General features: G+C 42.7%; 2 long non-coding RNA genes across 2 annotated transcripts; one reads left to right on the forward strand and one right to left on the reverse strand.

The window, feature by feature from the left end:
* Window positions 1-746: 746 nt before the first annotated feature.
* Window positions 747-5,050, reverse strand: LOC310866354. The gene is made up of 4 exons (XR_014569914.1): window positions 4,800-5,050; window positions 2,580-2,697; window positions 1,880-2,011; window positions 747-1,751 (listed from the first exon to the last, which is right to left on the reverse strand). It is a non-coding gene; the product is annotated as an uncharacterized lncRNA (long non-coding RNA).
* Window positions 5,051-28,907: 23,857 nt separating this feature from the next.
* Window positions 28,908-36,762, forward strand: LOC310866471. Its single transcript, XR_014569919.1, has 4 exons — window positions 28,908-29,036; window positions 31,332-31,436; window positions 34,374-34,460; window positions 35,102-36,762. It is a non-coding gene; the product is annotated as an uncharacterized lncRNA (long non-coding RNA).
* Window positions 36,763-60,948: the final 24,186 nt, after the last annotated feature.

The raw sequence follows: 60,948 nt of genomic DNA on the forward strand, positions 1-60,948 counted from the left end.
AAACATGCGTTTCTACAATGATAATCTGGCACACACGACCTGTAGCAGTGAAGCTTTGTTTGGAGGTATAAAATAAGAGATTACAAAAAACCACTAAACAATAACAGTAGAATCTAAAGAAGTAATCAAACTATAATGATAATACTATAATAATTTGAGTCCAAACATGTCAACATACAGTGAACGGAAGTCGAGCAGCTTGTGAACACTTTATTGCGTTGTATATGTATATTAATGAATAAAACGAACAATGAATATAGTAAAAAAAGAAACTGCAGGCTCTATCTTGGAAAGTTAGTTACATTAATAAATACAAAGAAAGAAAAGAAAACTGCCTACCAATTAAGTCACTGGTTAACTGCCCACAGCCCTTCTCTGAGTCAGACTGAGTAGACAACATTGTATCATTATTTTAATGAGCATGAGAGAGGACCAATTATATGAAGATGGGTTGAAAATGGGTGAAATGGTCCTTTTAAAGAAGAAAAGAAAAAAGTGGGTGCTTCTTTGAAAGGACCACTTCACCCACTTGTAACCTATCTTCATATAATTGGTCCTCAATAATGGACCTAGGCTCACTCCCCGTCTCCCCAATGGATTCAAATTAAAATCAACCCCCTCGTTTCCTGTCCGTCTCCACTTTCAATAAGGGCAAAAAGGCCCAGAAACCTGCCTACCAGTGACATTTCAAATAAGATTTGACACTGACTTATTTGTGTATCCCAAAAGGTCAAATTAGCCTTCATGAATTTTGGGATAAACAATAACCTCAAGAACATATTTACAAGTATTGTAATACCACTTATTTGCCAATATCTATGGCAAGAGTACAGCAGAAACTCATAAAGCTGCAACAGCTTTTTGCATTATTTAGAGGGAGCGTAGTTTTGTGAATTGTGTACCTGTACGCAAAATGCATACAGGTTGGCAGGTCTGCCAAAAGGCGTTATGAGAATTCATGTGTATTTTCAGACTTTCAGTTCAATTGAATCTTTGTACACAAACTGCACGTCTATAGGGCTTTATGAGACCTCATGTGTGTTTTCAGACTTTCAGTTCGATTGAATCTTTGTACACAAACTGTACATCTACGTATAGCGCTTTTCCCCAGTATGAATACTCATGTGTCTTTTTAGACTTTCATTTCGACTGAATCTTTTTTCACAAACCGAACAAGAAAAGGGGGTTTCTCCTGTATGACTCGTCATGTGTTTTGTTAGATCACCCCTTTGACGACAACCTTTGCCACAATGTGTACACCTAAAGGGGGTTTCTCCTGTATGAGTCCTCATGTGTCTGATCAGATTACCCATTTGACCACAGCCTATGCCACAAACAGTACAAATAAAGGGTTTTTCCCCCGTATGGGTACTCATGTGTCGTTTCAGACTTTCATTTCGACCGAATCTTTGTTCACAAACTGTGCAACTAAAGGGCTTTTCCCCTGTATGAATCCTTGTGTGGTTTGTCAGCTTTGCCTTCAGATTAAAGTTTTTGCCACACAATTTACAGCTAAAGATTTTCTTCCTTATGCGAGTCCTCGTTTGTATTGATGATTTCGGGTCCTTGGACAGCTTCTTGCTTAAAGACGATCTTTGTCCTTCTACATTTTGTGTCTTGTATGATTTCAGTGTGTTTATACTAGCTGACTGACCTCCTCTGGTCTCCTCCCACTCATCACTGTCTTCAGTGTCAGATTCAGAACAGCTTGGAGCCCAGTCATCACTGTCATCAGTGTCAGATTCAGAACACTGTGAAGAGAGGAGCTGGTTATCACCGTTTGGTTCTGATAACCCACACTCTATATCAGCTTGTGTATTCATGTGTTCAGTTGAGGTGCTGGCTAGAGGCTCTGTTTCTCCGTTTTCATCATCCTCACTTTTCACTGCTAATGTCATTGACCCATCAGCCTCCTCTGGTCTTTGAAGTAGTTCCTCTTTTATCTGTGGAAGCTCTGGTTCATGCTGTTCAGAGGAAACCTTCTCTTTACACACAGGGTGGTGCAGGAAGTCTAGGCAAATTATAAAAGAGAATTTTCCATTATATATTCACCCATTATATATTCACCCACTGTGGTTGCAATTGAACAGTCCGTTTGTTGTTCTGTAAGCTTTTAGTTTTACATTTATGTTTTTGTAAAACAGCACTTTATTTACTCAATTATTAAATCAATAATGGTGGCCACTAGGATGGGCTGACTACAATACTATTGCCTATCAATGCGTGCAAATATGTACACCTAACTAACAAACCCTACCCTCATGTCACCAGGCTTTCCAGATAGAGGAAAGCCTGTTTTTCTTTCCAAACTGACCCGCATAATCACTACTTTGTGCCTATTTCACTGGCACAATAACACAGAAAATACGGTTTACCCCAAGTCTGTTTGTCTTTTATTCACACCCACGCCAGTTTTGAATGAGTTTAGTTTTCCATAGTGGTGTGTTACATACCTGCCAACATCAGACTCTATATAGATATTTTCAGGGGAGTGGTTTAAGTATGTATACAGTACAGAAATGTTTATACGGTAATACTAATTGTCCTACAACATAAAAGAAAGAGAGCATGAAACATACTGATGTCCACGTGTTCTTCAGATTCCCGTTTAATAGAAACAGTCCTGGTGTCCAGGTGGTCTTCGGGTTCCTGTTTGATATAAACAGTCCTGGCTGGTTCTGGAGAACTCATCTTCACCTGCAGGTTGGACAACACAGATTGGCCAGAAGGTTCATGTTTTAGGTTGTTATTTAGAGAAAGTAAAAGAGGAGTGTTCATTTTTTTCCCCATTTGCTGCTTTCTTTCATTTTAGCAATTTTTGATAGGGGGGGCGGGGGCATTCCAACATGAGGCTAAATACATATACTTGTCTTTAACAACATTTTACGGCGATTTCTTTATAATTATTTACTATAGTCCTACTAGACCCCAGGAAATTACATCTGACCACAGAAGATCTATTGAATGTGTTACTAGGGGGATGCCATACTGTGTGTCATAGGCGCAAATGTCAGTTTGTCACCTCCCCCTTCACATTCAATAGATCCCAAAGTCTGTCCTTTAAGGACTTTGATGTGACAGCAGGGTGGTAGGTGGTAGATGAAGGTTGAATGTAAAATAGAGGGAACCAGACTGGGTAGTGAAAATGCATGCAAAATGCATCCCCAATCTTCAAGCAATGTTTAATTAACATTGACATAACTTAGCTTAACTCGCATAGTGACGTCAGAGTCGCAATTGATTTATTTAAAAAAAATATTATATATATATATATATACATACACACACCGGTATATATATATATATATATAAATATAATAATACGTATACACACACACACAGAACCTGGATCATCAGTAGGCCTTTCAGTGACTCTGATACACAGAGTTGTTTTAGTTTATAGATTTGCATTGGTCTCACCACACACACACACACACACACACACACACACACACACACACACACACTATTTGAATCCACAAATTACAATCCATTTTACAAGGATAACGAGGTTGACAGTTCATGTTCACTTAAGGATACACATGGCACCTCCTCCTCCACACAGACAAACTGCCTATAACAGCGGAAACAGAACAGTATTTGACAAGTTTTTTGCTTTGGCTTTGCTTTTTGTCATGCCAGCTATTCTTAGGCCACTCATGGTCAGTTTATGCACATGGCCCAGGCTTCCGAATATCAGTATGGCAAATCTACAGCAATACCCCAGGTTTGTTATACTTCCAAGTAATGGTTGATACTTAGAATGTTTATCTTGGAATGCCTGCCCACCTCCAGAATCAGGACCTCCTTGTGACTGGTGTCAACAAAGACAACATCAGGTGTATTTGGGATGCAAAGACATTGCATGCACAGCTAAACCAATCTGCTAACACTCTTGAATGTTTATACATTGCAGCACTAGATGGCACATACTTTCGAACTGCATCAGACACTAGGTCAACAATCCGGTCGTGGCGAGCAATATACAATTTTTTGTATGCACATCCATTTGTTATGTACACACACACACACACACACACACACACACACACACACACACACACACACACACACACACACACACACGGGCCTGGTCTACAAGATTCACTTCTAAGATACCCATGTACCTGTCAAAATACTTCCTTAAAGTCAATGAAGTCCAGACTAGAGGGAGTCAATGAACACCAGAGGGAGTTCAACAAACCACGCCGTACAACCCAGATTCGGCTCAAATAAGGGGTTAAATTAATTTCACTCTCTCCTATACCACAACAATGTGGAACACCCTAACAGCCATTAAGATATGTGAATCCCTAGACTTAGTAGACTCCTTCAAAACCACTTACGGGCGGTTGCAATTCAAAACCCTGTAAAAAAGTTAAATCCCCCCCCTATTTTTCCATACTGTACATGTTTTTCCTGTTGAAAATGGAAGACCCTGATGTAAACTCGATCAGTTCTGTTTTATCCTCATAGCAGTTTTTATATTTACCTGTACTTCGTTGAAATGTACGGTCATGTACCCATTCTACTGAAACTGTTAAAATGCAATTTGCAACTTGAAAGTTGTAACAGTTTCAGTTTGTAGAATGGGTACATGACATTTTATTTTTCAAGCAATCAATTGCTTCAGTCATCAAATTATTTTATAATGTAGTGCCTACTTTGATCTTTTTAATGGATGAAATTTCAAAATACCCATTATTTTCCAATGCTGGCAAAGCAAGCCTGAAGTATCAACTCAAACTCACAACATTCACCAGAACATCTATTAACACTATGTGGCACTGGTTACAAACCTCTCATTGAAATCAATGTTTGTCCAGCACCAACACTTTGTTTTGTCTCTCCAGTCTCCAGCAGAGTTGCTATGGGAAGCTCCGAAGCTGCGCATGAACTCTTCTGCCGCAGTTAGACGCTCGAGTCGCTAGCCTTGGAGACCAACCACACCACAGGCGTTTTTCAATGGAGAAAAACGCTCGCAGACAAACATTCAGGACGGTTTGCTTCATACAACAAATATCGCCCTGTTTTCCCAAAACACACAATATCTGCTATGCTCTGATTGCGCTCCAGCCTCCCAGACTCCCACCGGCGGCGGGTGTGCATTTATCGACAAACGTAGAGACCCAGCCCCTGAAACAAAGTACGAACGTCACGTGAAGAAATGAACCATCAACCATGGCTAGCCTAGAAGACAGAAACTCTTTGACAAAAGTTCAAGCTTCATTCGCCAGTGTTCTGTGATCACTTGATCCGGGCAGCGTCTAGTGAGCTAATCTAGTGAGCTAATTTAAGACTTCCGGTGGACGATCTCTTCAAAATAAGAGTACCCTCTAGAGTATTGAAAAAAAGTTTAATTTGCACATTAAAACTACAAATTAAGCATTTAAATGATGCTATATGATGCTATAAGACACACATTATGTTTCTGTGTAAGAATAAGTAATTAAATCCTTATAATAATAATAATAAAGTTATCTAAATGGATAAATGCTATTCACTGGAGTGCATGGACTTTATAAAGTGGACACTGGACAAAAGACGGCTCCGCAAGGCAACTATCTGGACATACCCACGCGTTCGGGGAGATGTCCTATACCACACCCCACTCTCCGCTAAGCGGGAGAGGTGTAAAATTCACAGCAGCAGACCTTCTACTGGGGTCAAGGCTGACAAAAAGTACCGTTTCCGGACCCAGAATGGACACTGGACAAAAGACGGCTCCGCGAGGCAACTATCTGGACATACCCACGCGTTCGGGGAGATGTCCTGTACCACACCCCACTCTCCACTAAGCGGGAGAGGTGTAAAATTCACAGCAGCAGACCTTCTACTGTGGTCAACGCTGAAAAAAGTACCGTTTCCGGACCCAGAATGGACACTGGACAAAGAGGACTCCGCGAGGCAACTATCTGGACATACCCACACGTTCGGGGAGATGTCCTCTACCACACCACACTCTCCGCTAAGCGGGAGAGGTGTAAAATTCACAGCAGCAGACCTTCTACTGGGGTCAATGCTGACAAAAAGTACCGTTTCCGGACCCAGAATGGACACTGGACAAAGAGGCCTCCGCGAGGCAACTATCTGGACATACCCACACGTTCGGGGAGATGTCCTCTACCACACCACACTCTCCGCTAAGCGGGAGAGGTGTAAAATTCACAGCAGCAGACCTTCTACTGGGGTCAAGGCTGACAAAAAGTACCGTTTCCGGACCCAGAATGGACACTGGACAAAAGACGGCTCCGCGAGGCAACTATCTGGACATACCCACGCGTTCGGGGAGATGTCCTGTACCACACCCCACTCTCCGCTAAGCGGGAGAGGTGTAAAATTCACAGCAGCAGACCTTCTACTGGGGTCAATGCTGACAAAAAGTACCGTTTCCGGACCCAGAATGGACACTGGACAAAGAGGCCTCCGCGAGGCAACTATCTGGACATACCCACACGTTCGGGGAGATGTCCTCTACCACACCACACTCTCCGCTAAGCGGGAGAGGTGTAAAATTCACAGCAGCAGACCTTCTACTGGGGTCAAGGCTGACAAAAAGTACCGTTTCCGGACCCAGAATGGACACTGGACAAAAGACGGCTCCGCGAGGCAACTATCTGGACATACCCACGCGTTCGGGGAGATGTCCTGTACCACACCCCACTCTCCGCTAAGCGGGAGAGGTGTAAAATTCACAGCAGCAGACCTTCTACTGTGGTCAACGCTGAAAAAAGTACCGTTTCCGGACCCAGAATGGACACTGGACAAAGAGGCCTCCGCGAGGCAACTATCTGGACATACCCACACGTTCGGGGAGATGTCCTCTACCACACCACACTCTCCGCTAAGCGGGAGAGGTGTAAAATTCACAGCAGCAGACCTTCTACTGGGGTCAATGCTGACAAAAAGTACCGTTTCCGGACCCAGAATGGACACTGGACAAAGAGGCCTCCGCGAGGCAACTATCTGGACATACCCACACGTTCGGGGAGATGTCCTCTACCACACCACACTCTCCGCTAAGCGGGAGAGGTGTAAAATTCACAGCAGCAGACCTTCTACTGGGGTCAAGGCTGACAAAAAGTACCGTTTCCGGACCCAGAATGGACACTGGACAAAGAGGCCTCCGCGAGGCAACTATCTGGACATACCCACGCGTTCGGGGAGATGTCCTCTACCACACCACACTCTCCGCTAAGCGGGAGAGGTGTAAAATTCACAGCAGCAGACCTTCTACTGGGGTCAACGCTCAAAAAAGTGCTGTGCCTTGGGGCATTGACAAGAAATCACTTTCTCTACGCAAGCTAAGTCAGGTCAAGGAGTTACCTCTAGCTTTGGAATGGGTGTCACTTGTGTGCGTTGATTGCATCTGTCTGTGCATTTATGCATTTGTTTGTCCTGACGAAACTTGATTATTTCTCGACTGTTTATTTTCTCGTATGACACGACATAGAAACTACTTGTGACTACTGTCTTTGTGTGCTGTCGAGCGGATGTTCTTTGCATCAAAGGTATAGCCTGCTGTGTCATTCGATTCATTTGTCCAGATATGCCATTTATGATCTTTAAGGATGTACAATGACGCATATGGTGGCCTGTCGAAAAATACACACATACTGGTCAAAGCATACTCATTTTGGTGGTACAGACAGGATAAATTGAACGTTTTTGGAATTTTTGTGCCAGCTCTTAACAGGAGAAGTAAGGTCTGTGGGCTGTTAATTACTTCATATGTTGATAAGCTCTTTTCCTGCTGAAAAACATTTCACATTGTTCAGATTGAGCAGGTAATATTTGTGCAATAGTGTCTAAGATGCCTTTTTGTGACACGTCAAGTGGCTGCACTATGAATTGTGACATGTTCTTTGTAGATGGTAAGGCCTTGTCACCACATTGAGTACAACTATACAGACTAAGACTTTTCAGGCAAAGCAGGTCATCTCCAAGGAAAGGAGACCGAAGTGTGTATTCTACAAAGCTGTTTAATATGGTGCATTCCTCTGTCCTAGAACATTTCTGAGACACTAATGACACTGATGTGTTGGCTAGATTGAATTTCTCAAGTTTCCGTCTAAATGTTGAGTCCTGCGCTGCTGCTTCTTCAAGCCGTGTGTGACATTTTTTGATAGCAGATGTCTGTTGTAGAAATGTTAGAATTGGTATAGCTTCACACATATTGTCATTTAGACTTTCATTGCATAAAACCACATCATCATCATCTTCTTCCAAATTGTCCTCCGTTATTGTTCTGTTAATTGCTTTCAACTGTCCAGGCACAGAATGTACAGATGTCTGTATGTTTTGCTTGAACAACTGTGTGGACACCACACATACTCAACCAAACTACTAGTTTGTGTATAAAATCTAATGGGTCATTGTGCATTCCTAAGGCCAAGTAAGATGCTATTCACTAGTTGTTGAGTGACACCACAGATTGTTTTGCAATCAAATGTGTGACCTGGATTTTGAAAAAACGCTTGAATGAGAGCTGCTAAATTCCCCGGCATAGATGACAACTGAACCATCGAAGTAGGTGTCAATGGTTTCAATTTATCTTGTACTACTTGTAGATGCAGTATACCCACGCGTTCGGGGAGATGTCCTGTACCACACCCCACTCTCCGCTAAGTGGGAGAGGTGTAAAATTCACGGCAGCAGACCTTCTACTGAGGTCAACGCTCAAAAAAGTGCTGTGCCTTGGGGCATTGACAATTATTTAATTAACGAATTAAATAACCTTATTTTATTCTGAAGGCAACCGGATGTCTTAAATTAGCTAGCTCTCAGACAGGAAATTCTAAATTAGCTCATAAGACGGAGCCAAATATCTGTCTGAGAGTGGAGCCTGCCTGGCAAATTACATGGGGGGTCCTTTTTGTGGGCTTGGCCGAAAGTGGGCGTTACCAAAAGGTGGGCGTGGCCATGGCCGCCAGAAGTCTGTCAGATTTTGACAGCTTCAAATTAGTGTTAAACATAATATAACCCAATTGACTCCAGTCCTCTCTGTTTAATATATCTATAATGAAACTATATAAACTATGCATATACCATGAAGTGCTATGACTACTAGCTCTGGTCCATAGCTCTAATGCGTTTCATTTAGAGCTATGTTACTCTAAACTTCCCCGCTCGCATGAATGCAGACCAGCCTCTACTCTTTGGCGTAAATAAAAAGAACGTTTTTGCTACACATAAAAACAAAGGCGAGTTGTGTCATTAGAAAGCCTACTTTGGTAATTGGTTCTAGTTCTAGTGAACAGAAATAATAAATAAATAGACTTGGTAACCTAACTGTAGGGAGTGCAAACACATTAAAGAACCTGGGGGTTATCATCTATGAAAAGGCAACACAATGAGCAGAAAATAAAAATGAACCATGTAAATACAACAAATTGAGCAGAGCACTGCAGGGAGTTGAACCCCATTCCGGTAAACCAGAAGTACCACAACCAGTGCCTTGGTTTTTGTTTTGTTTTACGAGGTCCATTCGTTGAAATGTAAATGTTGCATTGCAACGGTAAAGTAATTTCACAATTGACATTGTAGGCAATAATTAATAACGGTATGGCACCAGGCCAAAGCCATGGGGATAGAGTATGTTTTGCACTCTGAGTGAGTGTGTGTGTGTGTGTGTGTGTGTCCGTCAGTTTGTTAACAGCTAATCTCCAGCACCATTAACCCGGTCGATGCCAAATTTTGCACACACACTCCCTGGATGCCAACGATGAACCTCTGTCCCAAATTTTCCAGAACGGCCTGTATAGCACCACACATTTTTGTATGCCCTCCGAGACTATGGACTATAGCCTTTCGCTTTTCCGCGATTTAACCTTTTTTCAAATCGTGAACAATGATGAAGAATCGCGCACTATAGCATGCCACTTAATGACCTTGGGGTCATCAAGGTCATTGATATTGATCAATAACCTTGAGCAGTATAAATGACCTTCAATAAGACTAGTAAATGACCTTGACCAGTATAAATGACCTTGACAAGTACAAATGACCTTGACCAGTATAAATGACCGTGACCAGTATATGACTGACCAGTATAAATTACCTTCATGAGACTAGTAAATGACCTTGACCAGTATAAATGACCTTCATAAGACTAGTAAATGATCTTCACCAGTATGAATTACCTTGACCAGTATGCGGTCCGTGACCATGGACTATAGCCTTTCGCTTTTCCTTGATTTTCACCTTTTTTTTTAATCCTCAACAATGATGAAGAATCGCACACAATAGCGCGCCGCTCAATGACCTGAGACCATGGACCAATGAACCATGTAAATATAACACATTGAGCAGGGCACTGCAGGGAGTTGAACCCCGTTCCGGTAAACCAGAAGTCCAACACCAGTGCCTTAGTTTTTGTGTTGTTGTTCATTTACAGGTCCAGGTGTGCATACGCATGTGCGCCTGTGCGTGTGTAGGTGCATTTGTGCATGTCTGTGCACGCTTCAATGACCACTGTTGGACCCCATGGGGATCAAGGACCTCAGGGAGCCACCCATAATTCACAACGGTCACAGCGAACTCTGTTGCATCACAACTGGTGGCCAACAGTCGTAACCAACACCGCCACCGACCCACAGGAGAATACCATCGCACAGTGGTATCAGACCAACCACAATCAGCCAGCCCTCAAACCAAACCCTTCGACCTAGAAGAACTCGAAACTGCAATGGGAAAGTTGAAACCCGGAAAAGCAACAGGGATTGATGACATACTGGCAGAAATTATACAGCACCTGGAACCTAACGCAAAGACCTGGCTCGTAGGGATGCTGAATACATGCATGGCACAGAAAACCATCCCTTCTGTCTGGAGAACGGCCAAAGTGGTTGCAATCCCTAAACCTGGCAAAGACCCATCATCCCCAAAGAGCTACCGACCCATTTCCCTCCTCTGCATCACCTACAAGAGAGGCTGCTACTCCAACGCCTCATGCCACTCATAGACACCAAACTGACTAAAACCAAGCTGGTTTCCGTCCCGGCCGCTCCTGTGCTGGACAGAGCTCAACCTCACCCAACACATTGAGGATGGGTTTGAGGGAAAACAAATAACTGGAGCAGCAACTGGAGGGCGAAGCAAGCACGCAGGCAGCATGTGCCTGCCTGCCTGCGTGCGTGCCTGCCTGCCTTCCTCATGTGGAAGCTGCGTAGTTGAGTTTGTGTGTGTCTTTCTTTTTCTGTCTTTCTTTCTTAGGACGAAGATCAAGGTAGACGCCGTTGGAAGGCTCAACACAAGCCGATGCCCCTAGAGATCCATCCCAAAGCTTCCCTCAGGGAGTCCAGCAAGCCAGCTAGCCAGCAAGCCCGCCCAGTCAGCCAACGCAGCCAGCCAGCTCCGCCAGTCAGCCAGTGTAGAAAGTCAGGCTGCCAAGCCAGCGCACATCAGCCCTTGCAGTCAACCATTGTAGCCATACCAGCCTTGCTCAGTCAGCTCAGCCAGGCCTCTCTCGAGGCCTGGCTCTCTGTCTGCCTGGCCCGGTCTGCCCCGCCCTGCCTTGCAGCAACAGAACCAGCCTTGCTGGCAAGCCAGCCAGCTCAGAATACGAGCTCAGCAAGCCAGCGCAGCTGGCAAGCACGCAGTTAGTCTAAACCAGTTTCAGACTGGCAGGCCAAGGCAGACAGACAGGAAGACCGAGGCGCCTAGGCAGGCAGACAGGCCAGGAAGGCAACAAAGTGCAGGCAGGGGGACTATCCGGCATACGGCTGCGCTGCAAGGGTTGGAGCCTGGCCAGCTCCTGCTGGTCTAGACTGAGTGGCTGTGGCTGCACAGTAAGGCTGCGGTAACCTAGTCTGGGCTTGCTGCTGCACTGGCTTGCTCAGCTCGCATTCTGAGCTGGCTGGCTTTCCAGAAAGGCTGGTTCTGTTGCTGCAAGGCAGGGCAGGGCAGACCGGGCCAGGCAGACAGAGAGCCAGGCCTCAAGAGAGGACTGGCTGAGCTTACTGAGCAAGGCTGGTATGGCTGCAATGGCTGACTGCAAGGGCTGATATGCTCTGGCTTGGCAGCCTGACTTTCTACACTGGCTGACTGGCGGAGCTGACTGGCTGCGTTGGCTGACTGGGCAGGCTTGCTGGCTAGCTGGCTTGCTGTGCTCCCTGAGGGAAGCTTTGGGATGGATCTCTAGGGGCATCGGCTAGTGTTGAGCCTTCCTATGGCGTCTACCTTGATCTCCGTCCTAAGAAAGAAAGACAGAAAAAGAAAGACACACACAAACCCAACTATGCAGCTTCCACCTGAGGAACCGAGACGCAAGAAAAGAACTCTCCAACCATACCCACCCCATGTATCTTGGAGTTACACTGGACAGGACACTCTTCTTCAAAAAAACACCTGGAGAACACAAAAGCCACGGTCAACACCCACAATAACATCCTGTGAAAACTAGTGAACTCCCAAGTGGGGCGCAGACCCACAAACAATCCGTGCAACTGCCATGGCCCTGTCTTTCTCTACAGCAGAGTATTCCTGCTCAAGCTGGAGCCGATCACGTCACACCAAATTGGTCGACACAGCCCTAAATGACACCTGTCGCATCATCACGGGATGGGTCAAGAAAACACCTGTCCCGTCCGTGCCTTTATGCGCTAGCCGGCACCTCCCCCCGCACATCAGACGACTGTGTAACGCTCAAGATGAATGGAAAACACAGGAGATAGACAGTGAAGTCTGGAATGAAATGATAGAGAACACCTCACACACACAGTTTCCTTTCGTGGCTGTTTACATTCGAGGGTCGCCGGTCCTCTCAAACGGAACAGTTTAACGTCATGCCCAGGACGAAAAGATATAGAGAACACCATAATGACAAATGACAAATAACAGCAGGAAGGCATGGGCCACAATCCACCGTCTTGGCAAAGACCACACCACCCATAATTCACAACGGTCACAGCAAATTCTGTTGCATCACAACTAGTGTAGGTATTGGATGGAGCCCGCACACCACAGGTATAAGAAAGACGTGATGCAGAGGAGGGAAATGGGTCGGTAGCTCTTCGGGGATAATGGGTCTTTGCCAGGTTTAGGGATTGCAACCACTTTGGCCTTTTTCCAGACAGAAGGGGTGGTTTTCTGTGCTGTGCATGTGTTCAGCATCCCCACAAGCCAGGGCCTTGAGTTAGGTCCCAGGTGCTGTATCATTTCTGCCAGTAGGTCATCAATCCCTGCTGCTTTTCCGGGTTTCAACTTTCCCATTGCAGTTTCAAGTTCTTCTAGGTCGAAGGGTTTGGTTTGAGTGATGGCTGATTATGGTTGGTCTGATACCACTGTGCGATGGTATTCTATGTGGGTCGGTGGCGGTGTTGGTTACAACTGTTGGCCACCAGTTGTGACCAAGACCGCCACCAACCCACAGGAGAATACCATCGCACAGTGGTATCAGACCAACCACAATCAGCCAGCCTTCAAACCAAACCCTTCGACCTAGAAGAACGTGAAACTGCAATGGGAAAGTTGAAACCCGGAAAAGCAGCAGGGATTGATGACCTACTAGCAGAAATGATACAGCACCTGGGACCTAACGGAAAGACCTGGCTTGTGGGGATGCTGAACACATGCATAGCACAGAAAACCATCCCTTCTGTCTGGAAAAAGGCCAAAGTGGTTGCAATCCCTAAACCTGGCAAAGACCCATTATCCCCAAAGAGCTACCGACCCATTTCCCTCCTCTGCATCACCTACAAGCCTATCCCGTCACACCAAATTGGTCGACACAGCCCTAAATGACACCTGTGGCATCATCATAGGATGCATCAAGACAACACCTGACCCTGTCCCAACACCTGTTTACATTCGAGGGTCGCCGGTCCTCTCGAACGGAACAGTTTAACGTCATGCCCAGGACGAAAAGATATAGAGAACACCAACATGACAAATAACAGCAGGAAGGCATGGGCCACAATCCACCGTCTTGGCAAAGACCACACCACCCATAATTCACAACGGTCACAGCAAACTCTATTGCATCACAACTGGTGTAGTTATTGGATGGAGCCCGCACACCACCAAAAAAAAGAAAAACAACATACTATAGTATGCCCTCCGTGACCATGGACTTTAGCCTTTCGCTTTTCTGCAATTTAACCTTTTTTCAAATCCTCAACAATGATGAAGAATCGCGCACTATAGCGTGCCACTTAATGACCTTGACCAATATCAATGACCTTGAGCAGTATAAATTACCTTCAATAAGACTAGTAAATGACCTTGACCAGTATAAATGACCTTGACAAGTACAAATGACCTTGACCAGTATAAATGACCTTCACCAGTAGAAATGACCGTGACCAGTATATGACTGTGACCAGTATAAATTACCTTCATGAGACTAGTAATTGACCTTGACCAGTATAAATGACCTTTAGAAGACTAGTAAATGATCTTCACCAGTATAAATGACCTTTAGAAGACTAGTAAATGATCTTCACCAGTATAAATGACCTTGACCAGTATGCGGTCCGTGACCATGGACTATAGCCTTTTGCTTTTCCTTGATTTTCACCTTTAAAAAATCCTCAACAATGATGAAGAATCGCACACTATAGCGCGCCGCTCAATGACCTGAGACCATGGACCAATGAATGAAATACAACACATTGAGCAGGGCACTGCAGGGAGTTGAACCCCGTTCCGGTAAACCAGAAGTCCGACACCAGTGCCTTAGTTTTTGTGTTGTTGTTCATTTATTTCGTTTGCATGTGTGTGCACGCTTCAATGACCACTGTTGGACCCAATGGCGATCAAGGACCTCAGGGAGCCACCCATAATTCACAACAGTCACAGCGAACTCTGTTGCATCACAACTGGTGGCCAACAGTCGTAACCAACACCGCCACGACCCACAGGAGAATACCATCGCACAGTGGTATCAGACCAACCACAATCAGCCAGCCCTCAAACCAAACCCTTCGACCTAGAAGAACTCAAAACTGCAATGGGAAAGTTGAAACCCGGAAAAGCAGCAGGGATTGATGACATACTGGCAGAAATTATACAGCACCTGGAACCTAACGCAAAGACCTGGCTCGTGGGGATGCTGAACACATGCATGGCACAGAAAACCATCCCTTCTGTCTGGAGAAAAGCCAAAGTGGTTGCAATCCCCAAACCTGGCAAAGACCCATCATCCTCAAAGAGCTACCGACCCATTTCCCTCCTCTGCATCACCTACAAGAGAGGCTGCTACTCCAACGCCTCATACCACTCATAGACACCAAGCTGACTAAAGACCAAGCTGGTTTCCGTCCCGTCCTGTGCTGGACAGAGCTCAACCTCACCCAACACATTGAGGATGGGTTTGAGGGAAAACAAATAACTGGAGCAGCAACTGGAGGGCGAAGCAAGCACGCAGGCAGCTTGTGCCTGCCTGCGTGCCTGCCTGCCTTCCTCATGTGGAAGCTGCATAGTTGAGTTTGTGTGTGTGTTTCTTTTTCTGTCTTTCTTTCTTAGGACGAAGATCAAGGTAGACGCCGTTGGAAGGCTCAACACAAGCCGATGCCCCTAGAGATCCATCCCAAAGCTTCCCTCAGGGAGTCCAGCAAGCCAGCTAGCCAGCAAGCCCGCCCAGTCAGCCAACGCAGCCAGCCAGCTCCGCCAGTCAGCCAGTGTAGAAAGTCAGGCTGCCAAGCCAGCGCACATCAGCCCTTGCAGTCAACCATTGTAGCCATACCAGCCTTGCTCAGTCAGCTCAGCCAGGCCTCTCTCGAGGCCTGGCTCTCTGTCTGCCTGGCCCGGTCTGCCCCGCCCTGCCTTGCAGCAACAGAACCAGCCTTGCTGGCAAGCCAGCCAGCTCAGAATACGAGCTCAGCAAGCCAGCGCAGCTGGCAAGCACGCAGTTAGTCTAAACCAGTTTCAGACTGGCAGGCCAAGGCAGACAGACAGGAAGACCGAGGCGCCTAGGCAGGCAGACAGGCCAGGAAGGCAACAAAGTGCAGGCAGGGGGACTGTCCGGCCTAAGGCTGCGCTGCAAGGGTTGGAGCCTGGCCAGCTCCTGCTGGTCTAGACTGAGTGGCTGTGGCTGCACAGTAAGGCTGCGGTAACCTAGTCTGGGCTTGCTGCTGCACTGGCTTGCTCAGCTCGCATTCTGAGCTGGCTGGCTTTCCAGAAAGGCTGGTTCTGTTGCTGCAAGGCAGGGCAGGGCAGACCGGGCCAGGCAGACAGAGAGCCAGGCCTCAAGAGAGGCCTGGCTGAGCTGACTGAGCAAGGCTGGTATGGCTGCAATGGCTGACTGCAAGGGCTGATATGCTCTGGCTTGGCAGCCTGACTTTCTACACTGGCTGACTGGCGGAGCTGACTGGCTGCGTTGGCTGACTGGGCAGGCTTGCTGGCTAGCTGGCTTGCTGTGCTCCCTGAGGGAAGCTTTGGGATGGATCTCTAGGGGCATCGGCTAGTGTTGAGCCTTCCTATGGCGTCTACCTTGATCTCCGTCCTAAGAAAGAAAGACAGAAAAAGAAAGACACACAAACCCAACTATGCAGCTTCCACCTGAGGAACCGAGACGCGAGAAAAGAACTGAGCGTCACTTGGGATGGTCACAAACTCTGCAACCATACCCACCCCATGTATCTTGGAGTTACACTGGACAGGACACTCTTCTTCAAAAAAACACCTGGAGAACACAAAAGCCACGGTCAACACCCACAATAACATCCTGTGAAAACTAGTGAACTCCCAAGTGGGGCGCAGACCCACAAACAATCCGTGCAACTGCCATGGCCCTGTCTTTCTCTACAGCAGAGTATGCCTGCTCAAGCTGGAGCCGATCACGTCACACCAAATTGGTCGACACAGCCCTAAATGACACCTGTCGCATCATCACGGGATGGGTCAAGACAACACCTGTCCCGTCCGTGCCTTTATGCGCTAGCCGGCACCTCCCCCCGCACATCAGACGACTGTGTAACGCTCAAGATGAATGGAAAACACAGGAGATAGACAGTGAAGTCTGGAATGAAATGATAGAGAACACCTCACACACACAGTTTCCTTTCGTGGCCGTTTACATTCGAGGGTCGCCGGTCCTCTCGAACGGAACAGTTTAACGTCATGCCCAGGACGAAAAGATATAGAGAACACCATAATGACAAATAACAGCAGGAAGGCATGGGCCACAATCCACCGTCTTGGCAAAGACCACACCACCCATAATTCACAACGGTCACAGCAAACTCTGTTGCATCACAACTGGTGTAGGTATTGGATGGAGCCCGCACACCAGAGGTATAAGAAAGACGTGATGCAGAGGAGGGAAATGGGTCGGTAGCTCTTCGGGGATAATGGGTCTTTGCCAGGTTTAGGGATTGCAACTACTCCAGCCTTTTTCCAAACAGAAGGGATGGTTTTCTGTGCTATGCATGTGTTCAGCATCCCCACAAGCCAGGTCCTTGCGATAGGTCCCAGGTGCTGTATCATTTCTGCCAGTATGCCATCAATCCCTGCTGCTTTTCCGGGTTTCAACTTTCCCATTGCAGTTTCACGTTCTTCTAAGTCGAAGGGTTTGGTTTGAGGGCTGGCTGATTGTGGTTGGTCTGATACCACTGTGCGATGGTATTCTATGTGGGTCGGTGGCGGTGTTGGTTACAACTGTTGGCCACCAGTTGTGACCAAGACCGCCACCGACCCACAGGAGAATACCATCGCACAGTGGTATCAGACCAACCACAATCAGTCAGCCCTCAAACCAAACCCTTCGACCTAGAAGAACTTGAAACTGCAATGGGAAAGTTGAAACCCGGAAAAGCAGCAGGGATTGATGACCTACTGGCAGAAATGTTACAGCACCTGGGACCCAACGCAAAGACCTGGCTTGTGGGGATGCTGAACACATGCATAGCACAGAAAACCATCCCTTCTGTCTGGGAAAAGGCCAAAGTGGTTGCAATCCCTAAACCTGGCAAAGACCCATTATCCACAAAGAGCTACCGACCCATTTCCCTCTGCATCACCTACAAGGCTATATGAGAAGCTGCTACTCCAACGCCTTGTTGCCACTCATAGATACCAAGCTGACTAAAGACCAAGCTGGTTTCCGTCCCAGCCGCTCCTGTGCTGGACAGAGCTCAACCTCACCCAACACATTGAGGATGGGTTTGAGGGGAAACAAATAACTGGAGCAGCATTCAGAGATCTCTCTGCTGCCTACGACACTGTCCAACACCGCACAATGGTCAGGAAAAGCCTCCTCAACAACAGGCGCTTCTATGTCCAGTTAAATGACCAGAGGAGTAAATGGAAAGCCCAAAAGAACGGCCTCCAACAAGGTAGCGTGCTCGCCCCCCTCCTTTTCAATATCTACACAAACGACCAGCCACTACCCAATGCCTAATGCCAGCGTTTCATCTACGCCGACAACCTCTGCATTACGACCCAACAAGCAGACTTCCAGAAGATTGAGTCTGTCCTTGAAAGTGCCCTCCAAGAAATGTCAAGCTACTACAATACAACCACCTGAAACCCAACCTATAGAGAACACCTCACACACACATAATTTCCTTTCGTGGCCGTTTACATTCGAGGGTCGCTGGTCCTTTCGAACGGAACAGTTTAACGTCATGCCCAGGACGAAAAGATATAGAGAACACCAACATGTCAAATAACAGCAGGAAGGCATGGGCCACAATCCACCGTCTTGGCAAAAACCACACCACCCATAATTCACAACGGTCACAGCAAACTCTGTTGCATCACAACTGGTGTAGGTATTGGATGGAGCCCGCACACCACAGGTATAAGAAAGACGTTCTTTGTTGAAATACTGACAGCGTTTCGATCCATTTGATCTTCATCAGGTCATGTGTACACAAAACATACACTTTTATACTAAGGGAGTGCCCCCATTAAACAATCAAAATACCACATTTTGGTGCCCCTCCCATCACTGCAGGTGTGACACGTCAACCCTGAGTGAGTAGGTGTCAGGGTTACGTCACGCTTACCTAGTCGTGACGTCACCCCAACCCTTTTATAAGGCACTTCGCCAGAACCATTCTCTGCCTGATCATAAATCTTCCAATCTTCCATCAAGTCTGTAGGAGAATCTAAACCTAAACCTGACAACTAAGCTTTCTTAACTTGTCCATAAAGATGAAGAAATCGCCAAGACCTAACTTCGCCAAGGAGTTCCACCTGCATGGTCAGCACTTCCCGCTCCTGTGACGAAGGACGCCTCTACCAACCCTTACAGTATGATCAGGCCGAGATTTCGTCGCAGCGGGACGTCTTAAACCATGACTGATCCTTTCAAAGTCGGCGACTTTTGACCTCGCCCTCCCAGGACGAGGTCAGAATCGAACTGCAAGTTGAGGATGACTGTGCTTCCCCTTCCCCACCCTGAAGCCCTTACCTCCCTAGGCCAAGACGGAGAGCGCCTACCAAACCGAGATTCGGTCGCAGCGGAAGACTGGGGGGATTGATAAAGTATTTTCCTTTTCTATTCCATTCCATTTCCATTTTCCCAAACCGGTGGCACTTTCGCCTCCGGGAAGGGCCAAAGATGACTTGATGACTTGCCTTGATGCCTTGACTTGCCTTGATGACTCGATGACTTGCCTTGATGCCTTGATGACTTGATGACTTGCCTTGATGCCTTGACTTGCCTTGATGACTTGATGACTTGCCTCGCCCTCCCCTGGGCGAGGTTCAAATTGAACTGACCCCTAAAGGATATCGTGGTACCCCAGGTAGGCTGCTGCGATGTACGTCAACCGCCTAAGGACCCTGGCCCCGAATCCTTAACCCTGACCCTAACCCTAACCCTTCGCCGCTCAGCCTGCCTCGTCAGCCTGTCCGGCTCCTTCGCCGCTCAGCCTGCCTCGTCAGCCTGTCCGGCTCCTTCGCCGCTCAGCCTGCCTCGTCAGCCTGTCCGGCTCCTTCGCCGCTCAGCCTGCCTCGTCAGCCTGTCCGGCTCCTTCGCCGCTCAGCCTGCCTCGTCAGCCTGTCCGGCTCCTCGCCGCTCATCAGCCTGTCCGGCTCTTCGCCGCTCAGCCTGCCCGGCTCTTCGCCCAGCCCTCCCGGGCTATTCCAGCCTTCAAAGTTGGGCAACTTCCTCCTTACCCCTTTCTCGACGAGGTCTACAACGCCAGGCGCACGAGCACTTTGGTTACGCGTGGACGCGTTCCTCGAGGGGGGGTACTGTCAGGGTTACGTCACGCTTACCTAGTCGTGACGTCACCCCAACCCTTTTATAAGGCACTTCGCCAGAACCATTCTCTGCCTGATCATAAATCTTCCAATCTTCCATCAAGTCTGTAGGAGAATCTAAACCTAAACCTGACAACTAAGCTTTCTTAACTTGTCCATAAAGATGAAGAAATCGCCAAGACCTAACTTCGCCAAGGAGTTCCACCTGCATGGTCAGCACTTCCCGCTCCTGTGACGAAGGACGCCTCTACCAACCCTTACAGTAGGTGGGGACCCAGACATATTGATGTAAATATAGTCTGTTCAGAAATTGTAGTGCCTCTCATAGAGCTTGTAGGTGATGCAGAGGAGGGAAATGGGTCGGTAGCTCTTCGGGGATAATGGGTCTTTGCCAGGTTTAGGGATTGCAACTACTCCAGCCTTTTTCCAAACAGAAGGGATGGTTTTCTGTGCTATGCATGTGTTCAGCATCCCCACAAGCCAGGTCCTTGCGATAGGTCCCAGGTGCTGTATCATTTCTGCCAGTATGCCATCAATCCCTGCTGCTTTTCCGGGTTTCAACTTTCCCATTGCAGTTTCACGTTCTTCTAAGTCGAAGGGTTTGGTTTGAGGGCTGGCTGATTGTGGTTGGTCTGATACCACTGTGCGATGGTATTCTATGTGGGTCGGTGGCGGTGTTGGTTACAACTGTTGGCCACCAGTTGTGACCAAGACCGCCACCGACCCACAGGAGAATACCATCGCACAGTGGTATCAGACCAACCACAATCAGCCAGCCCTCAAACCAAACCCTACGACCTAGAAGAACTTGAAACTGCAATGGGAAAGTTGAAACCCGGAAAAGCAGCAGGGATTGATGACCTACTGGCAGAAATGTTACAGCACCTGGGACCCAACGCAAAGACCTGGCTTGTGGGGATGCTGAACACATGCATAGCACAGAAAACCATCCCTTCTGTCTGGGAAAAGGCCAAAGTGGTTGCAATCCCTAAACCTGGCAAAGACCCATTATCCACAAAGAGCTACCGACCCATTTCCCTCTGCATCACCTACAAGGCTATATGAGAAGCTGCTACTCCAACGCCTTGTTGCCACTCATAGATACCAAGCTGACTAAAGACCAAGCTGGTTTCCGTCCCAGCCGCTCCTGTGCTGGACAGAGCTCAACCTCACCCAACACATTGAGGATGGGTTTGAGGGGAAACAAATAACTGGAGCAGCATTCAGAGATCTCTCTGCTGCCTACGACACTGTCCAACACCGCACAATGGTCAGGAAAAGCCTCCTCAACAACAGCCGCTTCTATGTCCAGTTAAATGACCAGAGGAGTAAATGGAAAGCCCAAAAGAACGGCCTCCAACAAGGTAGCGTGCTCGCCCCCCTCCTTTTCAATATCTACACAAACGACCAGCCACTACCCAATGCCTAATGCCAGCGTTTCATCTACGCCGACAACCTCTGCATTACGACCCAACAAGCAGACTTCCAGAAGATTGAGTCTGTCCTTGAAAGTGCCCTCCAAGAAATGTCAAGCTACTACAATACAACCACCTGAAACCCAACCTATAGAGAACACCTCACACACACATAATTTCCTTTCGTGGCCGTTTACATTCGAGGGTCGCTGGTCCTCTCGAACGGAACAGTTTAACGTCATGCCCAGGACGAAAAGATATAGAGAACACCAACATGTAAAATAACAGCAGGAAGGCATGGGCCACAATCCACCGTCTTGGCAAAAACCACACCACCCATAATTCACAACGGTCACAGCAAACTCTGTTGCATCACAACTGGTGTAGGTATTGGATGGAGCCCGCACACCACAGGTATAAGAAAGACGTTCTTTGTTGAAATACTGACAGCGTTTCGATCCATTTGATCTTCATCAGGTCATGTGTACACAAAACATACACTTTTATACTAAGGGAGTGCCCCCATTAAACAATCAAAATACCACATTTTGGTGCCCCTCCCATCACTGCAGGTGTGACATGTCAACCCTGAGTGAGTAGGTGGGGACCCAGACATATTGATGTAAATATAGTCTGTTCAGAAATTGTAGTGCCTCTCATAGAGCTTGTAGGTGATGCAGAGGAGGGAAATGGGTCGGTAGCTCTTCGGGGATAATGGGTCTTTGCCAGGTTTAGGGATTGCAACTACTCCAGCCTTTTTCCAAACAGAAGGGATGGTTTTCTGTGCTATGCATGTGTTCAGCATCCCCACAAGCCAGGTCCTTGCGATAGGTCCCAGGTGCTGTATCATTTCTGCCAGTATGCCATCAATCCCTGCTGCTTTTCCGGGTTTCAACTTTCCCATTGCAGTTTCACGTTCTTCTAAGTCGAAGGGTTTGGTTTGAGGGCTGGCTGATTGTGGTTGGTCTGATACCACTGTGCGATGGTATTCTATGTGGGTCGGTGGCGGTGTTGGTTACAACTGTTGGCCACCAGTTGTGACCAAGACCGCCACCGACCCACAGGAGAATACCATCGCACAGTGGTATCAGACCAACCACAATCAGCCAGCCCTCAAACCAAACCCTTCGACCTAGAAGAACTTGAAACTGCAATGGGAAAGTTGAAACCCGGAAAAGCAGCAGGGATTGATGACCTACTGGCAGAAATGTTACAGCACCTGGGACCCAACGCAAAGACCTGGCTTGTGGGGATGCTGAACACATGCATAGCACAGAAAACCATCCCTTCTGTCTGGGAAAAGGCCAACGTGGTTGCAATCCCTAAACCTGGCATAGACCCATTATCCACAAAGAGCTACCGACCCATTTCCCTCTGCATCACCTACAAGGCTATATGAGAAGCTGCTACTCCAACGCCTTGTTGCCACTCATAGATACCAAGCTGACTAAAGACCAAGCTGGTTTCCGTCCCAGACGCTCCTGTGCTGGACAGAGCTCAACCTCACCCAACACATTGAGGATGGGTTTGAGGGGAAACAAATAACTGGAGCAGCATTCAGAGATCTCTCTGCTGCCTACGACACTGTCCAACACCGCACAATGGTCAGGAAAAGCCTCCTCAACAACAGGCGCTTCTATGTTCAGTTAAATGACCAGAGGAGTAAATGGAAAGCCGAAAAGAACGGCCTCCCACAAGGTAGCGCGCTCGCCCCCCTCCTTTTCAATATCTAAACAAACGACCAGCCACTTGAAACCCAACCCATCAAAAACCCAACTATGCAGCTTCCACCTGAGGAACCGAGACGCAAAAAAAGAACTGAGCATCACAAACTCTCAAACCATACCCACCCCATGTAACTTGGAGTTACACTGGACAGTTTAACGTCATGCCCAGGACGAAAAGTTATAGAGAACACCAACATGACAAACCCTACACTTAAACCCTCTATATTTAATAAAAAACAATTCTGGACAGGAATCCTGTATTGCAGGGGTGCCCAAAAGGTACATCGTGATCTACCAGTAATCACAAAGGCTGTGCAGGTAGACCATATGGCATGCCCCTGTATATAATCTATCACTTGAATTAAGGTGACTTGACACCAGCTCAAATGTTGCACACAAACATCAGTAGCAAAAGTACAAAGTTATTGTGACAGTAATAATTGCTATAGTGTGTGTTCAGTAACAGGAATATTCCTGTCTCTCCAGCTCTTTAATAAATAGAAAATGGTTTAATCAGGAGTTGTAGTAGCCCCAGGATAATCTAAGCGGTGGATATTGCTCTTGTCTTCATGTCTTTATGTATGTAAATTGTCTTGTTGTTTGTGTCAAATGCGTGTATATGTGTTCTGCATATACTTGGCTGCTGTGTTGCAAGATAATGGGAGTTACTGATACTATGGGAGTGAATGGGAGTGAAAGGGAGGTACTGTTACTATGGGACTGATACTATGGGAGTGCATGGGAGTGGATGGGAGTGAATGGGAGGTATTGTTACTATGGGACTGATACTATTTGAGTGAATGGGAGTGAATGGGAGGTACTGTTACTATGGGACTGATACGATGAGAGTGAATGGGACTGAATGGGGTGTACTGTTACTATGTGACTGAATGGGAGTGAATAAAAGTTAATGGGAGTGAATGGGACTGAATGAGAGGTACCGTTACTATGGGACTGTGTTTAACAAAAAACTGGAGAGACCGGGAGACCTCTGTTACTGAACAAACACTATAGCAATGATTTTGTCACAATATAGAGCTATTTAACACTGTTACTGAACACACACTATAGCAATGATTACTGTCACACTATAGAGCTATTTAACACTGTTACTGAACACACACTATAGCAATGATTACTGTCACACTATAGAGCTATTTAACACTGTTACTGAACACACACTATAGCAATGATTACTGTCACACTATAGAGCTATTTAACACTGTTACTGAACACACACTATAGCAATGATTACTGTCACACTATAGAGCTATTTAACACTGTTACTGAACACACACTATAGCAATGATTACTGTCACACTATAGAGCTATTTAACACTGTTACTGAACACACACTCTATAGCAATGATTACTGTCACAATACAGAGCAATTTAATTTAGGTAACCAAATTGACCCCAATAGTAGATCTTTACACTCTCAATAGTTCAATTGTTGTTAAGCATCTGCTTAATTTCCAAAAAACTACACAATTAGAGAATGTAGAAGATTGCTACTTTTGATCCTTGGATTTTATAATGCTGATTGTAGCATAGCGATAGTGGTTAGTGACTGAGCTTTGTTAACATGAGTGCCCGGGATCGTTTCCCACCAATTTCAAAGAATGTTTGTTGCTTCGTGCCAATTTTCACAGAATGTTTGTCCTTTTACCTACCAGACAATACTCTTCTCACCTCTAGTCGATTATTTATTCAGCATTTGAGCCACTGACCACCATTGTGAGAGTCTATTAATGTGAAATGGTGGTCCGTGGCTCAAACATGTTATCACTTTTGAAGTTACTTGTTGTGTTTAGATATGTAAATACTACTCTTTAAAGCCGTGTTTCGGTAGTCGAGTGGGTACTGTCGACGGTTAGTAAACATTGAGGCCGGGCATAGTTGTTTATAAACCTTCGACACTAACCATTCGGCTACTGAAACACTGTTTTACAGTTTCGTACAAACATCATATATAAACATCATAACAAGTAACTTCAAGTGATAGACGTTTGAACACACAAACAACAACAGCGTTAAGTATTAAATAACATTTATCACTTACTTGCTCCGAAGACCGATGGTGACGTGGCACTTCCAAACAAACACTGACCAAACCTACCTCCACGCGTCTCTTCCGTATTTGAGGGCGGCGGCACTTCCTTCCGGTGTGAGGCCACGCCCGCGAGATTTAACCGGGAATCTATTGTAGTCATATTGTAGTCATATTGCCCCTACGTTACATCCGGGTCCCTTGGTCCCATCCGCTTCTAATGCAAAATAGCTAATTATGAACGCGTGAATCTTTTTTTTTTTTTACAATAACGTTATTTGTCAGAAAGGAAGCCATTGGGGGTTAAAATGGGTCTTAATGCTTCCAACTCATATAACTGTCACCAACAACACTTATAATGATATTACATGAAGCAGACAGCCCTGTGATGAAACCTTTAGCATTACACTGTGGTTAATATGTTTTTATTCACAATGGAATGTTATTGTACTCTTAATATATCATGGTGTAGCACAGCACAGTAGATTCATATTTCAATCGATCTGGGATGTTAAAATTGTGCAAAACTCTGTTCAATGAATGGCCTCTTCTGCTACATTAAAATTACTAAACATTAAACGTTACTTATACCTGTTATTGAGACTCCTATAGAGCATGTTGACATGGATAGCTTGGTTAGTAGTATCTCTGTTAGTTAATGCAGTTTGATTGATTCAATTAATAGCCTATTTTATTAGACAAAAATGTAGAACAGTAGTGTCATAGAGTGGAAAATGCCATTTGGTTTAATGTCACAGAATGCAGTGCCACGTAGAGCAGCATGATAAATGGTTAACTTTATAGTGTGTTCAAAAATGGCAGATCTGCAAGTTCAGTGTCTTGAATGAGATGTGCTGTGAGTTTGCATATCTGCTATTGTCCAGCATAGGACCGTTGCACAGTGAAGTATAGACAAGGCTTTAGGATTTATAAGTCGTTTTTAGAATATAATAGAATATTCACTCCAGTGAATAGCATTTATCCATTTAGATAACTTTTTGATGTTATTTAATTACTTATTTTTACACAGAAACATAATGTGTGTCTTTACAATAACTGTAATGTAATAATAATACTAATAATGTAATGTAATAATTATTAATTAAATAACCTTATTTTATTCTGAAGGCAACCGGATGTCTTAAATTAGCTAGCTCTCAGACAGGAAGTTCTAAATTAGCTCAAAAGACGGAGCCATCCGGGAGCAAGAATAAGACTTCCTGTGGCAGATCTCTTCAGAATAAAAGTACCCTCTAGTCTAGTCTAGATAATCGTTTTTGTTTACTCTAGGGCCTAGAGTAAACAAAACGATTATTTGCACATTAATTTAAAACAAAAAAATAAGTATATAAACGAAAATATACAGCAAATTATGTTTCTGTGCATTTGTTTTAACATTAAAAAATATCTGATGGATATGTTTACTGGGACATACTAGCCAGGGGGTGTAGGCTACTGTACATCAAGCTGCCTCACGCTAGAGAAACAGGATATAGGCCCCTGCCCTATGAGGCCGAGCCTCATGGCTCGGCCGGGCTTACTTACTTATGTTCACTGGAGTGCATAGCACTTACAAACTGGACGCTGGACTGGCTCTTCGTGTGAGCTATTGTGACACACTGTATGCACACGCTCGAGAAGACCTCCTCTATCTAGTATCAATCTAAAGAATAAGGTCGTGAATACAAGTGGCCGAAATGAGTTTTCTTCAACGGGTGGCTGGCATCTCCCTTAGACATAGGGTGAGAAGTTCAGTCACACGAGACTCGGAGTAGAGTCTCTGCTTCTTTCGCCTGGAAAGGAGCCAGCTTAGGTGGTTAGGGCAGTTAGGATGCCTCTCGGGCGTCTCCCTTGAGGCACATCCCACTGGGAGGAGACCCCGGGGCCTTGGAACGTCTCGGGATCCCCCAGGAGGAAGTCACCAATGTTGCTCTGGAGAGGGAAGTCTGGAACACTCTGGTGGAGCTGTTGCCCCCGCGACCCGACTACAGATAAGCGGTTGAAGCTGGATGGATGGATGGATGGACGACACACAGAAAGTGCTGTTTCCAGACTATAGTGGTTGCTGGACAATTATTTTTCTTCGTGTCAGCTGTTCTGACACACACAGGTTTAGGGAGACCTCCTGTACAACACGACACTCAGCTAAGCGGGAGAGGTGTGAACTGAGTGGTGCAACTCCCCTCTCCCCCTGCCCCTCTCTCTCTGTAATTAGCAAGCAACAGTGCAACACTATATCTCTCTCTCTCTGTTTCTGGCACAACAGCGCCACTTTTGCCCCTACTGGTACTCTAAACATTGGGACATAGTCCAACATTCAGTCACATATAGTCACATAGGTTAGGACATAGCTGTTCCTTGGAGTGGTTGCATCATTCAAAAAGTGTATGGGCCGTGCAGTGGGCCAGAGGTCCGAATTTGTTTTTCCAGACTATAGTGGACACTGGACAAAAACGGCTCTTCGTGTTAGCTGTTCTGACACGCTAACCCTTGTATAAGCCATTTATTTATGTCGTCCTGTCTAAATAAACAGATAAAAGTCATTACTTCAAGTAGGGTTAGGGTAAAATGTTTTCTGTCTTTAAACTAATCTAGGCCTATACATTTGTCATTCATTATCCTTTATTTAACTAAGTTAAAATCACTCTTTTTATGACAAAAGGTAAATGAGCGTCGCGCCTGGCTGTCACAGACATGTGCGCAAAGCAAGTTCATTGCAGTTGCCGGTGGCCGTTCATTGGGCCGCCTCAGCATCACGTTCTCATTCACAGGATTCACTCATCCAGTCATGACACACAAACTCATTCATTCCAGCTTCATACCGGCTATTTAAACTGGAAGTTTGCACTGCTCATCCTGCTTGCTTGTTATTACACACATTCTGTTGAGCTGCTGTTTGCTAAAGCTTTGCTGCTCACCCTCCTCCACCCCAGCTACCACCTGTCATTTGGATCTGCTGTTTTAGGTACGGGTGCCTTTATGATTGGGACTGATCAAATTCAGATGCCAAACCATAATAAATATTGCTCATTTTATATTCAATAAATATATATTCCATCCATTCATGAGTTGTCCTGACTGAATTATGATTTTGACAATATTTCTAAATTGTTCAAAACTTCAAATATAGATAAATTAAATAATAAGAATGGAATAAAATATAATAGGCTGGATACACAGTATAAATAAATAGTAGATTTGTATTTGTATTGTATTTTTGTTGTTAAATAGGTGGATCAATCCTGGATCAATTCCATCTCTCTCCGCGCGCGTGCGTGCGTGTGCGCGCACGAACCTTTGTAGACCGTTTGCCATAATAACAAAGCAGATCTGTTTTAATTCAACAAGTGAAGTAAATAGTTTAGATTATTCTCTTTGTTCAACACTTTGACAAACAGAATATGGGTAGAGCACAGCTCAGCAGCTGCGGGGATCGATCTCCCATCCAGAGAAGCTGTATCACGCTTTAATTGATTTATCATTGACGTATTAAATCTTTATTTCTTTTCTTTTTGGAATTAATTTGAAAGTTAAGACCGGAAGCCTTATTTGTTGTTATGGTGTAGCACTTGCAAGCTTTTCTTCACGGTTTATCGCTGCACGGCGGCAGACAGCACTCCTGTAAGTACAAACATGGAGAAGAAACCTTCATCTCAGCATGACAACAAGTCGTCAAGCTGTATAGATTGGGTATAAAACTATAGCTGTTTGATTATTTTGCACACGAAAACACTTTGATGCTAACTTTAGCTTAACGGCTAGTTTAGCAGTTAAAGCTAAAACTGTTATAGCCTATCCTTCCAAGATCATTTGACAATCTAGGCCGTACGTTATTATAAATAATGTACTCTGCTATTACCGGTTTATGACACATTTGTTTAAAAACAATTTCAACGTCTTCTAGTGACATTTAGCTCAAACTGATCGGGCCCAAAGACCAAATGAAGGCCTGATTTTATTATTATTAATTCATAATTAGTAATGTGTTTTTAAATAGTCATATGACAGCAGAACTGTCATATGATGATGAAGTATTACAATGGACATTAATTCATGAAAATATGAATGACATAATATTGGCAATATGTCTATTGATGTATTGTAGATACGTTTCTCCTTTAGTGATAATTATACATTAAATTGAGTATTATCATGTTATAAATATTCTTGTGTCTCGTTTAGTGACACTGATTATAATATACGTTTAGTAAAAAAACAATAATACTTGGGGCATGTCATGTGGTCTATACCTGCAGAGCCTTTGCGATCATTTTTGGCACCCCTGGTCTACTAATGTTCATAAGTTCCTTTAGTGAATTGTTGTATTCCTGTGTATTCCTGTTTCCTTTAGTGATAATGTAGTAGTAGTGTATATCTTCTATTCTTCTGTCTCCTTTATTGAAATCAATTATTTTTTAATATTAGTCAAATGTGTATGACTATTAGTAAACTAATCATTTCCTTTTGAATGATAGCCAGCCCTAAAAGTGGCAGTTATGTTGGTTGTAATTCCCGGCCAAGCTGGAGGAAATTATATGTCTCATGGAATAGTCAGTGTTTTTACAATAATTATGATCTTGAAATACAATGATAGTTCAAAGAGCTCAAAGAGTACGGAAGCAGCAGAAAAACATATAGTTGGAAAGTATTTGGACTTGTATCATGCCAGTTAAGGTTGACATCACTTTCAAATTATTTTCACTAATAGAGATGGGAGATAATATTGCATATTGCTCACCAGAAATATATAATATATAAAATACTGTATTTTCTCGTTTTTGTTAAATTAAAATACGGTAACCATAATTATCATAATTTGTCTGGAATCTCATTTTGTAAAAGAAAGGTTGTGAGAAAATGGTATCGTGAACCAACGCTGCAACGTGTTGAGAGCTTGTAGATCAGCTATTTTCGGGGCGCAACCCAGCACTCTTTAGCTAGTGGAGATGCGGTGTACGACATTGGATTTCTAAACAAATTTGTTCAGCGCAAAATGCAATTCTCCTGAATGCTAGCTGCCTTCCGGCATGGCATGGAAAAGAGTGGCATTTGCATTTCTTTCACCATGTAGTAAATGCTGCATTCATGGTCTGGAAAGGGCAGTTGTTTTACAGACCGGTAAAAGGGCAGAGGCTGAAGCCCCCTTCGATGTCTACGTGTGCACGTCCCTGACTACATTCCTAACGTTTGATTGTGTTAACACTTAACAGAAGAATGTTGCTTCCCAGTCTGTAAAAACACTCCAAAAAGAAAGAAAGAGAAAGAAAAGAGAAAACGGGAAGATTAAATGCTCTGTGCTGCTACAAGACTGTAGTGAACACATGCGTCTCGCGGGAGCAAGCAGTGAATAAACTATGCTTCGTCTTTAATCCAACAATATGTCGGACTCATGAAGCTGCATAGATGATTTAATAAAAAAAAAACATTACAAAACACCAGTACCATAGGAAAATTATGTGAAATTAGGTGTCAGTGTTTTATTTCTTTGGATGTTTCATGTATTCTACTGGCCCAGGGGGTTCAAACGGTACTTCCAGGCCAGGCCTTCCAGTTCATTTATAATGTCGATCAGGGACGTGCACACATAGACATCAAAGGGGGCTTCAGCCCCTGCCCTTTTACCCATCTGTAAAACAACTGCCCTTTCCAGACCACGAATGCAGCATTTACTACAGTGAAAGAAATGCAAATGCCACTCCTTTCCATGCCATGCCGGAAGGCAGCATTCAGGAGAATTGCTTTTTTTCTCCAAAGTCTCCTGGACTTGAACACAGCATTTTGTACAAATTTGACGTTACACCGCATCTCCACTAGCTAAAGATTGCTGGGTTGCGCCCCGGCGAAAGTAGCTGATCTACAAGCTCACAACGCGTGATCTGCTATTTTAGCTATTTTAGTCCAAAAGTGCCGTCTGACAGGATTTCCAGCCCCTGCCTCTCTAACACTCTCTGCACGTCCCCGATGTCGATCCCTGCTTCCTTTCAGAGTCAGACCAGTCAGTGGAGTCCAGCCTGCAGGTGGAGATGAGTTCTCCTGATTCAGCCATGACCATTTCTATTAAACGGGAACCTGAAGAACACCCGGACGTCTGTAAGTTTCATGCTCTCACTCGTCATTTATTTTTATTCTGTTGTTCTTTGATTGATTGACTACTTTAACAGTTTGCAATTAAGTACAGTGGTACAATTTTACAATAATGCTAAAAGGATAACACAATGTTTCCATAGAGCACCGAAGTCTGACGTCACTTTCAGTAGAGGGCGTCTGTCCCCAGGTTCATGTATTTTTTTAGTTGCATTGTAATCCCCATAGGGGGGATTTTAGATCGCTTCATATAAGAACTGTGTTTGAAAAATAAACATGTCACCCCGGCCGCTTCACTCATATGGATATGAAGAATCAACTGACTGAGAGAAAACGCTAATGTTACTGCTGCTGAATTAGTTAGATTTTCGCTAGAAGCAGACTGTATCATATATGAGTGACTGACTGTTGCAAACGATACAGAGACACCTCCCTGACAATAACGCAGAGACAGCTTGTTTATTTTTGGACCACAACGCTTATAGTAGACGATATTAAGATCACCCCATGTTATTCTCCATAGAGAAATTACTTCCGCGAACCAGGGGAATCGAAGGGATGAGCAATTTACGTCAGGACTTCGGTGCTCTATAGAGCACCGAAGTCCTGCCGTCACTGTCAGTAGAGGGCGCCAGTGCACAGGTTTGTGTACTTTTTATTTGCATTGAAATCCCCATAGGGGGATTTTAGATCTCTTCATATAAGAACTGTGTTTAAAAGATAAACCGATCATCCCGGCCTTTTCAGTCGGATATGGATATGAAGCATCGTCTGAAGGTGTAAATGTACAAATATACCCAAAGAGTAACAAAATAAGCACTAGAAACGAGGCAAACAACCCAAAGACTACATTTCCGGGTGGCTGCAGCTGCCCGTCGCACAACATAAACTGACATGTTAACAGTTTCCGTGCTTTGAATGGATTACTCCAGGTTATTGTCGCTGCCATATCGGACATACGCGCCTTTTGTTTTATGTGTTTAATCCGCCGTAATGTAAACAAAAAAAAAGAAAATCCGTCATCGCCGCGGAGAAAAAGAGAAGATGCATCTGTTTTGAGATGAAACCGGAAATCGTCACATGCTGTGGGCTGCTAGGGCTTCTGGGAAATTGAGGCCAATGTAAACGAATGGGGTTCAACGCCTCATGGAGGAGGGTCCTGTGCTGCGTCTTCCGGGTGTACCAAGATGGCGGGTGTTCCAGCCGTTCATAACAAACGGCGGAAGCTTTTTTCGCTCGATTTTCGCGGATTAAAAGCCCAAATAATTCAGCGTATGCTCTAAAGGTAATACAACAATCTCGGCAGTGAAGGGGGGTTGATTAAAAGTCTGATAAATCGTTTTCCGCAGTCAAACTGTTAATTAAGTTGTTTTTATTGATATTTAATGTTTCGTGGTTAGTAGTAGTACGAGTCGAGTCACCGCCAGCTGAGCTTACGTCAACGAGGAATCTCAGGAACGCAATGTGTTGACAGCTGGGCGTGACGTATATTAGCAGCGACATTGCTTTCATATGTAGTTTCAAGGTTTTTGCGGCCAAATTAATTCCATTTTCTCCAGAAACTGGCTGTATCAAATATGAATGGACATCATTAACGACGCACAGCCACCCCCCTGACAGAAAGGCCGGGATGATCAGTTTATTTGTCAAACACAGTTCTTATATGAAGCGACCTAAAATCCCCCTATGGGGATTTCAATGCAAATAAAAAAATACATGAACCTGTGTACTGGCGCCCTGTACTGAAAGTGACGTCAGACTTCGGTGCTCTATTGTGGTCCTGTGTATTCAATTAATCAAGACATATAAAGACATACAATACTATAAAAGAAATCAATACTAGGAGCAGTAAAAGTGTATTAACAGAAAAAATTATGGGCCGCAGAGCACTTTATACAGTATGTACAGTACAAATGACCCGGGTCTCAAGCTCGAGGATGCGGACGCAATTCAAAACCAATTTATATCAGTCAATCTGCAAAGTGTGATGGCTAATTCCTTGTTTGAATTATGTTTTATCATCTGTCAAACTTCTTGCTTCAACTTCACTTTATCTCCTCATGTGTTCAAGCTATAGTTCTAAAGGAATATCCCATGGAAGTGATATGTTTTACAATTCTTTATTGTCTAAACAAGTCTTGGTCAGTGAGAGAGTGAGATTGGTACATGGCAGCAGAAATATAGTCATGTCGTCTCATCTTGGTTTATTCATTGACAACGTGCAGTCGTGTTCGTAACCCAACAACACGTTGTGAGCTTTTAGATCAGCTATTTTCGACACGCGACTCGCTGTACAGTGAATATAAGGGCTTAAGGGACCGGGGAGCTGTTCTCACATTATTGCTTTCATAGTGCGAATATATCGTCAATCTGCGATTTTGGGGCAGACTATGGCTGATTTTGGCATTTTGGCATATCGTCCAACCTTGATTAGTTGATTTACCTTATCGACTGATTAATTGTTAAGCAGAGATTTTCCTGTACAAGCTACTGTACATTATAACACCTGATATGGAGACAATGCTGAAACCTTTTGTCATCTCTCTAACACTTTAAATTATAAAACCAGCGACATCCTACCGGTAGCCACAGCACTCTGTTCTCATTGGAAATAAAGGGAAAGATGATTACACAGAGCAGCAACTGTATTGGTGGTGAAACAATTAGAATGAGAATGAGCTTTATTGTTAAATAACATTACTTTTATTTTTGTGCACGCTACACCATTTTGTAGTTTTCTTGAGAAAGGATGATCAAGGTAGACTAAGAGCAGGAGAGTAAAGTAAAACAGGATAGAAACATGTCAATAATCAAATCAAAAGCATTACGTTGCATGCCACATGGGTATAGCTCTGCTCTCCTCGTATGCAAACAGATGGACGTAGCGAACACACTCTTGCTATTTTTATATTTATATATATATAAATATTTTCCTCTCTCCAGCCATGGACACAGAACAGCATCGACGGATCTATCTAATGTTTGAAGAGGAAAGCGACGAGGAAGATTTCTATGGATTCACTGACTCGGGTATGGAGGAGAATTGTATTAAAAGAAAACTAAATGTAAAAAAGATCCATGCTTCATGGATTCTGCTAGACCAGTTCATACTCTGTGCTCCACCTGGACTGAATTGGTCAGCGGGAGAATAAAAAATCAGACCCGTCTGAAGTGAGTGGCACTGTACTGTACCACTCGCCTGTACAAAAGTAGCCTGTACAAAAAGTACAGGCTACCACAATGGCATAAATTCAGCCACTCATTGACTATTATTGAAGAATATATTTTCTTCATTTCAATACAAGGCGTAGACCATTGACGTTTGATGTTCATCATTTGGTGTTTTCAGAAAGTAGAGAGTAGAGACTCTTCGTCGTTTACAAGATTAGTAAAAAAAAACAGTGCTTAATCTGCCGTATTTTCCCAAATAGTAGCCCAGTGTTCGAGTCCTGTTCATGACGACCGTTGCTGCATGTCTCTCTCCTTCTCTCTCTCCCTCTCTTTCCTGTCTATCTCCACTTGATACTATCAATAAAACATACAGTATAGGCCTATATATATATTACTTGTGTCTTCCACCTACCACAGCTAAATTACAAGAAACGGTGTGTGGGGATAAAAATGGAAGTTCAAACATTAAATATTTTTCTCTCATTTTATCTTTTGCCCAGACTTCCTGCACCTCCCTGTGGGTAAAGAGGAAGTTCCCCCTGGTCAGCAAGAGAGGAGCCCTTCAGACACTCCACAGATTACGGAGGACCAGGATGAACTATTTCAAAGACCGGCTCATGGGTCAACGTTGAAATTAGCAGTGAAAAGTGAAGATGATGATGAAAACGGAGAGACAGAGGATCTAGGCAGTACCTCAACGGAACACATGAAAACACAAGCGTATATAGAGTACTGGGTAGCATCACAGCAATCTAGTGATGACCAGCTTCTCTCCTCACAGTGTTCTGAATCTGACAATGAAGACAGTGATGATTGGGAGGAGAGCAGGGAAGGTCTGTCAGCTTTAAACACGTTGAAATCAGACGCGGCACAAAATAAACTTTTTGATTGTGCAGTTTGTAGTAAAAGCTTTTCACGTAAGGATGGTTTGAAGTCACACATGAGGACTCATACAGGGGAAAAGCCCTTTACTTGTAATGTTTGCGGCAAAGGCTTTGGTCTCATGGGTGATCTAAAAACACATATGAGGACTCATACAGGGGAAAGGCCGTATACTTGCAAATTTTGTGGTAAAGGTTGTAGTCAAAGTGGTCAACTTAAAGATCACATGATGACTCATACAGGGGAAAGGCCATTTACCTGTACAGTCTGTGGTAAAGGCTATCGACAAAAGAAACATCTGAAGACACACATGAGAAATCATACAGGTGAAAAGCCCTTTACATGTACAGTGTGTGGCAAAAGCTATACTCAAAATGAAACTCTCAAAACACACATGAGGATTCATACAGGGGAAAAACCATTTACTTGTACAGTTTGTAGTAAAAGCTTTGGTCGTATGGACCGTCTAAAAGACCACATGAGAATGCATACAGGGGAAAAACCCTATATATGTAAAATTTGTAGCAAATGCTTTGGTCAAAAAAACCATTTGAATAGACACATGAGGACTCATACAGGGGAAAAACCCTATTGTTGTACAATTTGTGGTACATGCTGTGCTCAAATGAGCGATCTGAAAAGACACATGAGGGCACATACTGGGGAAAAACCCTTTAGTTGTATAGTTTGTGGCAAATGCTGTAGTAGAATGAGTGATCTAAAAAGACACATGATGACTCATACAGGAGAAAAACCCTTTAGTTGTACAGTTTGCGGCAAAGGTTGTCTTCAAAAGGGTGATTTGAATAAACACATGAGGATTCATACAGGTGAAAAACCATATGTTTGTACAGTTTGTAACAAAGCCTGTAGTCAGAGGAGTGAGCTGCAATCACATTTGAGGACCCATACAGGGGAAAAGCCCTTTACTTGTACAGTTTGTGGCAAAGGCTGTAGTCAGAAGAGTAAGCTGAAAGAACACATGGCGACTCATACAGGGGAAAAACCCTTTAGTTGCTCAGTTTGTGAACAAAGATTCAGTCAAAGTGATGATCTGAAAATACACACCATTTCTCACTTTGAGGAAAAAAGCCTGTAGTAGCATTTATTGACAAATGTTTTGGTCAAAATGCAATTGAGGTTTCATTGAGGATTCATTCAAGTTATTTGATTGCATACAATGCTGTGTTGCTATTTTATATGCTCCCATGCCATTATTACCGGCAGCACATGGATTACTTGTAGAACAATAGTAGTGAAAGAGTGTCAGGATTTAAATAGGCATATTCATTGCATACATGCAATAATGTGCATAATGTCCGGGTTTGATGATGATGTCACGTGCATACCCTCTATAGGGTAGCGTGTAGAGCCCCTCTAATATAGGACATTTTTTCAACACATTCCCTTAGCGGTTAATACACTTTCTCCAATATGGCCATCACTAATCCAATGGTGTGTGTGTGTGTGTGTGTGTGTGTGTGTGTGTGTGTGTGTGTGTGTGTGTGCGCGTATATATACTGTATATTTTATATATATATATATATTAGAGCTGGGACTCGATTAAAAAAATTAATCTAATTAATCAGAGGCTTTGCGATTAATTAATCTAGATTAATCGCATTTTAATCGCATATCAATATTCAACCCGAGAACAGAGAGAAACCTTTTTTTCTTTTTTTTATTGGTATCCCAGTGAATCAACGAATAGTGACTACAGGATACCACTCATTTTCAACATTTTACTGTCATTAATATACCTGTAATAATAAAAAGTCACCCCAGAGTACATCTCAGTGACATCACAAAGCTGTACTTACTTCATATGTTACTGTTTTTTGTCAGACCTCCAGTTCTAGGCAACACAAAATGGGGTGACTTTTTATTATTTCCAGTTTTCAGTACTATAGAAAAGCACCCAGTGAGAAACGTTCCGCGGTGAAAAAGAAGGTGCGATTAATTTATCTGTAGTTAATCGCGATTAATTTTTCTGTAGTTAATTAATCTAAATTCATCGCAATTAGTCCCGGCCCTAATATATATATATATATATATATATCCCAAATGATGTAAGGTGCAATGATACAGAAATTGTATAAATTATAATTCCTGCATATAATGCTGCATTCCATAATCCATATCACTACACTATAAATGTTTGGAATCTCTGTGTCCGTCAGGGTCTGAGTTTGTCCATATGTGGTCAAATAAAATATCTATTTGCCAGTGAATCGTTGTTTAATTATTTACATCCATAATATTTCCCTTAAAAGACAAATCCTGCACAATCCACATACACATTTCCCACAGATAGAATGTTTTGATGGTTACTGTACCGATGTTATACATATCATAACGCTATAAAGGTTAGGAAGAGAAATATTCATGCATAATATAATATATAATATTACTGTTAAAATGTGTTGTTACACCCCTATGTAGCTTTTTATATTAGAAAAAAGCTACCTATAGCTGGGTCACCTGAGTGAGAGGTATATGATGTTGCGAGACCCGAAACCCTGATGACCTTGGGATACATCACTGAGGACCACTAGGTGCATCCAAATGACAAATAAAGATCTATCTATCTATCCATGCAATGTTTTTTTTTTCTCTATATATCTTGAAAAATGAACACTGTATGGAGTCAACATTTGGCAGTTGTCGCTGAGTGAGGACTCATGTAACAAGTTTTAACTTGTTTGGATTAGCGGTTCTTAAGAAAGCTGCAATTAAGTGGCCCAATCAAAACAGGCATGTGTCCAATGTGCAATAGCACCAGTTTCAGAAAGGCCGGGATGATCAGTTTATTTGTCAAACACAGTTCTTATATGAAGCGACCTAAAATCCCCCTATGGGGATTTCAATGCAAATAAAAAAATACATGAACCTGTGTACTGGCGCCCTGTACTGAAAGTACAGACTTCGGTGCTCTATTGTGGTCCTGTGTATTCAATTAATCAAGACATATAAAGACATACAATACTATAAAAGAAATCAATACTAGGAGCAGTAAAAGTGTATTAACAGAAAAAATGATGGGCCGCAGAGCACTTTATACAGTATGTACAGTACAAATGACCCGGGTCTCAAGCTCGAGGATGCGGACGCAATTCAAAACCAATTTATATCAGTCAATCTGCAAAGTGTGATGGCTAATTCCTTGTTTGAATTATGTTTTATCATCTGTCAAACTTCTTGCTTCAACTTCACTTTATCTCCTCATGTGTTCAAGCTATAGTTCTAAAGGAATATCCCATGGAAGTGATATGTTTTACAATTCTTTATTGTCTAAACAAGTCTTGGTCAGTGAGAGAGTGAGATTGGTACATGGCAGCAGAAATATAGTCATGTCGTCTCATCTTGGTTTATTCATTGACAACGTGCAGTCGTGTTCGTAACCCAACAACACGTTGTGAGCTTTTAGATCAGCTATTTTCGACACGCGACTCGCTGTACAGTGAATATAAGGGCTTAAGGGACCGGGGAGCTGTTCTCACATTATTGCTTTCATAGTGCGAATATATCGTCAATCTGCGATTTTGGGGCAGACTATGGCTGATTTTGGCATTTTGGCATATCGTCCAACCTTGATTAGTTGATTTACCTTATCGACTGATTAATTGTTAAGCAGAGATTTTCCTGTACAAGCTACTGTACATTATAACACCTGATATGGAGACAATGCTGAAACCTTTTGTCATCTCTCTAACACTTTAAATTATAAAACCAGCGACATCCTACCGGTAGCCACAGCACTCTGTTCTCATTGGAAATAAAGGGAAAGATGATTACACAGAGCAGCAACTGTATTGGTGGTGAAACAATTAGAATGAGAATGAGCTTTATTGTTAAATAACATTACTTTTATTTTTGTGCACGCTACACCATTTTGTAGTTTTCTTGAGAAAGGATGATCAAGGTAGACTAAGAGCAGGAGAGTAAAGTAAAACAGGATAGAAACATGTCAATAATCAAATCAAAAGCATTACGTTGCATGCCACATGGGTATAGCTCTGCTCTCCTCGTATGCAAACAGATGGACGTAGCGAACACACTCTTGCTATTTTTATATTTATATATATATAAATATTTTCCTCTCTCCAGCCATGGACACAGAACAGCATCGACGGATCTATCTAATGTTTGAAGAGGAAAGCGACGAGGAAGATTTCTATGGATTCACTGACTCGGGTATGGAGGAGAATTGTATTAAAAGAAAACTAAATGTAAAAAAGATCCATGCTTCATGGATTCTGCTAGACCAGTTCATACTCTGTGCTCCACCTGGACTGAATTGGTCAGCGGGAGAATAAAAAATCAGACCCGTCTGAAGTGAGTGGCACTGTACTGTACCACTCGCCTGTACAAAAGTAGCCTGTACAAAAAGTACAGGCTACCACAATGGCATAAATTCAGCCACTCATTGACTATTATTGAAGAATATATTTTCTTCATTTCAATACAAGGCGTAGACCATTGACGTTTGATGTTCATCATTTGGTGTTTTCAGAAAGTAGAGAGTAGAGACTCTTCGTCGTTTACAAGATTAGTAAAAAAAAACAGTGCTTAATCTGCCGTATTTTCCCAAATAGTAGCCCAGTGTTCGAGTCCTGTTCATGACGACCGTTGCTGCATGTCTCTCTCCTTCTCTCTCTCCCTCTCTTTCCTGTCTATCTCCACTTGATACTATCAATAAAACATACAGTATAGGCCTATATATATATTACTTGTGTCTTCCACCTACCACAGCTAAATTACAAGAAACGGTGTGTGGGGATAAAAATGGAAGTTCAAACATTAAATATTTTTCTCTCATTTTATCTTTTGCCCAGACTTCCTGCACCTCCCTGTGGGTAAAGAGGAAGTTCCCCCTGGTCAGCAAGAGAGGAGCCCTTCAGACACTCCACAGATTACGGAGGACCAGGATGAACTATTTCAAAGACCGGCTCATGGGTCAACGTTGAAATTAGCAGTGAAAAGTGAAGATGATGATGAAAACGGAGAGACAGAGGATCTAGGCAGTACCTCAACGGAACACATGAAAACACAAGCGTATATAGAGTACTGGGTAGCATCACAGCAATCTAGTGATGACCAGCTTCTCTCCTCACAGTGTTCTGAATCTGACAATGAAGACAGTGATGATTGGGAGGAGAGCAGGGAAGGTCTGTCAGCTTTAAACACGTTGAAATCAGACGCGGCACAAAATAAACTTTTTGATTGTGCAGTTTGTAGTAAAAGCTTTTCACGTAAGGATGGTTTGAAGTCACACATGAGGACTCATACAGGGGAAAAGCCCTTTACTTGTAATGTTTGCGGCAAAGGCTTTGGTCTCATGGGTGATCTAAAAACACATATGAGGACTCATACAGGGGAAAGGCCGTATACTTGCAAATTTTGTGGTAAAGGTTGTAGTCAAAGTGGTCAACTTAAAGATCACATGATGACTCATACAGGGGAAAGGCCATTTACCTGTACAGTCTGTGGTAAAGGCTATCGACAAAAGAAACATCTGAAGACACACATGAGAAATCATACAGGTGAAAAGCCCTTTACATGTACAGTGTGTGGCAAAAGCTATACTCAAAATGAAACTCTCAAAACACACATGAGGATTCATACAGGGGAAAAACCATTTACTTGTACAGTTTGTAGTAAAAGCTTTGGTCGTATGGACCGTCTAAAAGACCACATGAGAATGCATACAGGGGAAAAACCCTATATATGTAAAATTTGTAGCAAATGCTTTGGTCAAAAAAACCATTTGAATAGACACATGAGGACTCATACAGGGGAAAAACCCTATTGTTGTACAATTTGTGGTACATGCTGTGCTCAAATGAGCGATCTGAAAAGACACATGAGGGCACATACTGGGGAAAAACCCTTTAGTTGTATAGTTTGTGGCAAATGCTGTAGTAGAATGAGTGATCTAAAAAGACACATGATGACTCATACAGGAGAAAAACCCTTTAGTTGTACAGTTTGCGGCAAAGGTTGTCTTCAAAAGGGTGATTTGAATAAACACATGAGGATTCATACAGGTGAAAAACCATATGTTTGTACAGTTTGTAACAAAGCCTGTAGTCAGAGGAGTGAGCTGCAATCACATTTGAGGACCCATACAGGGGAAAAGCCCTTTACTTGTACAGTTTGTGGCAAAGGCTGTAGTCAGAAGAGTAAGCTGAAAGAACACATGGCGACTCATACAGGGGAAAAACCCTTTAGTTGCTCAGTTTGTGAACAAAGATTCAGTCAAAGTGATGATCTGAAAATACACACCATTTCTCACTTTGAGGAAAAAAGCCTGTAGTAGCATTTATTGACAAATGTTTTGGTCAAAATGCAATTGAGGTTTCATTGAGGATTCATTCAAGTTATTTGATTGCATACAATGCTGTGTTGCTATTTTATATGCTCCCATGCCATTATTACCGGCAGCACATGGATTACTTGTAGAACAATAGTAGTGAAAGAGTGTCAGGATTTAAATAGGCATATTCATTGCATACATGCAATAATGTGCATAATGTCCGGGTTTGATGATGATGTCACGTGCATACCCTCTATAGGGTAGCGTGTAGAGCCCCTCTAATATAGGACATTTTTTCAACACATTCCCTTAGCGGTTAATACACTTTCTCCAATATGGCCATCACTAATCCAATGGTGTGTGTGTGTGTGTGTGTGTGTGTGTGTGTGTGTGTGTGTGTGTGTGTGTGTGTGTGTGTGTGTGTGTGTGTCAGCCGCGTCAACTCCGGGGGTGCAGAAGCGCAGCTGCACCCACTGGCATTCTGTTTTAATAGCAGAATATGCACCCACTGTATAGTGACTGTCCTGAATGAAAATGTCACGTAGTCACATACCAGCTTGTGCAGCGTCGGGCGCGGGCCAGAGAGGTGTTGGGTCGCCGCCCATGGGCATTCAAATGCTAATAAGGTGGCTTTTGTTCTGCTGCCAGGTAGAGAGTATGTCGCATACATACATTACAGTAAGTACAGGATGCATTTCCATTTGACTACGAATCTACGATGATGAACACCGACTCTACAAGTAGCTGCCGAGGCTGACAGCACTATCTTCAGCGCCAACACAACGGCTCTTAATAGCCAGCCGCCGAGCAAAAGCCGCAAAATATGCCCGAAAATATCAACCCTACTGGAAAGAGACATTTACCTGGATCACGTACATTAAATGGTACGTCAATAAGCGACCGCCAGAAAGCGACTGCTAGCTGTTTATCATTGATCATGCTGAAATGTTGAAACAAAATACTGAAACAATTTAATGTGTTCGTTGTGAACTGAAACACTGTGTTCATTAGCAAATTGTAAATAAAGTAGGGGAGAGCCGCCAACGATGTAACACTTTGCACGTTTCATTTTTTTACTCAGAGATCCGTTTATCTACACATGTAATATTTTCAGGCAACGGACCTACACATGTCAGCTACCATAAACCACTTCAAGTTATTTTTTTTATAAAACAGGTCGGGAGTTATTAAACCGAACGTGGACGCTGTTCCAGTGTTACAATTGCTGTGCATGTCGGATTAATTGGCATGCATGATAAATGTAACAACGCTAAAAAACATCATTAAACATATCGTTTTCAGCTTAAAGCAATTATATTTCATTGAAGCAACTCCTTAGCATTGTTTTCATACCATAGACGTGATAAGAAAATGTATCAAAAATAAGGGAAATATTAAATAGTAGCCTATCGGGTGTACCAGTTTGGGCTTTTTTTTATTTATTTATTTTTGGCACCCACCGCCGTTATAGGAACGTGACGCGCCTGGTGTGTGTGTGTGTGTGCGCGTATATATACTGTATATTTTATATATATATATATATTAGAGCTGGGACTCGATTAAAAAAATTAATCTAATTAATCAGAGGCTTTGCGATTAATTAATCTAGATTAATCGCATTTTAATCGCATATCAATATTCAACCCGAGAACAGCGAGAAACCTTTTTTTCTTTTTTTTATTGGTATCCCAGTGAATCAACGAATAGTGACTACAGGATACCACTCATTTTCAACATTTTACTGTCATTAATATACCTGTAATAATAAAAAGTCACCCCAGAGTACATCTCAGTGACATCACAAAGCTGTACTTACTTCATATGTTACTGTTTTTTGTCAGACCTCCAGTTCTAGGCAACACAAAATGGGGTGACTTTTTATTATTTCCAGTTTTCAGTACTATAGAAAAGCACCCAGTGAGAAACGTTCCGCGGTGAAAAAGAAGGTGCGATTAATTTATCTGTAGTTAATCGCGATAAATTTTTCTGTAGTTAATTAATCTAAATTCATCGCAATTAGTCCCGGCCCTAATATATATATATATATATATATATCCCAAATGATGTAAGGTGCAATGATACAGAAATTGTATAAATTATAATTCCTGCATATAATGCTGCATTCCATAATCCATATCACTACACTATAAATGTTTGGAATCTCTGTGTCCGTCAGGGTCTGAGTTTGTCCATATGTGGTCAAATAAAATATCTATTTGCCAGTGAATCGTTGTTTAATTATTTACATCCATAATATTTCCCTTAAAAGACAAATCCTGCACAATCCACATACACATTTCCCACAGATAGAATGTTTTGATGGTTACTGTACCGATGTTATACATATCATAACGCTATAAAGGTTAGGAAGAGAAATATTCATGCATAATATAATATATAATATTACTGTTAAAATGTGTTGTTACACCCCTATGTAGCTTTTTATATTAGAAAAAAGCTACCTATAGCTGGGTCACCTGAGTGAGAGGTATATGATGTTGCGAGACCCGAAACCCTCATGACCTTGGGATACATCACTGAGGACCACTAGGTGCATCCAAATGACAAATAAAGATCTATCTATCTATCCATGCAATGTTTTTTTTTTCTCTATATATCTTGAAAAATGAACACTGTATGGAGTCAACATTTGGCAGTTGTCGCTGAGTGAGGACTCATGTAACAAGTTTTAACTTGTTTGGATTAGCGGTTCTTAAGAAAGCTGCAATTAAGTGGCCCAATCAAAACAGGCATGTGTCCAATGTGCAATAGCACCAGTTTCATTCACAGATTGAATGCAACAACAAAGTGTTATGAGGCAAAGATCAGGTATGTGACAAAAGTACAAATATATCCTACTATAGGAGGCCGGAGGTAGGGCTCGACAGCGAGCGCCTGGTGGCCGGGCTTACCACGGAGCCTGAAGCAGAGCCCGAAGAGGCAACATGGGCACATCTTCTCCGGCACTACAGCAGACATATAATTATCCTGAAAAATACAGGAGAAACAGCGAGACTGGGAAACGTGACATGTCTTTCACTGAATTCACTCAGTTATGATTTATTCACATTTCACCATTCATCATAGTGTTTGTTTGCATTGTCCCTCTTCTTATTTAAGTAGAATGCTGTATGTTTAGCTCACATTTCCATTGTTCCTAGAGCATAAATTATAATAACAATAATAATAAATCTAAAACAAAATAACCCACTCAGTTTCCAAATATATTTGGCTGATTGTTTTACCCTAAAGTCTACAACCTCTAATGACGATTTTGACATTAGTGTCATACAATAAATAAATCACAATAGATTAAAATGCTCCTACTTTATAATTGCTACTGCCTGATGTCTGCATTGTATTGGATTTAGTGTCCTTTTTTTGTGCTTCCTGGCTCAGTGGACAGTTGTGTCCATAGTTTTTTGTAGTACACTTAATTGTAGGACTACCCATAATTTATTTTGTCACTGAAATGTTTGGCACAGTTGACACATTTGTCAATAAAGTGATGACACCCTGGCCTGAACCTTTATATACTGTCATATTCACTGGTTGTTTTATGCCTGAAGATCTATGACCGAAAGCTTGCTATCTATATAAAACAAAATCACACCTGTGTGAAGTGGGGGGGCGCTCTCATCATCATACATCATTCTGGCTAATCACAATTTTGTCTTCAATCAGGGGCGGAGCTACCGGGGGTGTAGGGGGGGGTGGTCACACCCCGGCCCGGACCTCCTGAGGGCCCGGGCTGTCAGATGATCGATGGACGATTTTTTTAAATAAAAATAAAAAATTAAAATAAAACCAGCGGGCCCCCCGCATAGGCTCCCGCAATTAACTAACTAACTCCTCTTGATTCTGAAGAAGTCGCCGATCGCTTTCTTCTTTTTCTTTTTTTCTCTGATGTAAAGAGAAGTTTGTGGCAGCGCGAGCTGCGCGCGACCCATGCTGCTGCGGCCCGTGCACTCAGCACATCGCAATTTCGTTTTTTTCTGCTGCTGCAGTTGGAATTAAAGAATGACAAATAAAGCAATCTTGAATCTTGAATCTTGAATTAACCAGATACAGAGCCTATATAGCCTATAATAGCCTACACTTTAACAAAATATCATGTCTGTCTGATGAGAATGTACTGCGCTGCCGAGAGAGAAGCGGTCCAGCCAGGGCTACCAAAGTGGCAAGACCTGTCACTCATTAGTAGGCTAATCACTCTGTGTGATTCCACAACGGACTGTTTCGATTCTAAACCCCTTCTTGTTGCTTTTCCCTGTGTGCGATCACTCAGCAAAGGTGAAACAGAACACAAAGATGAGTAGTAGCCTATTTTTTTTTAACACGCAGCACCTCTCTCTCTACGTCTCTCTCTCTCTCTCTACGTCTCTCTCTCTCTCTCTCTACGTCTCTCTCTCTCTCTCTCTCTACGTCTCTCTCTCTCGTGTGTGTGCACTGCTGCGCAATGTCACAGACACAGACGCGATCAATAATATATAGCATAAATAACAGGCAAAATATAACACTTTCCCTCTATCTGTGACTGTGATCATCTCCTCACACACACAACTCCTCTCTCGTTCATGCACGCCTGCTCAAATTAGCAGCGACTGTTAGCGTAAATGTTTCTTTTCACGATCGCGGGGGGGGGGGGGGGGGGGGGGGGGGCTGTTGGGAGTCATGTTCGGTGAGGCCCGGTCGTGCTGTCTCACACCCCGGCCCGGCCCAATGTTGTTCCGCCAGTGTCTTCAATGCTTGTGTTTACACACTTTTGTCTTCAAGTTTGTGTTTACACACTTTTGTGCTCCATACGTCCGAGACACTGCTCTCTCCTGGCTCCCAAAACTGTGAACCAAACTCCCCATTGCAGTCAGAACTGCAGACTCAGTCAGAATGTTCTGCTGTAATCTGTAGATCACCTCTTCAGACTCCATCTCACCCCCTAGCACATGACACTCCCTATACCCCTTCCTTCCTGCCACCTTCTGCCTCGATTGATGCGAGTGATTGAACAAGATATGGCTACCATGCAGACATATCTTGGTCACTATACTCATGTTTTTGTTACATAGGTTTGTTTTCTTGACCACAATGATATGAATGCATATCATATCATAGATAGCATGTTACACTATTGTATTTGTGATATTGTTTGACTGATGGTAGGTTCTTAGTTTACCTGGGATCCCAGTTTCTTGAGGAACTACACTGTCTCTCTATGTAATTACCTTGCTTATTGAAAATCGTTTTGGATAAGAGGGACTGATAAATTCCTAACTTATAAAGGAATTACCATTATTATAATATTTGCCTCTCAAGTGCACTTTCACATTGATAAATATTATCAGAGCATGCATACAATACAAGAGGATTATTAAATAAACATTTACAGTTTTATAATCTTGAAATATTAACAGTTTCCAATACCATTCAATGACATTATATAGCTACCTTACACCAGTGGTGTCAACCAGATCACAGGCCAGATTGGGCAAAATGCACCTTTATGTGGGTGCATACATTTTGCATGAGCAAGAACACACGCAGATGAGGACAAACAGTGTGCTCATCAAACAGTATTTGTTCCTGTTCGACTAACAGCGTCAAATGCAACCTTTTTCTGTACGAGTCCGTTTTTAGATCACCCATTTGAATGCAGCCTCAAGTTCACAATATATGAGTGCTCATATCTCCAGATGGGTCTGCCAAAAAAGGAACTAAATTACATTGGGAGCCATGAGAGTATCTTTCCAGACTAATTATATACCTACAATATGTACTAAAAATTGCACAATTAAAGGGTTTCTCCCATGTATGGGTCATATCTTTTAGATGACTCATGTAATCACAGCCTTCGCTATAAACTTAAAACGGAATGTGCATGAACCCATCCATATAGCTTCAGATGTGCATTTTTAACCAAAGTATTTACCACAAACTACAACTAAAGGACCTTTTTCACTGTATGTGTTCTGATGTGTTTTTTTAGATCACACATTTGACTACAGCCTTTACCACAAATTGTACATGTAAAGGGTTTTTCTCCTGTATGAGTCCTCATGTGTTGTTTTAGCTGTCCCCTTTGTCCACAGCCTTTGCCACAAACTGTACAAGTAAAGGGCTTTTCCCCTGTATGAGTCCTCATGTGTGTTTTCAGGTCACTTTTTTGACCACAGCTTTTGCCACAAACTGTACAGGTAAAGGGTTTTTCCCCTGTATGATTCCTCATGTGTTGTTTTAGCTGTACCCTTTGTGAAAAGCCTTTGCCGCAAACTGTACAAGTGAATGGTGTATCGCCAGTATGAATTCTCATGTGTGTTTTTAGATCACTCAATTGACCACTGCCTTTGCCACAAACTGGACAAGTAAAGGGTGTATTCCCTGTATGGTTCACCATATGTCGTTTTAGTTGACCACTTCGAATACAACCTTTACCACAAATTGTACATGTGAAGGGCTTTTCTCCTGTATGAAGCCTCATGTGTTCTTTTAGATGACTCATGTGAACACAGCCTTTGCCACAAATTGTACAACTAAAGGGTTTTTCCCCCGTATGTGTCCTCATGTGCATTTTTAGATCACTCATTTGACCACAGCCTTTGCCACATACTGTACAAGTAAAGGGCTTTTCACCTGTATGTGTTTTCATGTGTTTCCTCAGACAACCCTTTTGACCAAAGCCTTTTCCACAAACTGTACAAGTAAAGGACTTGTCAGACTTTTCCCCTGTATGAGTTCTCATGTGCGATTTGAGATCAGTCACACCTTTGCCACAAACTGTACAAGTAAAGGGCTTTATGCCTGTATGAGTCCTCATGTGTTTCTTCAGATAACCCTTTTGATTAAAGGTTTTGCAACAAACTGCACACGTAAAGGGCTTTTCCCCTGTATGAATCATTGAGTGCCTCTTCAGATTTTCTTTAAGATTAAACATTTTGCCACAAACGGTACAACTTAAATGTTCCTTTGCCGTGTGGCTCATTGTTGAGCCAGTTTGTTTTGATGATTTCAGGTCCCGAGAAAGCTTGTTGCTCAAAATGTGTCCCTCCACATTTTGTGTCTTGTGTGATTTTGGTGTGTTTAAAGCTGACTGGTCTTCCCTGGTCTGCTCCCATTCATCACTGTCTTCAATGTCAGATTTAGTACAATGTGAAGAGATATGCTGCTCATCACTAGCTGCTTGTGATGCTACCCAGTTCTCTATATACGCCTCTGTTTTCATGTGTTCAGTTGAGGTGCTGGCTAGAGGCTCTCTCTTTCTGTTTTCACCATCATCTTCACTTTTCACTACTATGATTGACCAATGACCCTCCTCAGGTCGTTGAAGTAGCTCCTCCTGTTCCTCTTTAATCTGTGGAGACTTTGGTTCCTCCAAATGTCGTGTTTTGTCTGATTTCGGTGTGTTTAAAGCTGACTGATCTCCCCTGGGCTGCTCCCACTCATCACTGTCTTCAGTATCAGATTTAGTACTGTGTGAAGAGATGAGCTGGCCATTACTAGTTGCTTGTGATGCTACCCAGTTCTGTATATAAGCTTGTGTTTTCATGTGTTCAGCTGATGTGCTGGCTAGATGCTCTGTCTCTCTGTTTTCATCATCTTCACTTTTCACTGCCACTGTCAGCATTGACCAATGAGCCTCCTTGGGTCTTTGGAGCAGCTCTGCCTGTTCCTCTTTAATCTGTGGAGACTCTGGTTCCTCCTGAACCAGACTGGGGATCCTCTCCTGCAGTTCAGTGGAAAGCTCCTCTTTACATACAGGGAGGTGCAGGAAGTCTAGATAAGATAAAGATGAGATAAAACGATTAACATTTTCTTGCAGTGTTTCCTCTGTCTTGTAGCTGTGGTACAGTAGTTGGATGATCTTCCGCTGTGACTAAATGCTCATTTACTAAACCAAAGGTTTATGCTCATATATTACTTTATGGGCTGCACCCATTGAAATTGAACACCGTCTCGGTTTTTTGTACTGTAATGTTCAAACACTTCCAGCACACCTGGTCAAACATGTCGCTTTGCGTCATCGGTCGTAATGAAGTTGAAACCAGCTCAAACATTTTGTAGCTCTTGTAGCAGCTACAAATGTCGGATGCATCTTCATGTCGCTGGCTTGCATTGAAAAAGAATGGTAGCCTGTATCTTTGTAGCTGCCAGTGTGAACACAGCAGTGCACCTGACAGTCAGCAGGTCAGTCTGTGTTTTCTTTCATCCCCACAAGCATTCTTAAAGGAATAGTCAGTGATTTCACTTAATTCAAATTGACTTATTTTTTGTTTTGTTGTGATAATCCTCCCTACTATAGTGTGCTGACCATATAAGGGGTTCCTCCCTGTCCCCAGTTAACCCCTGGGGTAAAAAAAACCCCATAGGTTTCCCAGCCGTCATCCAATCAGCATAGAGATGAGCCTTCCGCCAATAATGATCGAGCGGGGGCGGGCCTTGGTGTGTGTGCTGTTGGCCTGTTGCGTGTCCCCCCACTGTAGTGCGTGCATGTGCATGTTACCAGGGCGGACCGGGGTTTTTTCCAAATCACCCAAATCACTGAATGCTCCTTTAAGTCCAAACCACACGAAAGGGTCGGGTCGGGACAAAACAGCTTTTAAGGTCAACCACACCAATGCTCAATGAGTTGCATTGGTTTACCTTAAAACTGTTTTGTCCCGACCGGACCGGTTGGTGTGGTTTGGGCTTTAGAAGACCCATCACTACTCTTTCTCCGATTGGCTCCTCACTGTTCCAATGACGAAACTTACCAATGTCCAGGTGGTCTTCAGGTTCCTGTTTTATAGAAACAGTGCTGGCTTGTTCTGGAGAACTCATCTTCTGCAGGCTGGACTCCACAGACTGGTCTGGAATTAAAGAATAGGATAGGACATTTATGTGACATTTGTTGTAGATGAAGGTTGAAGAAGTGTTTTTCAAAAACGATTTGCAAGATAAATATCATTGCTGTCAGGCAGAAACCTCTAAACCTTTTTTTGTCAACTTTACTCAGAAGCCATAATGTTCTTCTGAGTTCTCAAACTGCTCCTGGCTTTATGTCCTTACCCATAAGTTATAACTTTGAAGAGCCGCTGACAGTGTGTGAATGTGTGTATGAATGGGTGAATGGAAAGCACTTTGGATTAAAAAAAAAGGTATATAAATGTGCAGTGGGCATGGTTTTCTGGTTCTGTTGAAAAATCTGCCATTCATTTTTTTCCCCACAGATATTTACACAAATATTTATATCAATTATTTTAAGCCTAGAATCAAGCCATCCAGGATCCTGGTGAATCTTGACCATAAAACATATAATTATTTATTTATGTTTAAAAAAAAATATATATATATAGGCCTATATATATTTGAATATTTAATGATATGGCATACTACATTTAATAACCTAGCCTTTGTTTAGTGGTTTTCTTTTTTTTCACAGAATCAAAGGTTTCTTGGTCATGATGGATTTCTGGAAACCACATCTTGATCTTCACTGTGGAGGTGCTGGTAGAATTCCTGTTCTGTTCTTTAACTATATAGAAGTGTCTATTTGTATGTCTCTAAATGTTTTGATGAATTGAACAAGGTGGACCCTGTTGTAAACAAGTGTAATGCTTAATTGGGTCGTCCACTCAGTTAACAGTCTTTGTATTGAGTTTGTGCTTGAAATGTACTGTAATTCTGCAAACTGTTAAAGCGCAAATAACATGCATTTTAAAACTGCTTTTAATATTTAATAATCATATTGTCTATGTCCCTCAAAGTTATTTCTAATGGTTTGAGCCTCAATCACCACTCTGATATAACCAGGCCTTGTCAATTCTTTCTGGACTTTGAAAGCAGTTTTAGCTGCAGTACCACAATGTCCTGAGGTGGAGAGGGTGCTGATATGCAGATTATTTAATATTTGAGTCATTATAATACTCATGCTAGATAAAACCAGGCTTGTTTCCATGCCATGCCAGCTTGGAAAATCAACAATGGTGGACATTGTAAATAAAGTGGAAATGCAAATTTGCAACTGAAGACTGAAGAAATGGAGGAATTATACAAAGTAGGGTGACATTGATGACATCACGATGAGGCCAAAATCAGTCGAGCTGTTTCTGAGAGCAATTTCCATTAAAACACCCATATGACATGAAGGCCTGATTGTTCAAAATTGGTTATTTGTGGGGATAGAAAACACACATGGGAGCCCCAAAAACACAAAATAAATTGAAAAAGTTGAATTTTATGTTATAGGTCCTTTAATAAATTTTTCAATCAATCAATCAATCAATCAATCAATCACATTCCACGTTCATTTTTGTCTGAACTACAAACTAGAAAGTGTCATACATTCAATCATGACAATAAAATCATAAATGTATATAATAGTAAGCCTACTAGCCTCACCTCTCACATCAATGTGTCGGCCGCACACTAGCTGACTCAGGCTCAGCTTCACACAACATCACGGAGCGCTCTTTTTCCTAAACAAGTAGCCTAAACAACACACAACATGATCTTCTCTCTCCCACCAACGTCAGGTATTCATAATGCCGTAAAAGCATTTCAGAATAAAACTTTGATATATTTTTCACCGCGCTATTTGTTCCCCACCACCACGAAAAACAGTAGGCTACGAATCGCTATTTGTTGTTATTGTTGTTGTTTTGCGGTGGGTTATTTGTTTCAGCCGTGATTCAGCAATACGCATTAAATTCCGGGTCAAAGCGATTTGCGCATGCCCAATAAAGTATCCAGAGGCAGTTGCCTTTCACCACCTAGTGGAAGAGGGCTGTCAGTGTCACTGAACAACAGGAGAGCCGGTTTGACGACAACATATTAATGTATGTAGCCTACCCATTGAAATACCCTTTGTAATTTTCTGAACGTAATGTTCCAAATATAATTTCCTAAAATAAGCTCACAAAAGCATATAAGCTTGACAAAGGGGAGAAAGGAAAGGAAGAAAAAAATCACTTTGCTTTAATAGTTTAACCAATTTACTTGACAAGACAAACAAACTGAGCAGAGCACCTTCTGTCAATGAATACTGACTCGACTGGTCGTGGCTGGCTATAGTGGCAGGCTACTGATGTAATTAAGCTTTAATGTCTCTGGCTAAATTAATTGTGCAAAAGCATTTGATGTCTTTAGTAATTATTATATTTTAAATGTATACTGACATTAATAACTTACAATACATATAGCCTACATAGGCCTATCACTCTTACACCTGTAAAAATGGCCCAATAAAACCCAATAAATATGGTTTCATTTCTGAGGGTTATTTCAAAGATTATTCACCCAGTCCAGGCTATGGTACCTGTGTATAGAGTCAATACAAATCATGAAATTCCAAATGTATTAAAGTTAATGTACTCCCATAAAGAAGTTAAATCAGACCAGTAGACCTACACCAGTGGAAATAGACCTACCTCTAAAATGCCATTTATTGAGCCATAATTATATAGTACAATATAATATAGATTACTCTAGTCTAGACCAATAAAATGTAGTTTTAAGTGGTTATACCTGTAAAAGGGCCATATGTGCCATATAAAACACAGTTTTCCTCCTGCCAAAAAAATGAAGCTCGTACTTGGTAATTAACTGAAAGCTTGTTTTTGCCTCAAAATGACATGATTTAATTCTCAAGCCAGGGGTATATATTTCAAACATAGCCACGCACCAATAATGTGGTTGTTATAGCCTACCTGTAAACGGCTATATACAGCATAATAGGCCTAGCCCTATGCATTATTTGGCTATGCTCCTGGTGACTAAAAGGTATTTTATGCATCAGAATGGCTTGGTTTCATTGTTATATTTCAAACATTAAAGCCCAATCGGACCAATTTACCTATACATAGCAACCTAAAGGGCCTATAGGGTAGGCCTATGCCATAAAATGAAAAGCTGTTTTCCTCCTGCCTAAAAATGATTGCAGCTCCGTGCCCTGATAACTTGGGCCTGCCACCTAAACATCCTGTGCGTGTTCCCACGGTCCGTCTGTCCCCAATCACTTGCATGCAGGCTGAGGTGATAACAGTCCGAATGACAGCAATAGTGCCTGTTCTGTTTTCGCGCATGTGTGATAATAAACGTGGACTTTGGACATAAGTCAAACAGAACATAAGTCATAGATCCAGAACTAGTACGTGTTGTTTTTCATGGTGGTGGCCGGGGAACTATAGACAACGGCAAAAAATGTCTCATCAACGCGGGAAAATGTGTCAAATAGAGTCTCTACGGCTGTCGACAAATGAATACCTGACATCGTTGGGAGAGGAGATATTGCGTGTTTTGGAAAAACAGTGCAATGTTTGTTGTGTGAAGCAAACTGTCAGAGTGTTTGTCAGCAAGCGCCTAACTGCAGCTGCAGAATTCATGTGCAACCTTTTCCAGAGAGAGATAGAACAACTAGAAGCTCTGCTGGAGCAACAAAACAAACTGCTGGACATCGACTTCGACGGTTTGTATTGTAACCATATGTTTACACACGTTGAACGATGAACTACATTTCACAGCAGCTTGTGGGTAGCTTCATCACAATTTTGTTCAAGCCAAGCAAGCCGTTCATTAAAAAAATTAAGTAGTTTAAAAACTCTGTGGAAGGCTGTTTCAACTTATCGGTATTTCCTAGAGTTACACTGCCAAGACCTGTATATAGATGTCAATGTTAGCCCACGTAATATATTGCACAATGCAGCTTTGCACATACCACTCCATCCATATGTCTTTGAGATGTAGTTGAATGAAAGTCAGACTGGTGTGAATATGATATCAACTCTTCCATGACAACAAGCCAAACTGTCGACAACGTAATCAGTTTGGGATAGTATAACTGAAAAAGAGACAATAGCTTACTGGTGTGATTGTGAGAACACAAATCAATAACTAGGATAATTCATCTCATCCACTTTACGTTGTTCCGCTGATGCTAGATCTTATCTCCTCCTTCTGCATGTATGTAAAGAAGTTTACCCTGCACATGAGGAGAACAGCCCCAGTCTGGTCCGGGAGGTACCGCAACTTCCACAGATTGAAGAGGAGACTGATGAGTCAACATTAACATTACTATATAAGAAGAGGTGTGACACTCTCTCAGGTAAAACAAATGATCTTGTCCACAAAAAGAGTGCCATTCATTACTTTAGTATATATATTCAACACTATTCATAATACAATTTTAATTCATATAGTGCACCCGCACACTGTATATTTGCTCAGTACAAGAGTATTTTTATTTTTAATGCATCAAAAAGAAAAATACTATTCTATTCCTTTCATTGATGTCCACTGGCCTACGCACCTGTGCAGACGCCTGACTTCTAGGTGTGCGAAAGTGTTTTCCTACAATTTATATAGTGCAAAATTGTCTTAAATCTGGGGTTATTTCACATAAAAATGGCAAACGTGTACTTTTAAACATGCCTCCAAGTTTGCAAATGCCCCTAGCTGTTCTTTCTATGGGGACTGCCCATAAGTCTAACCTCCTGTTAGTCCGACCTTTGTGGACGGTTAAGACTGAGGTTAGGGTTAGCAACCTATGTGGCCGGTTAAGACTGAGGTTAGGGTTAGCAACCTATGTGGCCGGTTAAGACTGAGGTTAGGGTTAGGGTTTGGGATAGTAACCCTAACCATCCATAAACCATGACTTCACGCTGTATGTCGGACTAACAGCATGTCGGACTAATGCGCAGTCCCCGTGGTGGGACAACAAACAGACACTCGGAAAGTGTAATCCTTATGTCTCACCCTCTGGGCGACGAGACAGAAATGTAAAGTCAATTATCACAGTGTTACCCTTGGGTACTTCCCTACAAAACCACAGAGAGCACATAGAAAAGCACTTTAACTTTAAGAGGCGCCAAACATTTGAAAGGTTGAACAGTATATTGTATAAAAAACATGTTTACCCAAATTCCCCTGCAGCTTCCTCTGGTTCTGACAGCTGCAACCCACGACTGACACACCAGCAAGAACCAGCTATGACCATTTCTGTTAAACAGGAACCTGAAGACCACTTGGACCTCAGTAAGTTTCATGCTTTGATGTTTTATTCATCCTGTTGTAATTCTTCTCTCAACATTTCAGTAATATAATATAATATAGATGAAAAAGACTATAGGGACGTGCACACATAGACATCAAAGGGGGCTTGAGCCCCTGCCCGTTTACCCGTCTGTAAAACAACTGCCTTTTCCAGTCTCCTGAACTTGGAATGCAGCATTTTGCATTGAACAAATTTGTTTAGAAATCCATGTCGTACAACACCCATTTCCAGTAGATAAAAAGTGCTGGGTTGTGACCCGAAAATAGCTGATCTACAAGCTCACAATGCGTCACGCTGTAACGCGTTGTGACTTGTGACCTTGTAGATCAGCTATTTTTGTCCAAAAGTGCCCTCTTAGGAGATTTCAGCCACTCTCTGCACTTCCCTGGAAACAGTAGCCCCTATGGACACAGCTGGATGACCTCGACTTTGCTGAGGCAGGGCAGGACAGGACAAGACAAGACAAGACAAGACAACCAAGTTGGCAACTGCATCCGTTCATTGCCAGTATACAATGAGTTGCAATAGTCTATTCTGGAGCAAATAAAAGTGTGAATAGCCACCTCCAGCTGTATTTGTGGGAGGCAGGCTTTCACCGTGGCAATGAGTCTTACTTGGAAGAAGCTTGTTTTAACAACAAAGCTGATGTGTCAAGTTTAAAATCATTGTCAAAAATAAAACCAAGGGTGAGAAAGTTGGCGTCCAACCAGGTTTTGACATTGTTTAAGCAGTTTAGAAATGTCTGGAATAGATCATTGGAGTTGGTTTTGAGCGGTACTTAAACAGTAGTTACCATTCCGAATATGTATTTTTTGATATTGTAGCTATACAATATACATAATATGTAGCAGAAAATAAATAATAATAATATCCAATGTACATTCATTGAAAAAAGTCATTATATCATTATCATTATGTCATTATATCAAAGTCTTATAGTGAACTCAACTTTATTGTCACATCACAGGTTTCAGGTGTAAAGAACTGGGTGAAGTAAGTTTGTCAGCATTCAAGTTAGGGAGACTAATGATAGATCATGATAGATAATCATGATAGATAATCTTCAACCATCACACTGTACAGCTATAAAATAGACTCAGAACATTTAATGAATTTCTCTCATACTATCTTTTGACTAGACTTCCTTCACCTCCCTGTGTGTAAAGAGGAGCTTTCCACCGAACAGCAGGAGAGCTGCCCCAGTCTGGTGCAGGAAGAACCAGAGTCTCCACAGATTAAAGAGGAACCGGAAGAGCTACTTCAAAGACCAGAAGAGGCTAATGGGTCAATGTTGATGTTACTAGCAGGGAAGAGTGAATATGATTATGAAAATAGAGAGATAGAGCCTCTACCAAGCACCTCAGCGTTACACATGAAAACACAATCTGATGTAGAGGAGTGTGGGCCATCAGAACCAAATAGTGATTACCAGCTCCTCTCTTCACATTCTGAATCTGACACTGATGACAGTGATGACTGGACTCCACATTGTTCTGAATCGGAGTGGGAGGAGACCAGGGTAGGTCAGTCAGCTTTAAACAGACTGGAATCACACAAGACACGTAATGTGGAAGGCCAAGTAGTGTCTTTGAGCAACAAGCTTACCCGGGACCTGAAATCATCAACAAAATCTCACTCCATGACAAGTGACACAGTGAAGAAACGCTTTAGTTGTACAGATTGTGGCAAAATGTTTACTCGAAAGGCAAATCTGAGGAGGCACAAAATGGTTCATACAAGGGATTACCCTGTTACTTGTACAGTTTGTGGCAAAGGCTTTGGTCAAATATATGAACTAAAACAACACATGAGGAGTCATACAGGAGAAAGGCCCTATGTTTGTACAATTTGTGCCAAAGGCTATATTCAAAAGAGTGATCTGAAAAAACACATGATGATTCATACAGGTGAAAGGCCCTTTACTTGTACAGTTTGTGAAAAAAGCTTCACAGCAGCTTATAGACTGAATAGACACATGAGGATTCATACAGGGGATAAGCCCTTTACTTGCTCAGTTTGTGGAAAAAGCTTTGTAGACCTGGGAAATCTAAAAAGACACCTGATGTCCCATACAGGGGAAAGGCCATGTACTTGTACCGTTTGTGGAAAAGGCTGTTGTAAACCAGACGATCTTAAAAAACACATGAGGACTCATACAGGGGAAAGACCATTTACTTGTACCACTTGTGGCAAAGGTTGTACGCAGTTGGATCATTTAAAACGACACATGAGGATTCATACAGGGGAAAAACCATTTACCTGTACAGTTTGTGGTAAAAGCTCTGCTGGTAGAAGCAATCTGAACAGACACATGAGGACTCATACAGGGGAAAAGCCCTTTACTTGTACAGTTTGTGGCAAAGGTTGTAGTCGAAAATCTGAACTAAAAGAACACATGAGGACTCATACAGGGGAAAAGCCCTATACTTGTGCAGTTTGTGGCAAAGGCTATAGTCACTTGTGTAATCTAAAACAACACATGAGGACTCATACAGGGGAAAAGCCCTTTACTTGTACATTGTGTGGCAAAGGCTGTAGTCAAAAAAGTCATTTAAAAATACACATGAGAATTCATACAGGGGAAAAACCCTTTGTTTGTACAGTTTGTGGCAAAGCCTATGGTGACAAAAGTGATCTGAGAAAGCACATGAGGAATCATACAGAGGTGAAAATAAATCACACCCGTGTGAAGTGAGGGGCGCTAATATATTAAAGTCATATTGATTAGGTGATGTGATGGCGATGTAAAACAAACTGTTTCAAAACAAACATTTAATTATCTTTGTTAATGGCATTTAATGTTTGTGTTAGGGACAAGATGACGTATATTTTCCCTTAATTGTCAAGGGTGTTTTTAAAACACGAAAAATAACACTTGTGTAAAGTGAAGGGCGCTCTTATCATCATACATCATCACATTCCAGCCAATCACAATTAGCATCCTCACTTTTCTGTCATTCCGGCCAATCACAATTGCCGTCTTCATTTCTGCCCTCACTTTTTATCCTCTATGTACTTTGCTCAGCCAATCAAATCATCGCTATGGGGGTGCTCAGCCAATCAAATCATCGGTTACATAATTGGAGTAATTATGTTAAATGAGTTATCAGTTGGCATGCTGTTGTATTAGAGAAAGGTGCTGACTCAGTTCTCAGTCACAGGTCATTTCTGCTTCTACTGTGTGTCCGTGGGTGGAGCTCTACCTACCTTGTCCAATCACCTGCGGAGGGCCGCTCACACCTGTGCTCGTTGCCATGGTGTCTCAGTCTGCCATACTGTGCACAACTTGTACCAGGGCGCTGCATGTCCATTGTCCAAACGCTCTGGGACTCTGAATGTTCATAGCTCTTTCTCTGCCTCAGCATGTTGAAGTTACATTGAATTATACTTAAGTTGTGGAAGTTGTGGGAGTATAATTTAATGTATGGGAGTATGGGAGCTTGCTTTTTGTTAGAGTAGAGAGTTACTTTAATCCCTGTAACCCTTTTCTTTTTCATGTTTGTTAGGATTAGGTAGAATGCATTTATTGTGTTTAGTTTAGGTTCAGTTTCTGAGTTTCCCCATATCCTAGTTAATTCTTTAAAATATTTTTCTCCATGGAGATCTACAAGCTCATAGCGTACGAGACACCAAGTGAAGCGCTATGAGCTTGTATATTTGTTATTTTTGAATTCTTCACAGTTAATATTAAAAACTATAGCCTATAAAACAGGCACGCTGCATAATGCTAAATGTTGCTATGTAAGCAACACAGCTCCAGCTTATCAAATTACATTTGAGATCCAATATTTCTACAAAATTGCTAGTTGCGGGGGCACGTTGGCACAGTCGGTAGTGCTGTCCCCTCAGCTAGAAGGTCCTGGGTTCGATTCCCGCTGTGGGCGCTGGGGGCGTGTTCTCTCCTCCGCGTCATCAGTGCCCACACCCGAGGTGGGGACGGGGTTGGCGAAAGGGCCCTTCTGTGTGGAGTTTGCATGTTCTCCCCGAGTCCCCTAGGGTAGGTACCCCTCACAAAAAACATGCCGTAATCCTGGTCTCTAAACTAAGGAAAGGAACTGGTCGGAATAACGTGTTCCTTCCACACGCTACGTCCGGCCGGGGAAACTCTCCCCTGTCAGGTGAAAAGAAGCAGCTTGGACTTTTCATGTATAGAAGGAAGCATGAGGTCCCCCCCCCCAGGATTACATTAGATAATTGACACTGGGTGAAAAAATGGGTTGCAAAATCGTGGGATGAAAATTATATTAAAAAAAAGATGCTACAAATTGCTACAAAACCAGTGATGATTTGAATTTTGTTGTTGTCATGTCATGATTATGAATTTAATAAACCAGCTGGACCTGAATGGAAACAAGACCGCAAGGCTTTTTCAGTGATATCTTTTTAGACTAATATGATTGTACAGTATATTTTTTTACTAATAACGTATTCAATCCATCAATCAATCAATCATTCAGTTTTGGGGGATAAATTATGGATAAACAGGAAGTTGATGCATACATTTAGATCTGATAATGATGTACCAGCCACACATGTTACAATTATGTAGTCTACATTATTTCTGGCCATTTCACAAAGCATATACTTTATTTATTTGTACATTTTGTAAAAGACAGCTAATTTATCACTGATGTTTTTTAGGTGCCCACAGGACCTGTATCCTCATCCTAGTGAACAAAATCAATGGAGCTGTAGTAAACACCTCCACCAGCAGAGGGCGGTAAAATATCACACTTTGAACTATCACGCTATCATGTCGACCCGGAACTTCATTAATTGCGTCACCGTGCCACCATAGAGTAAGCGTGCCACGCACACAGTGACAGCTGTCAACTGCTGCCGTTGGATTTGTCCCACTTTAGAATTCACTGTTTTAATGGACTTTATTATTAAGACTTTGGTCTTTGATGAATCAGAGACTCCGCGGCTGATGGGGATATGTTTGAAACGACCCTCAGGTTGGTAGAACACTACACTGCAGCTTCAAACCAGTTTATACTGGTTTCAAAGCAGAATGGACAAAGACCGCAGTGGGAAAAACGTCCATTTAAGTTTGATTAAACCACCCAAAATGTGTCAAATAGTGTCATATGGGTGGCTACAGCCTACAGTGGCTTTAGGCTCGTTAA

Source organism: Protomyctophum parallelum (genome assembly GCF_964188405.1).
Source record: "Protomyctophum parallelum genome assembly, chromosome: 11".
NCBI classification, from domain to species: domain Eukaryota; kingdom Metazoa; phylum Chordata; class Actinopteri; order Myctophiformes; family Myctophidae; genus Protomyctophum; species Protomyctophum parallelum.